Source organism: Styela clava, chromosome 1 (genome assembly GCF_964204865.1).
Source record: "Styela clava chromosome 1, kaStyClav1.hap1.2, whole genome shotgun sequence".
NCBI lineage: Eukaryota > Metazoa > Chordata > Ascidiacea > Stolidobranchia > Styelidae > Styela > Styela clava.
The window spans coordinates 16550726-16622814 of record NC_135250.1 but is presented as its reverse complement, the minus strand read 5'-3'; the positions used below and the strand labels follow the sequence as shown (position 1 = coordinate 16622814).

The 72089-nt window shown below is 34.7% G+C and overlaps 3 protein-coding genes across 3 annotated transcripts; all 3 read right to left on the bottom strand.

The window, feature by feature from the left end:
• Positions 1-13517: 13517 nt before the first annotated feature.
• Positions 13518-44439, bottom strand: LOC120337312 (uncharacterized). Its single transcript, XM_039405074.2, has 5 exons — positions 43076-44439; positions 20133-20249; positions 18474-18652; positions 17977-18135; positions 13518-15232 (listed from the first exon to the last, which is right to left on the bottom strand). Exons 1-5 carry the CDS (start codon positions 43941-43943, stop codon positions 15098-15100), a joined length of 1458 nt encoding a protein of 485 aa, XP_039261008.2. The 5' UTR covers positions 43944-44439; the 3' UTR covers positions 13518-15097.
• A 16545-nt stretch (positions 44440-60984) lies between these two features.
• LOC144426909 (uncharacterized) lies at positions 60985-61927 on the bottom strand. Its single transcript, XM_078115768.1, has 2 exons — positions 61502-61927; positions 60985-61335 (listed from the first exon to the last, which is right to left on the bottom strand). The coding sequence occupies exons 1-2, from the start codon at positions 61925-61927 to the stop codon at positions 60985-60987; spliced, it is 777 nt and encodes a 258-aa protein (XP_077971894.1).
• Positions 61928-62779: 852 nt separating this feature from the next.
• On the bottom strand, positions 62780-65487 carry LOC120337486 (uncharacterized). The gene is made up of 3 exons (XM_078115764.1): positions 65292-65487; positions 64402-64829; positions 62780-64312 (listed from the first exon to the last, which is right to left on the bottom strand). Exons 1-3 carry the CDS (start codon positions 65485-65487, stop codon positions 62780-62782), a joined length of 2157 nt encoding a protein of 718 aa, XP_077971890.1.
• Between the last annotated feature and the right edge of the window lie 6602 nt (positions 65488-72089).

Genomic DNA, 72089 nt, shown 5'->3' with positions numbered 1-72089 from the left:
CAGCACGGTTTTCATGGGTAAAAAATTCAAATTCATTATTATTACAAATTTTTTTCTAACGGTGACAGCCAATTTACCACTGTTTTGCGACACACTTTGCTAGTTCAGAGAGAGAAATCGCTCTATTGTTATGTCACAATTGGTATATGTTTTAATGCGTTTTCTGGCGTTAACTGCAATGTCGTTAAGTTGTCGAAATGCCAAAAAGAAAGTACAAGTTTTCTGATGAGTTGAAGAAAGATTTTCCTTATTTGAAGCAAACTGAAGGAGGAAAGGTACACTGTACGCATTGCAGATCTGTTTTTCTATTAGTCATGGCGGACGTTCAGATGTCAACGATCATATCCAAAGCAGGAAGCACAAAACATTGAGGCATCGACTCGACTGACCAATTTTGCGATAACAAATTCGGATGATTCTGTGTCGTTGGCAGCCGACATTTACCTATCACACTGCTATTCATGACCAAAGTTTTGACTGCACCTCTAAATTAATTTCAAATTTTTTTGAGGCTAAATTTGCATTAACTTGTAAATATACACAGTTAGAATTTCTGATGTCCGCTGTCTGATAAGCGAATTCGCTGATTTTGCACGTTTAGCCAGAAATAAATGAGAGTTGCTTACATGCTCCGCTGTTCTCCTCCTTTAATGATGATTTACACCAAGCTCGAATGGCAACAAAACGCAGAAAAGTTGCTAAGTGCAAAGATGCTAAGTGCAAAGGGGGCAATGGCGCTGAAAATATTCAAATGGAATTTTTTGAGATGCAATGAGGAAATAAATCTATATTCTATTCGTGAGATTTATCACTGCTTGATTTTTAATATAAAAAGTATCATTTGTTCAGTTTCAACTTTCTAAAAATATGTGCGGCCCGCCAATGACTCGCAACCCTTAATTTTGGCCCGCGGGCGACAAAAGGTTGCCGACCCCTGCCGTAGATGTTGCAAATATTCTGTCAGAGGTGAAGCTAAATTTGCAGGGAAAAAATTTGTATTTAAAAAGAATGTTTGCGATTTTAACGAGAAATGTCTATCGTATATAGAGCTGCACGATGAAGCCTACAATGCTGCCAGGCCACACATATGGACAAATTTGAAAAGTGAAATAAACTGGACTGAAGTGTTTGGTCTGCAAAGTTGATAAATGATATGTTTGGTTAGCTGATCAGGTTTTGAATAGCGATGCACTTTTCGACGAATACTGATAAAGAGATATTTATCTGAGCATGGTTCAAATGCAATTTGACTTACTTTGCCGGTTGAAATTAAGTGGACAGATTTGTTTAACGTTTTTTCTAACAGAAATATTAGCATTTCGAATTTGCAGCAAATTGGTTGATTTTGTTTTTCGGAACATCGGCATCTGTCAAAAGGATTTTTTCCATTGTTAAAAAATTTTTGTCCGAAAGCAGGTGCAGAATGCCAGAAGAAAATATAAAACCACTCCGTAACCTGCAAATTTAATGGTGATGTCTCTTGTTATCAGTTTTATGACAAAATCAAAACAAGAATTTTTGAGAAAGGTTCCATCTGCGGACAAATACTTTTGGTCTAAATGAATAATAAAAAATAAATTTTTGTGTTTTTTTTTTAATTCAATGATCAGTAGAGATTTACAGCCGTATATACCCGCAATGGCATGGTAGACGTTCCAATATTATCAAGACTGGCAATCGACCGAATGTTTGCCAAATCGCACCGTCCCGGTTTTTTGTTTCAGATTTATGGTAAGCCTAGTTATATTTAGACTCTAAATATAAATAGAATTTCGAAATTAGATTCTATATCAATATTAGGTTTTATTAACCATGAAATATCCCAGGAAACGTAAAATTGATAGAGAGTGTCGAGCATTTAACAAAGATTGGATACCGAAGTATTTTTTGTAATAATCCGGCCCGCCGAGGACTTCATTTTCCCACATCTGGCCCGCCGACTAGAGAAGTTGCCCACCCCTGGTCTACCGCTACATCTATACGGGCCATTACTAGTAATCGTCGCTTAGGTACGGTACCGTATTCGGCAAGCTCTATTTCGTTATTCAGTCATTGTGACGTTGTTAGGGTTGCCAACCGTCCTTTATTTCAAAGGACAATCCTTTATTTGAGATTTTTGTCCTTGTCCTTTTTAAGATGATAATTGTCCTTTATTTTTTCCAACGTCGTTTTGCCCGATAGTTATAGTACTGTGTTTGATATTGTTTCGTTCTTAAATCGCCTCCGTTTATGTATTTGCAAGCTTTTAATTATTCTTTCTAATTTCGCTTTGGTATGGCTCAAATAGCCAAAGAAATACCAATTTTATTTACAATTTCAAATATTTTACATTAATTTTCCGAATATTGCAAGTGGCAACACTCCAAGATTTGAGTGAATTCTAGTTCAATAACTGAAAATTCTACGTATAATTGGTCTCTAAGATTTCAGATTATTTCTCAACTCTGCAATAACGTATTTGAAAAAAAGATTTGATTTGACGAAAATTCAACATTTGGAAAATTATCTCTTTTGGATAATCTTTCTCCAAAATATCAGACACTTGTAAAAATTGTAGAGCATTTGAAGCTAAAAGACAATTTAATTTGAGTATGTTTGACCTATTTGATGAAGTTCATTCACTCATTCATTCACTCATTCAAAAACAAATTTGGCACGATTCAAAGCACTAAACTGTTCACAGAATGCAAGTAAATTATGCAGATTACTATTATATATTACTAATAAATATAAAACAGTGAATAATATTATCTCCATAATAACTCACAAATATAAACCGTTAAGAGAAAATAATATCAACCTCACAAATATAATAATTAAAAATGCAGCTCGATTGGGTCAATGTTGAATAAACATTAAATGAAAAACACATATTTTTTAATATATCTCTTTAGCTTGTATATAATTTTATTTCATTGTTTTATATTGTTCTTTCCTGCAAGTTACAAAATAATCGGTAATCTATGTCCTTTATTGAGACTTTTCATAGTTGGCAACCCTAGACATTGCAGTGACGTAATTTTTGGATGACGAAGTCAGGGGAGGGTCAGGAATATTATATGCAAAAATTGTTACGCTAAGAAAAGTATAAGTTACCGTACCAATTTCTATTTGCGTTCCTTATGTATCTGTATGGTATCTTGTACTGTATTTTTATTTGTTTATTGTATTTCTTATTGGAGTATTTGGTTTTATTAAGTTCTTACAGGTGAATAATTATTCTAGTTAGTTAACTTAGTTACTCTGCTGTATTTGGAACCGCAAGAAGATTATTTTGTGATCGACATCCATTGCAACTTCAGTGTCCGAAAAGCTGGCAGAAAGGGAAAGTCGGGAAGGTTGGGACACTTTTTTTCTTTTGCATATTTTGAGCCGTTAATTCAGCATATTCACTTAAGTTGGCGGGACTAATGCATAGAGGGGTAAATGTAGTTTTTATTCAGCGACTAAGAAATTTCCTTGCGACACACATTTTATTACCAAAATGCTTTGAAAATCGTCTGTCAAGTGTTCCACTGTACCCCACTTGTGGGGCACATTCGAAAAGACTCTGGGGCACAATGGGTCAGTCTGCCAAAATTCAACGAAGTATGCCCTTAAAAATAAGCACTTAATCAGCATAATCGTCTAAAGAACAGAGAGACTTCAAATTTGAAGATTTAATATTTTTTAAATCAATGTTCAACTGGAATAGTTCAGATATTTGGACAAAAAATTTTGCAAATAAAACTGATTATTTCCTTCCGTGAATCTAAATGTGGAAATATTATTTATTCTCGAATATATTCCATATTGGGCCATGGGTCGAAAGAAACCATAATACTACACAAAATATAACGCATCTCTAGGTCTCTAAGCACTTATTGTATCAAACACTGTCGAATTGTGCCCTGTAGGGCATGTCCCACTGGACCCAGGTCCATTGTTCCCCATAGGAAACAAATATTTTCAGACCATCCCACGGCGAAATTCGGAAGGCACATCCACTCGCCAACGTTATGAATATTTTACAGTGGACTAAAGCTGAAAAATATCAGACGGTGGTTTGTCATGTTGGGAAGGCTACAGTAAAAAAAAAGAAAAAACTGAAACGGTGAAATTTTAGTTTCAACCTCCCAAAACCAATTTCACCTTATAGCTTGCGCCGCTCTACCCGTCCGTTGTCCGTTCGCGGGGACGTTGTAACTCACCGAAGGGCGGATTGAAACATCGAACCGCGGACAAGATTGCGGATATAGTATCAGTGCGAGAGCTGATTTTCCACTGTGCCCCATGTCCCAACGTGCCCCACCTTCCCCTATATTACACCTTTTTGGGCTTCTGCGGGTCGTGGACCTAATCTTCGGAATTTGTTTTTTGAAACTACACTTTTAGCCCTTACTAGTTCTAAAAATAAATATAAAACAACAAAATAGAAAATATATATTCTGCGTTACACTCTCCAAAGAAAATGAAGTAAATCAACGAGCCTTTAACCTCAATTTGACCTAATGAAATTCACTAACTTTGCGACTAATTTCATAAAACACAACAGACTTGAAAAACTGTCCACTTCATTTTTTCTCATCTGAGTAAAGACCTGAATATTTCCATTAATGAAGGCCCCGCCATGTGTTATTTTCGGAGACCATTTCATAATATTTTAGTGACTAAAGTTTAGTCACTACAGATTTAGGCAATGCATCGCATAAATCCGAGCTTCACATTTAGCCTTTTCAAACTCACTATGACGAAAAGTTTGGATCATATGAAGATTGGCGCGGCGGTGTGGCTCAACGGGCTAAGCGTTAGGAATACGCTCGCCACCGCACCTCTTAATTACTCTGCGTGGGTTCCCAGGTTCGAATCCCATGCAGGGATGGTTACGTGCGAGAGGATTGCTGGACTCCTCGCCATTGTTGGGTGGTTCACGTAACCGCTGGTCGGTTACGGCTTCCTCTACCATCAAGTCCATGCTTCCGAAAACAAACAATATATATAACTAATCCCATACCCGACTTGGAATGGTAACCGGACGAGAGGCCGTGGTTCACCATATGGATAAGCCGTCTTATCGGCTTTCATCTCCCCCGGGATAAATATGTAAATCCTATCCTATCCCACCCCCAAACCTACTTGAGAGGAAGATATTCATGTGATCTAACTTAGGGCAGGATCTTTATATGATCCAAAATTTTAATCAACATCAGATCGGGTCATCTTGTCCGATTACGTGGTATTTTTGTATGCTTCCATTAATTTGGTTACATTTATTACGATTTCATTTAGATCCCGTAGCCTACGTGTTGTAATGTGCCTTAGAATCCATGATAATTTTGTCGCGCGATACTGATAAGCAGGGTGGTCCAAGGGTGCGAGAATGTCCCCAAAAATGTGAGGAGGCCTCGTGTGCCGCGATCGGGAAAACCCAAAAGTAATTAAAATACTGCGAGTTTAGTTGGTTTAAGTATATGGTATTAAAGAATGAGAGTATACCGTTCTAATCAGCCTATTGTTGTGTTGCATCGGTGGCGTTTTTATTGCAATGAAGATATATGGAGCACAAACAAGCAATTTATTGCTACCTGCTTTTGATTACTGCTTCAGATTCACTTGAACAGATTGCTTATGGGAATATATATTATTAAAATAAATTCAGTATGTTCGGAAGTGAATTCTTGATTTTGAAAAAGTTGGAATCTGAAAATTTATTTGAATAATTCATGTTTATACAAATTTAGTCCAAATTTCATCCCCTAATCAGAACATGTTTTGTACATAATGTATATAGTTTTTGAGACACTGAGAGTTTAATGAATCAGAACCTGTTCCAATTTATTTATGCATGGGTGGTAACTGACTCAGATTATCGTCAAGTGGTCGTGTCGTTACCGCCCAGTCATCTTCCGAAAACTGTAATATATGTATGTTGTTTCAATATTATTATTTGTATTATTATCCCGTTTCCTGGTTTGACGAAAAAATAAATTATCTCTCTCTCTCCTCCGTGCGGCGGGCCACATGCCAAGGTTTGGACCACCCTGCTCTATAGGACTCATCGAGAGCAAGAGCGATACATAATTTTATTTTTGAATAACACCGAAAACGCTGAATTTTGGTCACCCTCTGTGTTGTCATTTTAGACAAGTTTCTATGAATCTTTATCAACCAAGAATATTCAGTAACTTAGCTTTAATGTTTAAAATAAGGTAGCACCGAAAGATTTGTAAGAACACACAATTTTCTGATGAAAAATTTGTCAAGCACTATTGGAAAGATGCTTAAAATTTACGAAGCCTGTCCTGGGCAACCCTGTTCTAAAATCTAAGTGATCATTATTTGGTGCGGTGGTAAGCCGGTTTTATAGGACTCCAAACTCACGCGTCAGAGCCCTCCCTATGATTGAGCAACGAATGTTGATGGCCACAAAATTACGCTACTGCTCCCCGGGGGTACAATATATGAGTAATTCCTGGTCATCGTCATATTCTGTGTAGGCGGATCGAGGAAAAATATTTTTGCCGTTACCAGTCCGAATAGATTTTTGCCGAAATAACGCCTCGCACTAATGGCCAGGGAAAATCATAAATTTTATATTTGGGGCCTCAACTAATAAAATAAAGCCATAGTGGCAAGGTATTGCTTTGTTCGATTGCGACTGCACGGAATTGTTTTGACGCAGGATTGCGCTCACATTCTGACTCACTCAGAATAAATAAAATTCAGCACTGAAATGGCCATTCTGACGTACCTGCTATGAATATAAATTTTACAAAACTGACAAAGATTTGACTAAATTGAAACAATCAAACCAATCGTGCAGACAGTCATTGATAAATAAGGGCACTTTCCTCTCAGAACGAATAGCGAGCGCTGCAAATTTATTTAAGAGATGTTGACAAGTTTACCGAACATCAGTCGAGATCGACCACTGAAGCTGTAGCGTTCAAGCGCTCGATCGCAATGGCCAGCCCTGATAGATTATCAAAAACGTACCGTACCAGACACAAATTTAAGTTATGCCTTACCCTTATTTTTAAATGAGACATTTATGTAACAGAAGGGAAATTCCCAGTAACAGACAGAGAAATAGAGAGTTAAATAACAAAATATAACAATACAGAACAAAATACTTTGTATAATGATAAAGCTTTGTCATGTATATCCTAAGTTAATGTACTAAATTGACTTTTATTGCTGAAATGTCTACTGTACTGCGCAATGATATTCATCGCGGACTGCCTATACAGGGGGATTGAAATTACTAACATGTAATCCAAGCAATTTATTTTCAAGTGAAATGTCAAATATTTGAAAAGTTTGGTATCGAAAATCAAAATACATTGTTATTGTCTTTAATAAGGGTTAAATGCAAAGGCAGAATTAAAAATAAATGATAAAATTATCACTAAAGGTGGTATTTAAACTACTGCGTTTAATTAAATAAAATTTATAAGAATATATTTCTTAAAACCATACCACTTTCTGTACCATAAAACTATAGTTTAATTTACTTTATGAAGCAAAATTTAGTATACAATGCAAATATAGAAGACTAATTAGTTACGGTGCTAGTTCTCGAAAATAGGAGGAATAATATTATGAGGGAATTTTAAAGGAAATTTAAACTGCGAACGTCATTCCATGTGGAAGGATCGGAATATTTGATTCAATAGATCAACATTGGGCAAACCGCGGCTCAGAGTTTTTATGCGGCTCTTCTCGCTGACAATAATTATATATTATCCAAATTTAACTAGAAGAAACTGCAGCGCAGCAGTTTTTTTTAATTCATTAAGCGGTTGATGAATATATATTCTGCAATATTGTTATTATACGTTTGTGTAAAGTTCTTTTCAGTTCACGGTATTCTAATATTATTAATTTCAAAAATTACGCGGCTCTAACATATTTCTGACTTGCTGCATGCGGCTCTTGTACTGAAAAATTTTGCCCACCCTTGCAATAGATATTCAACATTAGGAATAGGAACCCTCAATATATGGACGAATTTTGCTATCTCATTTGGGTGAATATCAAAAGCAAATATATTTCATGCGGATATCTATCACCTAGGAGAAAGTTTTCAATGGTCATTTCGAATAAAATATAATATAGCAGCCAGTTGGTACAATGCAGTGGGCCAATCGGGTGTGATGGATGGGTTTACATAGATTCTCGAATTTTTATCAAAAAATATTTTAAATGTTCTAAAAATGAGCAAAGAAAAGTATAAGTTACCGTACCAATTTCTATTTGCGTTCCTTATGTATCTGTATGGTATCTTGTACTGTATTTTTATTTGTTTATTGTATTTCTTATTGGAGTATTTGGTTTTATTAAGTTCTTACAGGTGAATAATTATTCTAGTTAGTTAACTTAGTTACTCTGCTGTATTTGGAACCGCAAGAAGATTATTTTGTGATCGACATCCATTGCAACTTCAGTGTCCGAAAAGCTGGCAGAAAGGGAAAGTCGGGAAGGTTGGGACACTTTTTTTCTTTTGCATATTTTGAGCCGTTAATTCAGCATATTCACTTAAGTTGGCGGGACTAATGCATAGAGGGGTAAATGTAGTTTTTATTCAGCGACTAAGAAATTTCCTTGCGACACACATTTTATTACCAAAATGCTTTGAAAATCGTCTGTCAAGTGTTCCACTGTACCCCACTTGTGGGGCACATTCGAAAAGACTCTGGGGCACAATGGGTCAGTCTGCCAAAATTCAACGAAGTATGCCCTTAAAAATAAGCACTTAATCAGCATAATCGTCTAAAGAACAGAGAGACTTCAAATTTGAAGATTTAATATTTTTTAAATCAATGTTCAACTGGAATAGTTCAGATATTTGGACAAAAAATTTTGCAAATAAAACTGATTATTTCCTTCCGTGAATCTAAATGTGGAAATATTATTTATTCTCGAATATATTCCATATTGGGCCATGGGTCGAAAGAAACCATAATACTACACAAAATATAACGCATCTCTAGGTCTCTAAGCACTTATTGTATCAAACACTGTCGAATTGTGCCCTGTAGGGCATGTCCCACTGGACCCAGGTCCATTGTTCCCCATAGGAAACAAATATTTTCAGACCATCCCACGGCGAAATTCGGAAGGCACATCCACTCGCCAACGTTATGAATATTTTACAGTGGACTAAAGCTGAAAAATATCAGACGGTGGTTTGTCATGTTGGGAAGGCTACAGTAAAAAAAAAGAAAAAACTGAAACGGTGAAATTTTAGTTTCAACCTCCCAAAACCAATTTCACCTTATAGCTTGCGCCGCTCTACCCGTCCGTTGTCCGTTCGCGGGGACGTTGTAACTCACCGAAGGGCGGATTGAAACATCGAACCGCGGACAAGATTGCGGATATAGTATCAGTGCGAGAGCTGATTTTCCACTGTGCCCCATGTCCCAACGTGCCCCACCTTCCCCTATATTACACCTTTTTGGGCTTCTGCGGGTCGTGGACCTAATCTTCGGAATTTGTTTTTTGAAACTACACTTTTAGCCCTTACTAGTTCTAAAAATAAATATAAAACAACAAAATAGAAAATATATATTCTGCGTTACACTCTCCAAAGAAAATGAAGTAAATCAACGAGCCTTTAACCTCAATTTGACCTAATGAAATTCACTAACTTTGCGACTAATTTCATAAAACACAACAGACTTGAAAAACTGTCCACTTCATTTTTTCTCATCTGAGTAAAGACCTGAATATTTCCATTAATGAAGGCCCCGCCATGTGTTATTTTCGGAGACCATTTCATAATATTTTAGTGACTAAAGTTTAGTCACTACAGATTTAGGCAATGCATCGCATAAATCCGAGCTTCACATTTAGCCTTTTCAAACTCACTATGACGAAAAGTTTGGATCATATGAAGATTGGCGCGGCGGTGTGGCTCAACGGGCTAAGCGTTAGGAATACGCTCGCCACCGCACCTCTTAATTACTCTGCGTGGGTTCCCAGGTTCGAATCCCATGCAGGGATGGTTACGTGCGAGAGGATTGCTGGACTCCTCGCCATTGTTGGGTGGTTCACGTAACCGCTGGTCGGTTACGGCTTCCTCTACCATCAAGTCCATGCTTCCGAAAACAAACAATATATATAACTAATCCCATACCCGACTTGGAATGGTAACCGGACGAGAGGCCGTGGTTCACCATATGGATAAGCCGTCTTATCGGCTTTCATCTCCCCCGGGATAAATATGTAAATCCTATCCTATCCCACCCCCAAACCTACTTGAGAGGAAGATATTCATGTGATCTAACTTAGGGCAGGATCTTTATATGATCCAAAATTTTAATCAACATCAGATCGGGTCATCTTGTCCGATTACGTGGTATTTTTGTATGCTTCCATTAATTTGGTTACATTTATTACGATTTCATTTAGATCCCGTAGCCTACGTGTTGTAATGTGCCTTAGAATCCATGATAATTTTGTCGCGCGATACTGATAAGCAGGGTGGTCCAAGGGTGCGAGAATGTCCCCAAAAATGTGAGGAGGCCTCGTGTGCCGCGATCGGGAAAACCCAAAAGTAATTAAAATACTGCGAGTTTAGTTGGTTTAAGTATATGGTATTAAAGAATGAGAGTATACCGTTCTAATCAGCCTATTGTTGTGTTGCATCGGTGGCGTTTTTATTGCAATGAAGATATATGGAGCACAAACAAGCAATTTATTGCTACCTGCTTTTGATTACTGCTTCAGATTCACTTGAACAGATTGCTTATGGGAATATATATTATTAAAATAAATTCAGTATGTTCGGAAGTGAATTCTTGATTTTGAAAAAGTTGGAATCTGAAAATTTATTTGAATAATTCATGTTTATACAAATTTAGTCCAAATTTCATCCCCTAATCAGAACATGTTTTGTACATAATGTATATAGTTTTTGAGACACTGAGAGTTTAATGAATCAGAACCTGTTCCAATTTATTTATGCATGGGTGGTAACTGACTCAGATTATCGTCAAGTGGTCGTGTCGTTACCGCCCAGTCATCTTCCGAAAACTGTAATATATGTATGTTGTTTCAATATTATTATTTGTATTATTATCCCGTTTCCTGGTTTGACGAAAAAATAAATTATCTCTCTCTCTCCTCCGTGCGGCGGGCCACATGCCAAGGTTTGGACCACCCTGCTCTATAGGACTCATCGAGAGCAAGAGCGATACATAATTTTATTTTTGAATAACACCGAAAACGCTGAATTTTGGTCACCCTCTGTGTTGTCATTTTAGACAAGTTTCTATGAATCTTTATCAACCAAGAATATTCAGTAACTTAGCTTTAATGTTTAAAATAAGGTAGCACCGAAAGATTTGTAAGAACACACAATTTTCTGATGAAAAATTTGTCAAGCACTATTGGAAAGATGCTTAAAATTTACGAAGCCTGTCCTGGGCAACCCTGTTCTAAAATCTAAGTGATCATTATTTGGTGCGGTGGTAAGCCGGTTTTATAGGACTCCAAACTCACGCGTCAGAGCCCTCCCTATGATTGAGCAACGAATGTTGATGGCCACAAAATTACGCTACTGCTCCCCGGGGGTACAATATATGAGTAATTCCTGGTCATCGTCATATTCTGTGTAGGCGGATCGAGGAAAAATATTTTTGCCGTTACCAGTCCGAATAGATTTTTGCCGAAATAACGCCTCGCACTAATGGCCAGGGAAAATCATAAATTTTATATTTGGGGCCTCAACTAATAAAATAAAGCCATAGTGGCAAGGTATTGCTTTGTTCGATTGCGACTGCACGGAATTGTTTTGACGCAGGATTGCGCTCACATTCTGACTCACTCAGAATAAATAAAATTCAGCACTGAAATGGCCATTCTGACGTACCTGCTATGAATATAAATTTTACAAAACTGACAAAGATTTGACTAAATTGAAACAATCAAACCAATCGTGCAGACAGTCATTGATAAATAAGGGCACTTTCCTCTCAGAACGAATAGCGAGCGCTGCAAATTTATTTAAGAGATGTTGACAAGTTTACCGAACATCAGTCGAGATCGACCACTGAAGCTGTAGCGTTCAAGCGCTCGATCGCAATGGCCAGCCCTGATAGATTATCAAAAACGTACCGTACCAGACACAAATTTAAGTTATGCCTTACCCTTATTTTTAAATGAGACATTTATGTAACAGAAGGGAAATTCCCAGTAACAGACAGAGAAATAGAGAGTTAAATAACAAAATATAACAATACAGAACAAAATACTTTGTATAATGATAAAGCTTTGTCATGTATATCCTAAGTTAATGTACTAAATTGACTTTTATTGCTGAAATGTCTACTGTACTGCGCAATGATATTCATCGCGGACTGCCTATACAGGGGGATTGAAATTACTAACATGTAATCCAAGCAATTTATTTTCAAGTGAAATGTCAAATATTTGAAAAGTTTGGTATCGAAAATCAAAATACATTGTTATTGTCTTTAATAAGGGTTAAATGCAAAGGCAGAATTAAAAATAAATGATAAAATTATCACTAAAGGTGGTATTTAAACTACTGCGTTTAATTAAATAAAATTTATAAGAATATATTTCTTAAAACCATACCACTTTCTGTACCATAAAACTATAGTTTAATTTACTTTATGAAGCAAAATTTAGTATACAATGCAAATATAGAAGACTAATTAGTTACGGTGCTAGTTCTCGAAAATAGGAGGAATAATATTATGAGGGAATTTTAAAGGAAATTTAAACTGCGAACGTCATTCCATGTGGAAGGATCGGAATATTTGATTCAATAGATCAACATTGGGCAAACCGCGGCTCAGAGTTTTTATGCGGCTCTTCTCGCTGACAATAATTATATATTATCCAAATTTAACTAGAAGAAACTGCAGCGCAGCAGTTTTTTTTAATTCATTAAGCGGTTGATGAATATATATTCTGCAATATTGTTATTATACGTTTGTGTAAAGTTCTTTTCAGTTCACGGTATTCTAATATTATTAATTTCAAAAATTACGCGGCTCTAACATATTTCTGACTTGCTGCATGCGGCTCTTGTACTGAAAAATTTTGCCCACCCTTGCAATAGATATTCAACATTAGGAATAGGAACCCTCAATATATGGACGAATTTTGCTATCTCATTTGGGTGAATATCAAAAGCAAATATATTTCATGCGGATATCTATCACCTAGGAGAAAGTTTTCAATGGTCATTTCGAATAAAATATAATATAGCAGCCAGTTGGTACAATGCAGTGGGCCAATCGGGTGTGATGGATGGGTTTACATAGATTCTCGAATTTTTATCAAAAAATATTTTAAATGTTCTAAAAATGAGCAATTTTTGGCACAAGTTCAATGGTGGTAAAATCCCTTATCTTTATTGTTTAAAATACTATTGAATATTTAGTTTAGAAAATCTGACAGAGTGAAATTTAAGAACCTATCCGAATTAACGAATGCTTGTAGATATTTGTTACCTCATATTGAATCTCCTCAGTGACCTTGTAGAGAAAATAAGACAACAACTGTTTGGTACTATGCATTTATACAGCAGATGAAAACGAAAATAAAACACTGATTTGGAACATCATAAAAGTAAACTAAATTTTACAAAAAATTACAGGAAGAAACCAAAAGCCAGACATCTTACAAGCTAATTTTATACTTTCTATGGACTGTAGAATTTGGTCTGGTTATTTTACGGACTCCTTCTGTTATAAGGTCCTTTAAACAATGAAATTACCACAAAGTACCAAAAGTTGAATAAGTCTAAATGTTACAGATCCACCATAGCCCTCCTTATTTTCTTGAATGAGGTGTAGATCAGATTAAATCTTTGTGTAATGAGCTTCACAGATGGTTTAACCCCTTGTACTTGTATCAAACTTTTGACTGACTTCAATGATTTTCAGAAATACTATGTTATCAATTGCTAATATGTACAATAGAAAAATAACTTAACTAAAATTTGGTAAAAAAGGAGTCCTATAAAAGCTATAACAAAGAGTAAAATACTTGAAAGCAAGCATGCAAATGAAATTGCAATAAATAAAATATATATAAGTGACACAAAGGAAAGCAATTAATAACAGTATTCCTTTGTCTTGAGCATTAAATTTTAAAAATAAAATAACCAAAATTTAGCCGACCGAGTGTATGACTGAGCGATGATCCCTAATAGCAAATTTAACTATGAATTATTCGGTTTGTGAAATGAAAATATCATTTGTTAAACAATATGAGTAACAGTGAAGAGAAGACCATGTCCGAATAGTGAAGAATAACAACACCGTTCAGAAGGTATTTTAACAAAACTGGGGGTATCCAATGTTTCTGAAGGGTCTTAAAATCCAAATTTAGACATAGATTTTCAACACTTTTAATATCATAAATTGTTTGCAGAACACCATAAAAAAATTTCTGATTTTCGAAAACAATCCAAATAACTACCTAATTATTGTTTTATTCAGTATTGGAATAGAAAAGAGATACTGAAAGCATAATACCCAGCAAAAAGTCCACCATCATGCAACAGACTAGTTGACACCAAATAAGCGCTCAATGATTTTAATTTCTGTCTTTATGTCTTCCATTAAACACCAATGCTCCATACAAAAAAACGGTTGAAAATCACTGCATTTGACTCCTTGCAATAAGACAAATATTTTAGACAATTCCAGGGAGAAGACGATGGCATTTATGATGGTCTTGTTGAGAAAATTTTAAATATGATACTACAGCAGATGTTGAATTATTTTCATAGAATCATAACCAACTATTCAGATATGACATCACTATATGATTTATTAGACAATATTTCAGATGGGAATAAAAAGAGTTATCATGTAATGCTAATCTGTCAATGGCAATTCCGTAACTATGTTTATCTAAAATCAGGTTGCGAGGAATGTCAAATGCACTATCAGTAATACTTATACAATACTGCTAAAATCAATCAGTAAAATCAACATAGTTCACATACAGAAGGTAAAATGTATTCGCTAAATGGGAACAAGGCTATTAATGCTAAAATTTTTATGGCAGCATAAATAAAACATTATTCATCTATGAGGCAGTCTATTATGCACTGCAGAACAAGTGCTATTTTCTAATACTGCATTATATCTCCATTTTGAGTTTGACTTTGAGCTGCCATCTTTTTCCGTGCTTCAGCTAGTCGTTTTCTGGCTGCTATTCTGCGAGCCTTTTCTTGATCCGAAATACCATTTGATTGATTAGCCACCTACAGAATACAAAAAATTATTTTCATATTTGCATAATTTGGATATTCGGATATCTCAATAGATAGATTGCGTTTGTATTATTCTGAGCGTTATAATTTATTCTGAAAACTAGAATAGCAGACAATAAACACAGTACTTCCCATAACTTTGACCCCTTTGGTTCTAACATTAAATCTACAGTTTTCCAAGAGTTCAAAATTCATCACTATTTACAGTGGAGCCATTTAGTACTTGTCAGTAGGAATGTGTCAGAAAATCTTTGAATATGAGATCTCAATGATGCAAACCTAACTTGCTGGCCTCACACCTGCCCTTTTGACTTCAAAGTGGAATCTGTGAATTATTAATTTGCAAACAAATATTAACCAAATCATCTACTATAAAAAATCATTCCAATAAATGAAAATGTTTTTGATCTGGAAGAGACCAAAATTTTTTTGAAAAAATCTTTCCAGCAGTTCAATTGCATTAGAGATAAAGACCATGTCATATGCTGTGAGAAAATTTAGTGTACTTTTTCGAAGAATCAATTCTCTATAATTATACTGTAATAAAACATAACCTCATCTAATGATTACGTTAGTCACAACTATAGAGATCAACTGGTAGGAATATTAGATTTATATTTTAATATCAAGTAAACATATCCAAAAGAGTTGCATAATTTCCTGATTTTGTGGATGAAGATGGCTAGCTGATCAATAAACTATATTTCCATTGTTACTTCGTGGTATTACATATACAGCAGTTAGCAACATAAATAAGAGATGAATACCCTCAAAATTTCAGGTTTAACGTTTAATAATATTTATTGTAATCGATATTCAACCTGTATTAATCTAAACTAGGAGTGGCCAACCTACGACTGGCAAGTCGCATGCGCCTCTTGCATCGGTTTCACGCGACTCTTTTTGCCTTGGTTATTCTAAGGAAAAAATAACTTGAAAACTATGATTCTGATTCATCCTGTTTCGATTAAACATATTACCGGTATGCTTCATCGTGCATTCCTCTCTTGTCAAACACACACGAGCACTGTCATTCACTTTGCCATTCAACCGTCCATTATAAATGCTGCCTGACCGAGCAAAAGGTGTGTTGGCATTTGTTAATAATAATGGACTGAAGCTGTTCAAGCCGAATATTCAAGGGGGAAATTCAACGTATTTTCCCACTCAACTAATTGCAAGCGTGAAAGTCTCTATCGCTGCCCTGAATAAGAAAAGATATGCAACACTTCTTGGAGCCCTGGAAAAAAATGTTGTGCTGCGGATCCGTGACAACTTGAAAGGCCACAGATTACGTTCCTCATCATCCCATTTAATTCTGAGACGGATTGTTTGAAATTTCCTCTGATCTCACTCAGATGAGGCTGCAACTGAGTTGGAAATGATCGATCCTAACGAGGAAGACCAAATGAAATGTGCTTTAAGGGAAGGGACCCTTGACCTCGAGTTTTGGAAAATCATGCCAATGGAAAAATACCCCAATGTCAAACAAGCTGCGCTTAAACTACTGTCAATGTCTGGATCAACATACGTCTGCGAATCTGTATTTTCTAACCAAAAACATATGAAATCGAAGCACCGATCTGTTCTGACTGACACCCCGACAAGTCCTTTTCTTGCCATTTGCCAAGGACTACTTACCAGAAAAATTAATGAAAGGCTTGGCTATCAAAAAATCTCGAACAAAGTAGACAAAAAGAAATGGTCCACATACTTGAATTATAATCATGTTCCTTTAGACCAGGGGTCTCCAACTCAAAATATGTCGCGAGACACTTTTTGAACTTCATTGACGATGCAGGCCAAAACCAACAAATTAGTTACAAAATTGAGGAATCTGATTGTATTTGTTGAAATTACACTTGAATTCTACACCAAGCGAGACATGAAACATATTCAATTACTTGTGCTGGATATTTGGCACCGTTTTGTAGTGCTTGCAAACGACCATCCGTCCGTTAGTCGTGTGCGAAAGGCTGATTTCTTAACTTTCATTGATGAAAGAAAAGTCTGCTATTGCTTCACAAGCCTTCAACACTCAATCTTCAATAAAGCTTCCTCCAACGAAAGGACGCGAAGCGAGTTTCGTTTATCTCCGAGAAAAAATTTCTGTTTCATCAGTGAAAATTGTAATTGCAATAGCTTTTCGTGACGAATTGTTTCATGACGAGCATGACATTTGTCTGTTGTCTCTGTGTAATGAGTCTTGATATCGCTGGATGTTGTATTCTTTTCAAACAGCAATAACTGCGCCAGATATAAGACACAGAACCTCACTATTATAATTTCAAACAAAATACAGATCCTCCCGCTTCTCTTAAAATATTCTGGGCTTTTCCGAACATTTCTGCTTCTTGGACATTGCGTTTGGGTTTGCTACTGTATATAAAGTTTGTAATAATCTAATTTCAGTTTCATAACTGCACACTTCAATGATCTGACCGAAACTTGTTTATTTCGTCATGATAAAAACTAAATTATTGAATTCACAATTTAAATATTACAATAAAATATGAACGTTGTAATGTGTAATACCAGGGGGAATTTTTGTTTTACTTTTCACACTTTGTCGAACCGGACATTTGGTGTTAAATAACACCATAAATAAATTGACATCGTACTATTTTAGATTTTTCTGGAAAAATCTCAACCATGACGCGGGCCGCAAAAAATTGCCTGGCGGGCGGTGTGTTGCAGACCCCTGCTTTAGACAAAACAATTAAAATGAAACTGACTATTTTAGACTTTGTGTTCCCCCTTTTCCTAGCATCAGTTGTTTTCTTCACCACCTTTTTCTGAGCAAGTTTTTTATCATTTTCATGCAATATCTCATGATTCCAACCGCTTTGTTCAATTTTGTCAAGTCGTTGAAATTTAGTTGAAACATCTTGTACCTGCAAAGAATCAAAATCATGAGTACGCGTCCACGTTTTTATCATTTTTCTAATGAAAACGAATACTTCAAAAATCCTAAATTAGGATTAGGATTCCCAATTTAGTCTACTAAAAATGGAAACTATGTTGATGTTGTACAGAAGTTTTAACTTATGAAAGCCGAAAACAACTAAAATTAACCAAGGATGAAAATATTTTCAAGTTGAATTATAATTCAAAATTATAAAACTTCGATGTCAAGGCATGATTGATTATTCAATAAAAACAGTAGGCTATTTCGATTCTGCAAATTTAAAAAAAATAATTTAAAGATCACTTTTATAACATTATTTCTTACTTGATAATAAATCATATCCCAAAAACCTTGGAGATCACTGAGAGTTATTATTTTTGTGTCTTTGAGTTGTTGATGTAAGGCTTGTTTTTCAGATTGTTCCACTAGTGATTTGAATTGCGTGAATCTTTCTGATATAACCAAATGAGTTTGGCCATTTAGCGAACGAATTTCATCACAAACTAAAAGAAAATAAATAATTTATAGCTATGCTTTACAACAGAAAATAATTTTTTTAAGAGAATTGAATAAATCAAGTAGAAACTGATATGGACAAAGGTCTGAATTTGGCTCAATTCCTGTCATTTTTATGTGATGTATGGCACGTAAAAATGCAACACGAACTTCTTTGATGACTTTTGAAATACAAAATATCTACCATTTATGTGAATAGCGTCAGTGTGCACCACCAAATCATGGTCAAACTGTGCCGTATTTTATGTACATCTATTTAATTTTGAATTGTGGAATAAAGCAAGAAAAGTTACAAATATATGGTAACATGATAGACAAAAGCAAAACTCTGAAACAATTTTTTTCAAGCTTGAATGAATGCGTGCATGAAATATCTATCATCTAAGTATTCAGTAATGGTGATCCCAGAAAAAGCAAGTGATATTGTGGATCAATTTATTGCCCTCAAACCAACAGCCATGCCAGAAGCCATCATTGATTATTATAAGATTTTAATTGTCAGGTTCTGACCCACACAACACTGCTAGGTGAGATAAGTTCAACTGCAGTTCCAATAACTTAGATAAATGGTTGTTGAAACAGTAATAAAAGTCATATATGAATATAGTTCAGTTGATTTGAATAGTTATTCATAAAATTTTCTAAATCTTGATATTTGTACTTCAGTAATGCTCAGTTGGGCCGGATTGCAAAACAGCTTATCAAACACATGATACCTTTTCCGAAACTTCTTGATGTTCTACACCAGGGGTTCCCAAACTAGGGGTCGCGAAACCAAATTGGGTCGGAGCTATAAGTGGGTAGGATCGCAAACAGGTCATGGGGTAGGTGGGGTCGCTGAGGTATGGTAGAGGATGGATGTACAAATCATCTAAGATTTAACAAACCATGTTAAATTTAACAGTTTGTACCATGGCTTACTGTAAAACAGGCCCATAAGCATCGCTCTGTGCTTATGTTATAGAAAATGTTGGTGCTTATTGTGTTATCACTGTTTGGTTTTAGCTTATTTTACTTAATACCACCACATGACCAAACTCAAAAGTCTAGTGAAAGAAGCTCTAAAGTTTCATGAAAAATATATATATTGACCTGGGGGCGCACTGGACACATGAAAGTTGTCTTTGGGGTCGCCCTGAAAAAACTTGGGAACCCCTGTTCTACATCCTCACAATAATTCACTAAATATCACCCGCATGTCAGGCTATTCATTAGTTTTGATGAAAATTCACTCAACAAAATGCCATTATTAATACACTGAAGCTTGTGGAATTTCATAATTTGATATAGGTATGTAACGTAAAAATGGCCTTTTTTATTGAAAGACCAGTGTTTTGTATTGAGCACTTGAAAAGTTTAGCCTCAGTTGGACATCTAAAGAGTCAAAAGTAACTTGTTTAAGCATGGGACAGGTTTGTGTCATAACTATAATTATAGCATCTGTTTGAAATGTAATTGTTTAATTACCTTCTTCATGAATGTGTGGATGATCCAACAAAACTTCTTCCCACTTTTGTAGTAGTTGTTCAAGTTTACTAGTTTCTTGTTTCAGTAAATTCTTGAAGTATAAGATATCGTGTTCTCCTAAAAGTAATAAGAATAAATATTATTAATACATCAAATTTTAGTACAAAGTAACGTATTCAATAATGTATCCCATATTTTGAAATGCAATAATGCAATATCATATTTAAAGATGGAAATTCTAAATTGGCAATATTTCAAACACTCGTATATTTTAATATGACTTTGTTCTGTTTTAGTTTGGTGAAAGTACATCAGATTAATGTTGCTCAAACTTAATATTATCTATGACCATCTGTGGTGCATTGAGATTGTATATTAGGCCTTAAAGAGGAGAGTTTTCCGAGCAATAATACCTTGTCTTATTAATGACACATTTATATACCTTTATGCAAAGAACAATAAATATCATTTGTCACGCTAGGTACCAGTTTTCAAATATCTCACACACAACAATTGCATACCATGCAATAGGTCAATGAATTCCCAATGGAATACCAGTAAGTGTCTGCCTGGCAGGCAAGTTGCCAAATTGTCAATTTAATTGCTGCCTAAAAAATGTCAAGCAGGTGTAGAGCAGCATTCATATCTATAATTACACTTGATTAATATTTCCCAAACAATTCAGGCAGGAAATGGTTGGTGTTATGCCCAAATTGACATGTATCATCACTAGGGCTGGAAATGGTAAACCGGTTAACCGATTTTAGATGGTTAACGGTTACGATTTGTTTTAACCGTTGACTGACATCTCAGGTACAAATCATCTTTATAATGTACAATTTCATCAAAAGTGATTACGACATCGCAAATTAATCTCCTGCGGCGTTTAAATCAAAAGAATATCACTAACTGTATTGGTAGGACCCAATAAATGAAAAAAATAATTGAAGTACCGGTACCAAGATTGCTGATTATGGAATTTTGAAAATGACAAATTCCGAATCAGTTTTTGGTCAAAATATATTGTTCACGATTTTATTGCAAAATCAGTGTATTCAATGTCATACAATAAGTGCGCAGTTGATGCTGTTTTCTTTATGATATCTCAGTGTAGAATTTGCATGCCGAACACTGAAAATTTGTCACATAAATGACATTTAATAACAGATTCGGGTTTTACTAAAATACTTCCATATGTCCGAAGCACACTGCATATCTCTTGCAGCAGAACGATCATGAAACTATCTCCATTCATGAGTAATTTTGAGCGATACTGCGATAAGATCACCCGAAATTGCTTTGTAACCATTCACCATTGTGACATAACAAGCTAAAATTATAAAATATTGCGTCAAACATCACGCTGCGGACTGCGGTTAACCGATTGAGGTGTTTTCCCTGAAATTCCCAAAAAAATGTTTTCATTTCTTTATTTTGTTTGTCATTGCCAAACCTTCCGATTTTAATTTTTTTTGAATTGTGTTATGTCTATGCAAATAAAATGAGATGTAATATTTTGGCTTTCCGGTGCCAACTAATTTTTTACCCTCTACGCCAGGGGTGCACAACCTTTTTTTTTCGGACGTCCGCATTACGATTTTATAAATGGTTCATGGCCGCCAGAGAAATCGAAGTTATTTATAAGTCATATTTATTTTAAAAATTGGCTTTTATTGATATTTCTCATTTGCGTGCATCTAAAATGTTTATGGAATGGTTAAATTTAAACAAATATACTGAATAAAAATGTCCAAAGGTGATCAAATGTTTTTATTGAATCGATATTCAGATAGTTTAATCTATAGTCTGATGAAGAGAAGCCAGAGCACTGGTGGACACTTACTTTAATAATGATAAGTCGACTGAAAAAGGCCTTCAAGGCCCTGATTTAGGTCATTTTTACAATAAATTCTCAACAGTAGGCTACATATACTAGATAAACTTTCTAGCTTTGAATAGTTCATTAAAGGTTTTTTACAGACACTTGACAACTACTGCACATCAGTGTTAACTCTAAGGAAATTATGAGTGCGAAAGTGCTTCGCAGTCGAAAAAAAAAGTGCGAAAGTGCTTTTTCTGATTTTAACTAGTTAGGTGCCCTAGCTTTCGTTTAAACTGATTTCAAACAGCATAGATACTCGAAAAAGCGCTCCTTCCGTTAATATTGTGAATATTGAAGTCTTTCCGTTAACGGAGTTTCGTTTAAACCCTTGTTAAAAACAAGCGAATTCATCAAAGGACACCTGATAAGCACACTTGTCGGGAATAAAAGTTTCGTGCAATCAACCACCAGCGTCAGTAACGAAGCGCACTCCCGCCTGAACAGACAAGCCTTGCAAACTTGTTTTTTCCTTTTAACAGACACCGATTGATACATGCAGATATTAGTTACTACCGGCCATAGCTAGGGAGGGGGATCATTTGTACAAAACCCCGGGCAAAATGACATCCCCATCACCAATATCGCTTTAGTATAACACGCTTCCTCGTCCGAAAGAATATGCTTGAAAGTAGTCCGCCCTCTTTCCTTTTAAGAGATTGGTTAATGTCATGTTTCTCCGGCCAGTTTTTCTTTGGGAAATAACGCAAGATCACCATGAAAGTACCGCTGTTTTTATAGATAGAGTGACCTACTTTCTATCGAAGATTTTTTTTCCGAAATATTATGCAAGATCACTTTGAAATCCCTTTCATGAGCTAGCTTGGCCTAATTTATATTATACTGTCTCACGGTTTACGCTAAGACGTGTAATTTTCAAATATCGACTTGCATTGGTTTGCGTGCCAGTTAGTTCAAATTGGGTAGAAAACATCATATATTTGCAATTTTTTTCAGAAATGCCATGTACTTCCAGCATTTATAAATAACGCTCTCTCTAATGCTGCAGACCTAGTATGAAGTATTCGCATCTCAACGCCACTTTCAATTACACTAATAGTAATGATGACACCAAAGAGTTTTCCTTTGCGAAGGTACAGGAAATACAACAGGGTGATTCTTGAAAAAAACATGAATGTAAAAAATAAACGAATGACATGATAGTGGTTCCCAAATAATTTTGAGTGTGACGCGAAATACCAATCCATTTGATAAATCTTTTTTAGTCGACCACGTGAACGCCGAAATCCTGGAAATTAAAGTTGAAAGAGAAGTACGCATTCTCACATGAATAATCGCGATATATAATCGTTCATGTGCACAAATCTCACATGTAGCATCGGTTAGTTGTGCATGAAATGTAAAACTCTTATGTGTGTGCGTTTCAATTTCAATAAAATCAAATTCGTTTTTCCATGCACCATTACTTGTAATTTTAATATTAATTGCGTTCCGAGTTTGTAAAGTTTAGAAACCTCTTGTATATACCATTACCACTATTTTGATTGGCTAAAGAAAGATAACACGTAACCGCTTTTCGGCAACATGGTATTCGTTTTATATCTGCTTTGAACAGAGAAAAAACATGTGCCCTCTCAGTCATCTGATCACAATCGAAAATCCGTATTCATTTTTTTCGCGATTTCGGCAATCGTTATTATTAAGGGTTTTCGTCGACTGAAAAATAAACATTTCAGGCCATGTTCTTTATATCCTGCCATAATTAGCAAATCTTTATTAAGCAACCCATGATTATAAAATAGCTTTGCTTATCATTTGCTGCTGAATCTTGTGCTATCGCTTGTCAATAGCAGAGATGTAAGGAACATATTTAAAAAAAAATTTAAATTTTAAAATTAAACATATTAAAAATGCTTATAAAGAAGTTAGCCACGTTATCAGCGCCAACTAACAGAAAATAACTTATCATAAATCACAATTAAAATTCAGTCGGTAATAAATGGCGCTAAGGTGATGCCATACAGAACAAAAAGATTTGGTCGCGAGAGTTACCTTAGATGACCGTATAACGATGTTGTTTTATAAGCGGAAGGTAGAACAATCAAATTTAATAAAAAAAAAACGGGGGTTACGACACCCGTAACACATCAAGTTCATTAGACATCTAAGACTTCTAAGTTGGTTACTCGATTACTACTATCCTATCAATATTACACTTATTACACCTGTTTGAGTATTCCGGACAATTTCGAATTTGAAATAAACGAAAACTCAACATATCATAATTAATACACAAAAGTAAAATAAACATTCATCGAAAAAGTTATTATTTAAGAACAACAACATAATCGTATAATTCCGCCCAAACCCCGATGTTCGCAAGTGAGATGATAAATAAATACTTTCCGTGTATTCGATAAATCAACTTCTGCAAACAGTCTTGGTGCAAAATATTTCCATCCAGTGATATGCTTACAAATATTCTCTGGGTTAATATTATAACCTCGCCTATGGGACTGGGCAAAATATTCGTATCGTTTCAATTTCATACTTTGCGCGCCAAAAAAGGTACCAACAAAGCTTCCTAATTTTAGAAGAGTCAAAATAAATAGACTATTCGGAATAAATATCCCAGATTTCAAACTCCGTATATTGGCAGCATGAATTAGCCGTTTCATGTAGGAGCCGCACATACACTTGATTGTCGAAAATTAAAAGTTAAATTGACGTTCCGAGAGCCCACACATGGTATAACATGTACAGGCTATAACCAGAAAAAAATGACAAGTCATAATCCTTTTAATGTGCTTTCAATTAGCTCGTTAGTGATCCCTCCCATCCTTGGCCAAGTAATGTTTCGAAAATGTGAACCTTCCACTCAGCCATGCATGGCGGGTGGAGTGTTGAAATCGTGAACAAGAGTATAACGTAAAATCAATCGTGAATTTCGATGTAACAACGCACACTGTCGCCGTCATGAATTGCGCCTAGTAACATCGGAAATGATTAAATTCGTGATATTTTGAGTATTTTTGCACCAATAATTAGGCGTGATTATCAAAATGGTAAATTTGCAAATTCCGTAAATAAAATTGTAAAATTTTAGCTAGAATTATCACCGGGCAGGGGCGCAGCCAGGATTTTTTCAACGGGAGATTAGGGGGAAGTTAAAACATTACACCAAAACTGCAATTCGCGACGACGTAATGCGTTTATAACTAAATGTAAGGTCGTTCACGGCGAAATTTCGCAGTTACGTGTAGCCCGCCTTTCTTTGCCCAACGGTCCCAAGTCCTATTTTTAAACATCGACCATTTATCCGTAGTCAGCGGGCATCCGCATCTAGAAATAAAACATTAAAAATCGCGAAAATTAAATTTGGAGAGATCTATAACTCGCAGATGTCAGTAGTGTCATCATGGTTTATATGTACAAAAACACGCTCGCATGTAGCGACGATCAAAATCATGAAAATGTGAAACTATTACTTGAAAATTATTGTTAATGAAGTTGAATTTTCATTGCCATTCAATGATTATTTCATAATTTTGTCATAATCGAAGGCTGCAGTAAATTTTTTGTCGCCGCGATCGTGTTGTTAAACTATATTAAAGCATGTTTTTATTCACTAGCAAATATTAATTCTCACGTAATGGCGGACATCGTAGTTTGGTTTTTATATTTCGGATAGAATTGTGAATTCACATCGGCGAAGATTTTAAAGACAACTATTAATGAGCGCATTCACAACGAAAATTGATTTTGTTCTGATTTTTATCTTCTGTGTAGGATTTGTATCAATTCGTAAATTACCGTCCCGAGTTTAAGCGAACAATAATATTATTACTGACCCCGGGATGCGATATTTGTGAAGCAGATAGTTGACATTTCTATGCTTTTAATATTAGATCGTGTCTGTGTTACTTTCGTATTAAATAATAATTGAAAAACTCCGCAAATTAGTTATCTCTTGAGTACTCAGTGTTAAGTATTTACGTAACTCAGCTTTGGGTTAAAACACTGATAGTAACTAAACACGTGAATAAATCGGCAATAATGGCATTTCGACATGGTCAAAATAATATTTCTCACCAATATCTCATGAAAGTTCAATAAAATACATTATTTACTTGTCTTACTTATCGACGTTTCTAAATTTACAAAAACGATGTTGACACGCTTTATACAAAATCGTTTCAAATTTATTGTTTCTACATGTTAGCGATAGCCGTCTGGTTAATTCTTACCCGTAACTCGTTGTGAAGTAATGTTAATAAATTGTGTTTTGCTTTCCAATGCGCGGTTAACCGCGGTTAAATTCGTTTCATGGTGAGGAAGGAAAATACGTTTTCCGGAATTGCAATCAACAATTACACATTTTTTATTTATCATTATCAGTACCGAATAAAAAAGATAACATATCGTGAAGACGAAAAAAGTCGTTGAAACTTGAGTTGAATTAGTTGCAATTAGCGCCTGATTAGGCACCAGAGCACTCGAGCCCAATGTTTTTAGCATTAGTCGCATATGTAAAATATCCTCAAAGAAGTGCTGTTTATTAAAGTCATCTCGTCTTATGGCCACGCAGAAATGCCTTTATTGCCGAATTATTTAATCACAATTTTAAATCAACATTCAGGATTGGCACAATCTGAGATTTGCGAGGTTTATCTGTAAATTAATGCAGACACCATAAAAAAATTATAAAAGTTAATTATCGTCTTAAATATCTGCATTCCGGCATCGATAATAATAATACCATTCGCTTAAAATTGGGACAGTGAATTTACAAACGTTGATAGGTAATATCAAGTCAACGCAAATGTTTATTTTGGTTTTGAAATTTGTCGTTAATGCCCTTAACAGCTGTTGCCGATGTGAACGCGCGCGTAAGCCTGGATTGCCAAACCCAGTATATAGTCGCCAAAACGATTGCGGTGACAAAAACAATTAGCTATAATAACGAAATTAACCAGTAGAAAAGGCTTCCTTGCTAATTTTTCGACCGACGTTCTAGAGTCTAGACTCCTGCTGTGCATAAAAAATATTCCTTATTCGTTAAAAATATTCAATTCGAAAAAATATTCGATTTTGCCCACCCCTACTCGCATATTAATGAGGAAATAGTTTAGATCGATTTTTGACCCTGGTCTGAGTTTGATTTATCGTGAATGACTAGACTAGCTAATACTGAATATCGCAAAATTCCGCGAAACGCCATTTGCTTTTAACATTCGTGGTTACAATAAAATGGCTGTTAAATGTTAATATGAGGTATGTATTTTGTCAATTTGGCGATTTTGCAAATCTGTGAGATGCTGCTAAAAGTTTCTTCTAATTTAACAAACAATGGCCCAAGTTTACATTCCATTACTAAACAATGTCGTGTCGAGTATCAGAAATTTCTGAATGGCTCCAGTAAATTCACTAAGAAGAGAACACAGACGTGTCAAACCAGTACTAGAAAATCGTGTACTTTGGTCACAATTCATCGATGTCATTGACAGTCACATGACCACTCTCGTTTAGAGAAACGCACTGCCTTGCATTCGGACATCTGGTTTCAAAGACGCCGCCGAGCGTTTTCGCGGTCGAAGCGGAATCGGTGTGCTTGTATAATAATCATATTATAAACAAGAATTTTGCCATTAATGCAAAAGCTTTATCTTCCATGTCTTCACCACATAGGTTAGAATTCCGGTAAATATCGTTATGATATGCAGAATTGAGTTTTTGTCAACTTAATACGCACACAAAAATATTTGTCAACTTTGAATTTTTATTCCATTCAAAATCGAAAAAAAGTGCTATTTCTCTTTACAATCGGAAAAAAGTGCTATTTCGCAGTCCCTAAAAAAAGTTGCGAAAGTGTTTCGCAATTTTCGCAAAAAAGTGCGCTAATAGTGAACACTGCTGCACATACATAGTTTTTATTAGTCTGCTCAAATATTGAAAATAAGAACTTTTCGTCACCTATAAAATTTTTACGTATGCAACCCAGGTATTAATCGAGGCACTTTTTTTTACTGTTTTGCAAATTTCTATAGATTTACAACGATTGCAATGTAATTGGAGCGTACTGCTACCACTCGATAATGTCGTAAATTTTATATAAACATGTAGACAAAAGGGCCTTCCGGAAGGCCCTATGTTTTTTTTATACTATTTAACTATTTTGGCCGAATTGAAGAGTACAGGGCTTCAGATGAAAGCAATAAAAGTTGTAGTTGCAAGCCTGGGAATTACTGGATAACATAGTCTCTTTTTTTTCATATCTCGAATAATAAGCAAGTTACCTAGTTTACTGATCAGAAAATGTGATTATTTGTAATTGCAGGCACTTTTTTTTAGACAAAGCATGATTTCATGTTGGTTAATTGATTAATTTAGAAACAAAATGCAATACAGAATGTTCGATGATATATAAAATTTGGAAATTACTGGAAAAAAAGGTAGGGCCTTCCGGAAGGCCCTATGAAAATAATCAGTTGTAGCCTATAGGTATCGATGTGGAATCTTAATATTAGGAGGAAAGCCAGTTTTTTCGAAGGAAAGCCAAAATGAAACGCAAATTATCATTTTTGTTATAGATTAACATAATGAATATATTTGAGTTGAGTTTAAGCCAGTGTTTCCCAAACCGAGTCTGCGGTCTCAAACGAGTCATGGGGGGGTTCGGGGTCGAACCCCCCCCCCCCCCTTTTGAATTTTCTTAAAGGTGAAAAAGTTGCCGATAACACATGCAATTGCCTTCTGCTAAAATCGCCGTTCGTTTTCATCAACGCGGCGTGTTATTTATGCCGTGAACGCCCTTTACATTGGTGTTTATTCTCTTTAAATCACAAATTTGTGCCGCGGGAACAATGATAATTATTTTATTTTTATACTCGCACGGGTTACTATCACAGTGACTGTCCAAGCGTATAATTAAGCACTAGCCTATTAAATCACAAATTTGTGCCGCGGGAACAATGATAATTATTTTATTTTTATACTCGCACGGGTTACTATCACAGTGACTGTCCAAGCGTATAATTAAGCACTAGCCTAGTATTGTAACCTGAATTTGCAGAAGGCCTGAAGTATGCCAGACGGAGACGACGAGGAGGAGGCAAATGAAGAAAGTGATAGAATGGAAGAAGAAGAAGAATTTGTAGAACACATAAATACTTTTAACATCAAATTTCCCTACAACAGATGGTTGAAAAGAGAAGAAATAAAGAAATTGATATATGATCAAACGGCAATAGGAAGCATATCTAGCATATACTTTTTGGATAAGAAGAGCTGCTGGAGGATCAAATTGAAAACCAAAGAATTCTATGATAAAATAATCAAAAATGGAATTTCATACAAACACCAGGAAAATGTATACAATGCCAAACCAGAAGAGGTATATTCTAATGCCACTGAGGTAACACTCAGCTATGTACCTGTGGAAGTACCAGACAACACAATTAATAAAATTTTATCAAAATTTGGGGAGATAAAGTCGTTCAACAGATATTTGGACGATGATGGTACGGAAAACGGAATCAGAAAGTGCAAAATAATCATGCATAGTGACATTCCACCAATAGTCGGACTTCCAAGTAGCTGTACAGGTGATGAATTTGGGGTTTATTACACCACAAGACCAGCTAACTTGAGGAAATTTGACAATTGGTGTTACATATGCCATTCTCTAAGTCACGAAGTGGAGGCTTGTCCAAGACGAAGGAAATGCAAATATTGTGGAGGAAAAGGAAAACCCCATTTAGAGAAAGATTGTATTGAGAAAAAACAAATCCAAAAAAGTCAAAATGCTAATCAAGAAAATACTGAAAATACAGATACGTCAAAATCTTATGAAAGAGCTGCCAGAGATCAAACCGTTTCCGTAATCAGTGAAATAACAAAAGAATTACAGAAACAAACAAGTGTAAACAAACAAAACACACAGTCACCATCAACAAAAACTGGAAATAAAAATATATCCCAGAATAATGCCGGAGTCTCAAACTCAGGGCAAGAAATAACTAGAGGGAATCCAATAAATAACGTTGAGATGAGAAATACAATACAAAAAACAATAAATCCTGAATCCTCGAAGAAAATAACAAATACCACAATAGATACTAGGTCAGCAAATAGCAATGTTGCGAAGATAAATCCCAGGAAGGACAAGAGCGCCGAGAATAAACCAGACTCATCAATGGAAGCCACTGAAACTGAAAATATGTTAACAGCCAGCAACCAGTCGGAGAACAAGAATGAAATTCTACTCATTGGCGACTCCCAGATGGCGCACATGCAAAGAAAAATTAAAAACAAAAAGATTATAAAAAGAACTTACTCAGGAGGAACTTTTGAACGCATAACCTTCGAAATAGAAAATGAACAAAGGAAATTTGGAAAAATTGTTGTTTATGCAGGTACAAACGATACCCATAAAACAGACGACGAAATTAAACAAGATATACGGGAAATGATACACAAAGCAAGGGAATATAGTGACAATGTTTATATCTGTGGCATCATACCAATTCATGGAAGAAGTGCTGGTAAATATGGTTGTGACAGGATTAACAAACAACTTGAAAAAGAAGCACTGAAACAAGGAGTAGTATTTGTCCCAAAACCAGATTCTTTCTCAGAAGAAAAAATCATGGACAGCTATTATTTAGATGATATGATGCATCTCAGTGCAACAGGAGCGGAAGTAGTCATCGAAAATATAAACGAATATGTGACACTTAGAGAACCAAAGCTAAAAAGGGCGACAGACGACAGCCCTCCAATAGCCAAGAAGCATGTGAAAAAATACCAACATGCATTGGATAAAACTGGAAGTTGAAACTCACTACACTGATACATGCAATTTGATAGCCCACATTAGCTCGTATTAGAAGTGAAGTATTTTTTGCTTTCATAGGGAGATATTATCATAGTTTTCTTTTTCTTCATACAGGATACACATCATGCATTTTAAAGAGGGAGTAAAGGTTTTAACTTATAACGTTAAGGGAATTCGAAACATGGCTAAACGAAAATCAATTTTTGAATTTTTAAAAAGGGGAAAATCAGACATAATTTGCCTGCAAGAAACGCATTGTGGGTCAGATGAAGAAGCAGACGATTGGACAAAGGAATGGGGGAATAACGCATTTTGGTCCGTAAGTTCTAATATAACATGTGGAGTAGCAATTTTATTTTCAAGTAAAATGGATTCAGACTTATTTATTAAAGAAATTGACATAAATGGTAGATATATAATTTTGACTTGGCAATCATCTGAATCTCTCCATATGTTAATAAATATATATGCACCAAATTCTTGTAGGGATAGAAAAGAATTTTTTGAGTTTATTGATAGTAAAATTGAATTTTATATAAGTTTGTTAACAACTCCACTATATCAAATTTGGCTGGGAGGTGACTTTAATTGCGTGTTAGATAAACTAGATAAATACCCGGAACAAAATTTCAGAAGAGATAATAGTATTGTAAAATTGGAGGAAATTATAGATAAATGGAATCTTGTTGATATTTGGCGTCATTTAAATTTAAATTCTAAAGTATATACATGGAAACAAAAAAGAGGCTGTTCGCGAATGGCCCAGAGTCGTTTAGATAGATGGTATTTATCTTCAAATCAAATCTATAATGTTATTAGAACAGATGTTGAAATGGCCACCTTTTCTGACCACTATCCATTTCAAATTGTTACTTCATCCTTTAAAAATGTAAAAAGAGGACCGGGTTATTGGAAATTTAATGCACAACTGATTGAATTTGAGTATTTTATCCTGGGAATTGAATCAATACTACAGGCATGGCATTTTAATTTATGTAACTTGGATGATGCAGAAAAAGGAGCTTTTTGGGACACATGTAAATCCAAAATAAAAATATGGGCAATCCATTGTAGTAAAATAAAAAAAGAATCAGATAATCAAAGGGAAGATAAATTACTAGTAAAATATAGAGAAGCATACAGGGAAATGCAAGATAATATAGAGGATGAGGACACTCTTCAAGCAATACATGATACAGAATTAGAAATTAAGGAGTATTATGAACAAAAATCCAAGGGGGCAATAATTAGGGCTAGAGTTAATTGGGCGGAAAAAGGGGAAAAATCGAATAAATATTTTTTGAATTTAGAGAAATCTAAAGGTAAAGCAAAAATGTTCAAATCTTTGAGGAAATCTGACAACTCTTTAGTTTATACATGTAAAGAAATTCAGGAAGAACAGGTCCAATTTTATAAAAATCTGTATCAAAGTGATGAAGATTTGGACGTTAATATTCAAAATTATTTATTAAATAATTATCAGCAAAAAGTGTCAGATGAGCAAAAACAAGAAATGGATAACGAATTAACAGAAGAGGAATTGGAAAATGCGTTCAAACAAATGAAGTTAAATAAATCCCCCGGCCTAGATGGTTTAACAAAAGAGTTTTATGTCAAATTTTGGAAACAATTGCGCCCAATTCTCTTACTAATCTATAATAGTTATCATAAACAATCATGTCTGTCTCAGAACACAAGTCTTGGTGTAATAACTTTACTTTATAAAAAAGGAGATAAAAATGATATAAAAAATTGGAGACCTATTACTCTACTTAATTTCGAATATAAATTAATCGCAAAAGTTTTAGCTTTGAGAATGAAAGCAGTACTGCCTGATATAATAAATCATGACCAAACAGGATTTATTGAAGGAAGAACGATTCATGAAAATTTATTAACAATAAGAGATGACATTTTTTGGGCGAATAAACAAAACCAACCGTTAATAATTTTTAGTATAGACCAAGAAAAGGCTTACGATACTGTTGATAGAGTTTTGTTACTAAGAATATTAAAAAAAGTGAATTTTGGTAATTATTTCATTCGATGGGTCAATACCCTATTTAACAACACCAATGCAAAAATAATAACAAATGGATTTTTATCAAAGCAATTTAGTATAACACGAGGAGTTAGACAAGGTTGCCCCCTTGCCCCACTTTTATATATTATAATGTCCGAATTGTTAGCATCCAGCATCAGATACAATAGAGCAATAATAGGTTTTCAAAATTGTGCAGGAGATAGAGAGAAATATAAAGGTTTTGCGGATGACACTATTGTCACAGTAGAAAGTTTATCCTCCATAGATGAAGTATTAAAATTAATGGCAGAATTTGAAAAAGCTACAGGCTTGAGAATAAATATTCCAAAATGCAACATAATGTTGTGTGGGTCAGCAAAACGGCTAAACTTAGGACCTTCATACAAGGGTATTCAAATTCAAGAAGAGCTTAAAATTCTAGGAGCTTATATAGGAAACAATGTTGTATCAAGAGATAAAAACTGGTTGAAAATCATTAACTCAATTCAAAATATAGTAAATTTATGGCAGGGACGGAAGTTATCAATGATAGGAAAAATTATTATTGTCAAATCATTAATGTTATCCAAAGTGTGGCACATTGCCAATTTTGAAATTATGCCAGGAAACTTCGTTCGAAAATTAGAATCTATAATATGGAAATTCATTTGGAATAATAAAACTCAACTAGTGTCAAGACAAATTACATCTAATATTTTCACATCCGGAGGTTTGGATATGTTAGACCTCAGGAGCCAAATAAAAGCTCTTCAGGTCAAATGGATTTTTAAAATCCTCAAAAACTAGAGTAGGCCATGGAGTAAAAGAGCCAATTATTTTATTAATAATTATTGTAATATTTTGTCCAAAGATAATTTGGAATGTCTGTATTTGAAAGTCCAATTTGACAAAGTAACTACCATACCTAATTTTTATACCGCCATTATCAATTCATTCAAGGATATTAAGTTGGAGAGAAATCATCCCTTTAATATTACAGAGGTTAAAAATGAAATTTTATGGTACAATCCCTTAATCTCAGAGCAAAATTATAGATTTTCGTCCAAATGGATCCAAGCAAAAGTCATTTCTGTGGCTGATATTGTGGATAACACAGTGCATTATTTAACAAATAGAATATATTCTATTGATCAAATTGGGGATCACAGAAGAAAGCTCTTTTATTTAAATAGATGCTCTAGTGAAATCCAACAGGTTTGGGGCAATCTACCTATTAGCTGGAAAGAAATTCTATCGAGAAATCATAATTTACCCGAAAACAGACTTGGAATCGATAGATATATGAACTCCAATTTATCCACCAAAAAAATAAGTAGTTTATTGAAAATAAGGAAAATCACAGAAATTGCTACACGGCATGATATGTACATTACACAAAAATTAAATTTGAATATTCCTATAGACTGGGCAAATATTTGGCAATATAAACTCTCAAATAAATATAAAATTCTAAGTTGGAAAATTTTACATAATGGTTTACCTACGGGGGACAAATTAAAATATTGGTTTGATGATGAGAATGGACAATGTGTATTTTGTAATGAAAATGAAGAAACCTGTATACATTTATTTTGTTATTGTGATTGGATAATTGACTTTTGGCAGTGGTGCAATGTAAGGGAAATCAATTGTGACATAATTATTGCTAATAATATTCATAGTGAAGTGGTATCATTAATCATTCAATGTGGGAAATCAGCCATATGGGAGTTCAGGAATAGTGTCAAATATGATGATGTATTCCAAATGCAATGTAACTTGCGAGCTATTTTTAAATGCAAACTCCTGGGTGTAATCAGATTAATGTCAGATTTTGATAGGCAAAGAATATTATCTAACGAAATTGTTGATGATGTACTACAAAAATCGATAATGAGTTGAAGAAATTGAGATTGTCTTGATTTAGGAGGTTTGACTATATAAATGATTGCATAACATAGACAGATTAAATGAAAATCTAGTAGCATGATAGGTTTTTGAATTTTCTGTCTAATTTTTTGAAACCTTCTCTTTTTCCATGCTAATATAAAATAATTAATTATATATGTACATAAAAATGCTATATTTATGACGAAATATGGACAATCTTCAATACAAACGGATATATGACGAAAAATGGATTATCATCACTGGGTTTGATATGTATTATTAATTGTTTATACAACTGTTTTAATTTTCTACGATTACCGTAATTGGAACGCAATACATGCAATTGGTTTCCAAAAAAATAAAAAAATTATATAAAACAAAAACTGAAAATTTAATTGGCTTCAAAAACATAATTAAATAATTCCATATTGGCTCTGGAATTAAATTTGGCAAAAAAAAAAAAAAAAAAAAAATGTGAGAACTGAAAAAGCGTGCAAATTGCCTTCTGCTAAAATCGCCCATGTTTTCATCAGCGTGTTATTCAGGCAGTAAACGCCCCCTACGTCGGTTTTTATTCTTTCGAAATCTTAAATTTGTGCCACGATAAACATGATAATTATTTTTATTTTTGTACTTTGCACGGAATTGTGAATTCGTGAGTTATTATACGTTCATCGGTGGCGAGGTTCTAAAGACAAAAGAAGGAGTAAAACCGCGATCTAAATTTGATTGAAATGCGGCATTATAAAATACTGAAAATAAAACCGTAAACAATATAAGTTTTGTTGAGTCCCGCGACAGTCTAAAAACGCTTTTCTAGTCGCAAAATCACAAAATTTCGTGTGCTTACAGCGCACATTATGTTTAGTCGCCGTTTAGGAACATACCGTCACTAAAATCGAAACACGGTTAATTGTGGGTGGGATTTGCCTTTTATACGTTACTTTAAAATTGTCGTAGAAAATTTTCGTGTTATCATTAAACAAGGTTGAAAACGCGATTTTTTCCCGGTTTGTGATGATATATAAGATAATTAATCCGAAGTATATCCATCAATTTTTATTGTACTGAAATAAATTTTACTCCATGATAATTTACAGCAGATTTACGGATTTTTCAGGAGGTTTTATCTTTAAAAATATTCGGAGTGTCAGCATTGCGATTGAACGGAGTCAATGTTACAAGCACATCTCAAATTTGTCGAATTTGCAAAATAGAAAAAATACGGATCAAAACAATATATGATAGGCGACGGGCAGTTACCACAAATTTTTATTTTTATGTCGGCAAATGGCTGAGGTATTTTAAAATTGTGAATTGTAAAAAATTGTTTTTTTTTTGTCGACGCAAACGCTGGTTAAATTGAAGACAATTAAATTAATAAAGCAAGACATTTTAAATATGCCCTTATCGGTCACGAATTGATTACTTTGCCAACAAAAAAATCATTTTTCGTTGTAAACGTCTCTCTTTTAACAAGTGGCGTAATCGCGGCGATGAATATGTATTTTTGATTTAACGATTACTTCATATGCATTTTCATTGTACGAAATAAAATTGTACTTTTCGGGATTTTATATCAGTTATTGAGATTTTTCTAACGGTGATAACGAGTTGGCAAGATTCCAAAAATACGTATTAAAATTAAATACAATTAAATACACCGTTTATCTCATATTTTTATGTCCACGGATCGCCGTGGCATTTCAGAGAACCAATGTTTTAATTTTGACGTAAGAAGAAGCAACCGCGAGTTACGTTGGACACAATTAAACTAATATATAGAACATTTTAGAATTTTGTAGTTGTCAGAGATTGAATATTTCACGCGACAAGAATAATCATTATAGGCTGAAAAGACGTCCCTTTAACGAGCACGTAATGCCAAGACTGTTGCAGACCGCAATGGGAATTTATGATTATGAAACCCCCCCCCCCCTTTTGAAAATCCTGGCTGCGCGCCTGCGCGGGGGTTTGAATGAGTTCGCAACAAGTCAGAAATTCACTGCGGGCCGCAAACGTTTTTGCGAAACTTTATCATCAGCCAAGTTACGATTTACGTTAGAATTTACATAAAACATAAAAAGCAAGTTTATTCACATAACATCAGTCGATTCAATATTTACTGGATACTGAGTAGGGCTGGGCATATATTCAACTATTAGAATATCAATTTACTATTCGAAAATTTGGTAACAGGTGGCACGACAGGTCACTTTCGCGTCGCTTAATCAAACGATTGGATTTCCCAACTCACTTGCGGATTTCCGACGAAAAAACGAGTCGGCACACGCGTGGATAGATACCTAAATAGTGTTTCTCGCGCGCTTGAACAACTAGGAATAATAATTTTTTTTTCTGGTAGGTATCAATGGTGGTAACCTAAATTTTCTTAATTGAAAAGCGGCAATACTAAAAATAAAATGGAGAACACCATAGGTTTTGTTTTATGATGGTCCACGACAGATTAAAAACGCTTTTTTATACATTGCAAATCGCAAAATTTCGGGGGCTACTGTAGTATACTGTAGTAAGGACTTTTCCCGTAAGATTATTTGCTTCACTGTCTCCACACTGGTACGTACAGTACTGGAGCGCCGTAAGTGTTGTACAAACAGCTCAGATTTGTCGAATTTAAACGCTTTTTTATACATTGCAAATCGCAAAATTTTGGGTGCTACTGTAGTATACTGTAGTAAGTGCTGTTCCCCCTTCGGATTATTTGCTTTACTGTCTCGACACTGGTACGTACAGTACCGTACTGGAGCGCCGTAAGTGTTGTACGAACAGCTCAGTTTTGTGAATTTACAAAAATATGAATCAAAACAAAATATAATCGGGCACTTCACCACGCATTTTTGTGTCCACGGATTGTCGTGATATTTCCTGAGTATTGCTTTTATTTCGTCAACACAACCGCAGATTAAAATGATCACAATTAAATTTATATTAAAGCAAGGCGATGAATAATTTTTTTTTATTTACTAATATATATACTTTGATTATATTTTTAATAAATACTAAATCAAGTTGTACTTCCTGGAAATTTATAACAGATAGTAGAAATTTTCTAACGGCGATAACAAATTCGCAAGATCGCAAAAAAATGTGCATCAAAACTGATATAATCGGGCAATATATTCTCATAATATTATGTTCGCAGATTGCCGAGGCATTTAAAGAAGTAATGCTCTCATCTTGTCATGATTCTACGCGACCGCGAGTGACCATGAACACGATTAAATTAAAATAGAAAAATTTTTTAAATTCTCGCCGTTGTCAGGGATTGAATATTGTGAGATAGAAAAGGCCATTTATACACTGAAAAGTCGACTGTTTTAACAAACACGCAATTGCGACGAATTTCCGAGCTCGGAAATCGTTAAATTCTGTTGTGTTTGGTTTTATTACTTTTTCGCACAGAGTACATTTGCAATAAACGCACCTTGAGTCCGCAAAGGTTTTCGCCAGTGAGAAAATAGTCCGCGACCAAAAAAGGTTGGGAAACGCTGGTTTAAGCTATACAGAAGGATATTTCAAATTCAAAAGTTGAATGCTGCTGCATACAGTATATTTACAGTTTGTGGTTGGATGTGGTTTCTGGGTTGATACTTTTTAAGTTTTTAGAGAAAGCTAGAGTGAAATTTTGTGATATTAGATTGTGATAAGATATTACAGTGTGTGAAATAGACTATAAAGATTTATTAAGACAGGGAGTTTCAGATGAAAAAAACAGAACTCATGGAAGGTTTGTATTAGGAAATCTTGTTGACCATAGCGATCCAGATGAGGAAGAACCAAACCGCAGTTTAGGTAGGTAGCACACAAAAAAGACTAAAAGTTAAGATTCAGAATTTTAGAAATGAAAAAATATTAGTGGAAGCGCCAAGTGCTTACTTAGAATGCAGAACAGATTGTGAACTCACTCAGTGAACTCAATGAGATGAATGTTTTTTCATTCTCAGACGAAGAAACTGATAGTCTGATTAAGACTTGGATTCAATCCCCTCACAGCAGAGAATGATATGCAAAGCTGGGACAGAGCGTAAGGGCCAAAGTTGAATTATTAATGGTATAGCAAGTTGCCCATCTGATCTTCTAAATTTTTTTGCCGATTGATTTTATAAAAGAATAATTTTAGCCAGAAACAAATAAGAATGGCATTCTGGAAATATTCCTAGACTGCAAGTAGTAGAAACCTATTTGAAATTTGTCACTGTTATCATTATCATGTGCGTATTGGATCCTTTGGTTTCAACGATATGTAATTAACGCGCTCTTAATTAACGCACTGTCAATTTAGAGCAATATGGGTTTTCTACCCTTAAATGGCCATCTTGTAATGTCATAGTTCATTAATAAAGACAACGTATCAACCAAATCTTGCATGGCATTCTTTATATAGCAAGCAAACGTTTCAGATTCAAAGTTTTATTTTCCTAGTATGCACTGACAGTCAAAGAGTGATTGTCGTTCATTTACCAACAAAAATCAATGCCCAGCTCTTACATGGGGAACACCTTCCCTCTACTCAAAAACAGAAAATGTAACTTTCTATATAGATTACTTGACTTAAAATGATATGACTTATTGATTTGATAGCGATACATTCTCTAATCACCAAAAATATAAGTTTTTTAAGTTTTCAGATACCAGGTCCTAGGGCCTTCCGGAAAGCCCTTTTCAAGAAAAAATTTGAAATAGTCTCCCTCCCATCATGTTGTGTGTGTTAGTATTACTTTCCAAAGTTGTTTTTTGATATTAGGTATTTGTGTTCTGGGTTTTTAGAAAAAAATGTACCGATATAAATATAGTTATATAAGAATCCATTTTTTAAAACTGATCGTTTAAAATTTTTGATGAAAAATTTGTAATTTACCAAAAAAATGATATTTACAGTTTCTTATGTTAGCATATTTACCTAGTGCAACAAAAATGTGACAAGAAATTCATAAACATGAAAAATTAGATCCCAAAGGTTATTTTATCTGGGGAATAGGGGTTTCAAAAAATTGATTTTCATCGATTTTTTCAAAAAATTGAAATTTTTATTAAAAATAAATAGGTCAGTGATAAAAAACTAAAATGTTTTATAGAAATTCTAACCAGTTATAGAAATTCTAACCAATGATTGTATTCATCACATAACTGGCAATTAATTTCAAACATAAACTAAGGAAAATTTAAAATCAAACTACATGAAATCAGGTTCCAAAATGATCTGATAAATGATCTGGTCGAATTATCATTAATTACCGTACTGTTGTTATTGGCGCAGCGAGAGGGCCAGCCCCAAATCCCCGCTTCTTTTTTAACATTTTCAGGAGACCTAAAAAGTTGCTAATGTTATTCAAGACACCGATTGTTTTGGTCAGTTTGACGCGGTTATTTGGGCCGTTAACATCGATATTATGTCGGTGAATTATCTCAAAAAAATCGTTATTATGCGTTCATCAGCATAAAGACGCTAAATATGATTAAAAGGGTGAATCTGCAACTAAAAATTTCCAACTCAAAATAAGGGAGTGAATATTAAGACTCTAAAATTGTGTTATAAAATATTAACAACATGAACAGAATATTCTATTCAATTAAAGAGTCCAGCTGCACACTAACACAAATGTATTTCTGTAACGTTTCGTCCGACCAGAGTCAGACTTCCTCAGACAAGCAGTTTACAACAATGTCTCGCGCAACCCAACTCAAATTTATGAACAGAATACACCGTAACTTTTGCTTCAGGATTCCGTGCCAGATGTAAAAACGCTACTTTAGACATTGTAAACCCCCAAAATTGAGTCATTATATATCATAACTACCGAAGTTAAAAAAATTCGTGCCCACGATGTACCTGCTTACATATTCTTAAATTATCCTCGGGGTCACACTACTTTTTTATCATATTATATTATGATGATATATAAGCTAATCAGTGTGATGTATGTTCAATCGAATTTTTTTTGTACTAAATTAAAATGTAATTTTTGGGATTTTATCTTAAATCAACGGATTTTTCTAACGACGATATCGTGCAACATTAGATTTACCTGCAAGCTCGCAGGTAAAAAATTCAAAACTAAATGTGATTGGATAAATTTCATAAATAAATACCACTGTCCGCTGATTGCCCTGCCATTTTACAGTCAAAAATAACGCTTTTATTTTAAGGTAGGTCGATGAAATCGGAAGTTATGTCAAACACAACTAAAACTATATAGCGAGATATTTTGAATGCTCGCACTGGTCATGAATTATGATAAGTATTTTGCTTAACGTTTCAACAACTAGGGTCATAACCGTCATTGCTATATCATGTTCCAGAAGGCGGCAGAAGCTGCCGTATGGATTTTTTGATTCAAATTCTGGCTTGCTGCGCTTCTGGCATTTGTAATGAGAAAATGTAAGAAATTTGACAGACCTCATTTACACCTTAGTGACATGGAGTGATGATACAACTGTTACTTTTTATATTCTCGAGTCTAGTTTATTTTCCAGTAAAGACGTAACGGTCAAGCGCCAACATAGTACACAAACATACGTTATTTTACAGTAAAACACGCACACCAGCACGGCCGCACATTTCACCTTCGAGGGCCGCAGGTTGTGCACCCCTGCTCTACGCCCATGGAGTTAAACATGCGTTGCAGGGGTCATAACCCCAGTTTGAAACTTTTTTATACGTATGTTCTTCCATCTTCATATAAAAAAACTATTTTATTAATTAGTGCATTATCACCTTAACATAAATTATTAAAACAGCCAGAATTTGAAGCAAGTTTGAGATACATTATTGATGTAAGTGATGTATATTTTGAAATGTTCCTTACACATCGCACCATCTATATTTATTGCCAAGAGATGGCACTGGGTTCACACATCGCATAACAGGTGGCACAGGATTGGCTGGAGTAAGCTTTTTGCGGTACATTTGGTTATTAATTATTACAGCTTCACAATAACTCTCAAATTTTCCAACATAACTGAAAATTAATGCTTAAATTAAGTGGAAACCTTGCAAAGGAATGGTGGCAATGTTCACCATGTAGCGTGCAAGAATGTTGTAACAAGAAGCGCTGTGTGCTGGCACATAAGATAACAAACAATGTAAGGCAGATTCTATCTCATCATCATAACAACACATGACGAAGCGCAGAAAATCAATCGACGATTTTCCTTGAAAACAAAACGCATTGATGACGGCGAAAAGTGGCTGGTATTCTAAAATTAGCTGAAAAAGTATTTGAATACTTTGATATTCGATTCATTTCAGATAACCCTGCTTGTGGCCAAAAAAACTTTTGCCGGTACACGTTTCTTTACTGTTCCTTTCAGCGCACTGTTAATAATGCTGTAATTTGGTATGTAATGCTCATATATCATAAGTTCCCAAACTTTTCAAAATCACAACGCAAATTTTTAATACAGGTCATGACATTTCAAAAAAAAATTTAACTTTATTTTTAATGATAGTTTGACAAAAGGCCGGTTATAATTACGGTAACAATACATTACAAGGAGGAGTTTTACGATAAATGCACATTTATGCGAAGTTCTAATAGCGCGCATATATATAAGATTTTTAGAAAATGGATTAATATTTCTCCAGGCTGCGCTTCTGAAATACTAAGTGGAATACTTAGGCCAAAAATATTATTCTAATATCTTTTGGATTATCAATAGTTGGTTCAGGGAATTATTTTCAAGATAGACAAAATTGAGTGGTATTGCAGTAAATTAAAAAAAAACTACAGATTATGTTTATTTGAAGACTTATGCTGTTAACTTACACTTACAAATGAACAACACAACTTAATTGTTACTAGCTTATTTGAATGACATTGTGCACAAATAACAATAAAACGCAAGTGTCAAATTATAAGTCTCTTGTGATCTGCCAACACATGTTCTGCCTCTTGTAAATGTCATCAGCAAATTTATTTTAGTAGTTGACATCATGGGAAATGTAATTTGACCCTTTGAGTGTCTACTTAAACTAAATCTAACCAAAAGATGAATGTACAATGTAGGCAGTATGATTTGTATTATGATAGCATACAATTTCATTTGAGCATTGTTGATGTGACAAATATTGGTGCCAGGTAGAAGAAATGGTCTGGCATATACTTTGTTCACCATAATATATTTTGGCTATCCAACCTTATTACTACAATAATTTTGAAACATTCCACGCTTTCTGAATAGGTCATTAGTTAAAAGGTCTTACCGGTACTTCAGGTTAGTTAGGCAATTAGCCATTAGTCATTTTTAAAAATGACAAACTGATCCTGAACTTGTATACATGACAAGTCTTAACTATAATATAATTATTGCAGTATTAAGAAATAAGAACATACCTTCAGAAACATCATTTGTTATTTTAGGTGTCTCGTGATGGGAAAGTTCCAAATTATTTTGTGGGAATTTCCTCATATTAATTTCTTCAATCCTACAATCTTCATTCAGCAAAGCAGGCTTAGAGTATGTCTTTTCAACAGAGCCTAAATCACAACTTGAGTGATCGTTATAACTATTTGTTCTTGAACATACTTTGGTTTCATTTGATTCCGATATAATATTTACAGCATTCTTTGATGAAATGTCCTTTTCCAATGCATTTGTATGATCTGTATTATTTACTGCAATACGAATCTTGTATGGGGAAAGTTTGTCTGAATCAGACTGTATTGTAGACGATTCCTTATAATTATTTTTCTGTAATATTTGTGATTTATCGCCAATAATTAATGAAGTCTGGTCATTACAGTTACTCAATGACACTAATTCCATGTCGTGCTCAGTTTTTGCATCTATATTTTGGATCCTAGAAAAGCTTTTTTCATTATCAGCCCTTTCATTAATGTTTGGTAGATGACCTTCTGAAATATTGACAGTATCCTCGTTTAAAACCATTTTTCCGCCAGAATGCTGACTGTAAATATACGGAGATTCATTGGAGTAACTTTTGATCACAGGGACACAACAAGATTTTTCACCACCTAGCAATAGTTGTTTGTTGTAGCCGTTTGGAAGTGGTTCGCGAGTTTTTACAGTATTTCCTTTCGATTTGTCATCTTCTGTACGCATACATCCATTTTGCGCTGGTTCTGCTGTGCTTTTCGTAGCGTTGGTACGTCTCCCGACTCCGAAACATCTCGTAAGACACCGCGTGAAGCAGTGAATTGACGAAGTTTCTGTCATGTCGTAATGGCAGTGTACAATCATTCGAAGTTTTAATCAGTTATAAATTATATTATAAGGATTATGAATAATATTATTTCAATTTTCTGCAAGACAGAATATCTGAGCTTAGGTTAGTGCCTGTCACCGCATTCACTATGGAACTACACATTCTTCATCCAGCCCAATCAAGAATTCTTCAAGGGATTTCACAGTGATCGTTTAAATACACCCTTCTTTACATTTTCATAGATTAAGATTGTTGCATTTTGCCATAATATCATTTTGAAAACTAGTAAACGTTTTTTTTCAGTAACTTCAGTTACATGGAATTCGCTACCCCATATAGTTATTTTTCAGATTGTGTTGAAATGAACTGTTCCCATCAATCTGCATGCACTAATTGTCAATTCCCAGCTGTTTTTCTTAATAGATTCAGTAGTTCTTGGCACTTCTGTGGTCGCATGTAACTTCACTCAGAGATCAGTATCCTTCACTTTTAAATAAATGCATGTGAATAATTGTTCTTATCAATACAATATAAGAATAATAAATGACTGCAAATTTCCCCAGAAATCACATTTCTAATTCCAGCTGTATGCAAGTAATTTTAAAATGATTGACCACACCCAAATGTGATTACAGTAATAAAATTTTGTTGGATACATGACACACTAACTAACAACATAGCATAAACAACACTTAATTATATCGTAAATTTTAGAAGACCACTCATCGTCCATCAGTCACCACAATTTCAATTTGAGTATTATTCATCTTTACTAAATGATGTCCATTATTTACAAAGTCTTTTCTCTCTCGAGTGTCCTTTTGATATGAAAACAAAGGCAGACTGCCTATTAATGCTATTGAGGTGCCGCGATTTGAAGCACAAAGCCTATGCGTTAGCACTAAAAGTTAACATAACGAGTTTCTACTGGGTGGGAGATTAGAATGAAATTTATTGATTCCAATTATTGGTCTGAAAAGTGATAAACAATTATATTTGGTATTTGTCATTCATACAACACTGCTCTGCCATTGGAAATTGCAATACATGAATTATCTTATTCATTGAAAATGTTACTATTAAATAATTCTGATACGGTGCCTATGTGCTGTAAATTAAATCTGAGATGTAGCCAAGAACATAATATATTTACAAAATCATTCAATATAGAATGCCTAATGTTGAAAAATATTTTACAGCTTAATCAATTTAAAAGCTGCAATGGTTGTTTGATAATCGAGCTTTGCCTGATGTGTTAACAAAATTGGAACTATGCTTGATAAACTTGAAGTGTACTAGTCTAGTCACTTCCAAGCCTTTAGAATTGAAAAGCTATATTTCTGATAAATATTTAATAGTTACTCTGCTATTGAACAGCATTGTATCTAATAATGTCAATATTGATTGACTGTTGTCTCGAAAGAAATTGATTCAATTTCCAAAGCGAACAAAACTTTCCCCCGAGTTATTTCATGACAATAGGACATTAAGGCTGCGAATGTGATAATTATTTAAATTTTTACCAATTGGAGCAAGCAAAGCAATAGGAAAAAGCTAACCTATGCAATCTGCAACACCACGTTTTGTTAGGACTTCCTGTTAATAACAAACCAAGGTTTAAATATTTTTGTTGTACCGGAAGTGTTAATTAGATTGAAGAGTATCAACAAATAACCATGACTTACTAAAAAAAAATTCTTCAAAAACCTAAGCTAGATTTAAAAGTTAAAACACTTGTTAGTAGCTATAATGCCATTCGAATTTTAAACCTAGTAATGCAGTTTCAATGGTAAAGCTTGCATTTTAATTTATAACACATTTTATTTAAAATATTGAAAGTATGATTCGAATCAGAGTAGCATTGCACTACAAGGTTTAAATAGTTCATTACATATAAAATCAATTCATGGTACCTCTTTATGAAACTATGTCATAAATAACATATTATTACCACAGCAGACATGCAGCTTTTAAATTAAATTTACATAATCACTAGAAAATTACGATAGCCAGTCGATTTCTGAGCATATTGATAAATCCGTTAATTTGAGTATTGAACTTCTATATGTGAACTTTCAATCATTATTCATTGGATACATGGAAATAGATATTAGGTAACTATAATCCAGCAATGAATGTTGAAGCGCGTTTGGGAAGAATCGTTTAGTAATGTACTTATTAAATACTGTGTTCATTCTCAAGCACTTCGCACAAGATATATTTAACGCCAATCGACTCATCAACAATTATTTATGTACCTTCAGAAAATAACTTTTTCAACAACAAATATGCATTCAACAAAAGAAAACTTCATTTTGCAGAATTAGGTTTTGGTGGGGTGCAAATGTAATACCAGTCTTAAAGCATTATTAATTGGTTATTATTTTCATAGCAAATGTAAAATGGAAACAACACGATTTGGTCATACTATATGCAAGATGTTTATTGACTTTGGATAAATATAATGAACTAATCAAACCTTGAATTGATAAATCTTGAGCAACGGCTGAGCATGAGTGGGATAATAACATAAAACTAGTATTTTTATTTATGTGCATGAATATAAATTTTACTTATCTCTGAACAAAGTTACAGATGGTTACCGAAATGATAACAGCTACTGAAACAAGATAGAATTATATTTGTACATTAATAAGCACTGCACTAGTAAATGATACAACATAAAAATAAGATTTTCGCTACTGATAAAAAACATAAGCAGAAATTTTATATCACAATATGTTACCAGCACTTTCTCTAAAATGGGACCAGTGTGAGAAAAATGGTATCACCTCTATATTATTTTCTCAAATAAAAAGGACCAAAACACGGAAAAACACTTTTTTTTCGGATGACTCGCTGAAGACTTTTATGCTTACAGGTTAACTTTTCAAATAATGCATGACGCATTTATAACGGTAAACCAAATAATCGTCTAGACAACTAATAAACACCAAAGGGTATAAATGGGACTCTAAATTCAAACAAACGCAGTCCTTTTAATTTTAGCGTCATCCAAACTAACCAAAAAAAACAAACAATGAATCATGACATAGACTAGCGTCACCTAAGAAGTAATGAGTAAATCTAAGTAGCCACCATGTTTGTCAGGTTATCATGTTTATCTATATCTATAAAATGACATTAGTAATCCAAATAAGGAATGCAAAAGAAAAGTCTCATGGCTGATGGGTTTATTGTTAAGTATGAAAACTAGAAATCTTATGCTGCAGGGAAAAAACAAATAAGTAGATTTTCATAGCTACTGGAAAGCGTGAAAACAGAAATTTTACACAAAATTAACAACAATAAACCCTGGTATTAGGATGGCGGTGGATTCACTATAAGGTGGAAATAGTTCGTTAATTTTCGAATTGAATAGTATTTGTTACCACAGCAGACAAACAGCTTTGAATTAAATTTACATAATTAAAGAAAAATAGGAGAGTCATTGGTCTACACCTTGAGAAGTAATGAATCAATGGGTCCCAAATAAAAACATGCAATGTTTTAGGAACGGGATCAAAAGTCACAATGACTCCACTTTGAGAGCCAGGTGACGAAAGTGGAAAAATATTGTCTATGCAGGTTTAAATCATACAATAAGAACAGAAAAGGAAATTGAAGAAGGTATTATAGACTGATTTAATTTATTATCGAGAAAGGTACGGCGCGACATGAAGCATCTGCATCCATGCAAGACTTCCTAATTTGGAAGACAAATGAAGTGTTTGTTTAATTGTACCAAATGTCACACATCTTGTAATTCAGTAATCGAAAAACTGTGCCCCACTGCATAAGTTGAGTTCATCATTGCTCGGTATCGGTAGGCAAGTTGAGACTCAGGGAACGTAGGCTGCGAAGCTCACATTCGTGAATATATATGTGTTACTGTCACATATAAAGGTTTTAACTTTTAATATGTTTAAAAATACACATTCAGACATTTAAAAATCCAATATCAGAAAAATTCAAAAATTTACACACACACACACAGTCTGACAGTCCTATAACGTCAGCAGTTTCTAACTTGTGAACTTCGCTCAACGTTACAACAGACAGAACCCAGTTTCGCCTGTCTGTCTGTATAACATGAGAAAAATATGTCACTCATACACATAAAAATGCCTTCTAGAGAATATTAATGTGTTTTTCTCAACATTGTACCCCTAAAAGGATCGAAATTACACTCCTATAGTCTTAATAAAACATCGTCGTAGGAAATCTAAAAAGACGAACAACACACAAGACCTCTCTGTAGTCAGGTAGGGGTCTCATGTACTTTCTTACCTGACTTACTTCTAGTGGGCGTGGCGTAACAATTTTTAGATGTATGATTCTTGACCCCCACCTGATGACGTCGTCAAAAAATTACATCACTGCGACGTCACAATAACGAAATACAGCTTGCCAAAGTATAGCGACCAGGGCTGCCACTTTTGCCAGACTAAAAACATCTAGATTGACCTCCAAAAACATCTAGAAACATCCAGATTGAAAAATAAAACATCTAGAAAATACATCTAGATATGAAGTCATTGAATTTAATGAAATGTAACCACAATACAGTAATATTAGATGTTGAAGAAGCTAACATCATCACCTAGAATTAAATTCCCACCTGCAGAACTTACAAAAGACCTTGTTCTTATCATCTGAATGGGCAAACCATTCCTTAATAAGCCAATCTTTTCTAAATTTTTGCTGGTAGTGTATACACTTTGGCATTTTGAAAAGTTGATGTTTAAAGAGAGACACATTCAATAGCACTTATAGCAGTGTTTCTCAACCTTTTTGTCTTTGCGGACCCTTTTGGTGCTCTCAAAGCGGTCGCGGACCCCTCAAAAGTTTTATATTTGAAATTTAGTTTATAGCTTAAACAGCAACCTAATGTTCCATACAGATTTAACCAAGTCAAAAATAACACCAAACTAGTGGACATTTCCATTTATTTTGTCAAATCGAATACACTCAATGGGATTTCTGCTATTGCATATCAGAAGCAAGTCTTGAAATACGCGGTCGTGTTTTTGATAAGATAGACGCATATCGCCTTCGACGTTTAGATGGTGACGAGCCTTGGATTTGATATGAACAAGAGCAGAAAATACACTTTCACAAACGCAAGTGGAGGCGAATGGAACAATAACACGTAATCGTCTTCGACGTTTGGTTGGTGACGAGCCTTGAATTTGATATGATCGAGAGCAAAAAATCCACTTTCACAAAGGTAAGGGGAGGCGAATGGAACAATAACACGTAATGCTTCCATCGATACTTATGGGTAGGACGGCAAAATGGCGCACCAAAACGGAGAAAGTGATCACTGTAGCTGCGTTCTCGTATTTATCATTGTGCTGTCATAACTTGTATTTGTCACAATAGGTCTACGGGAGATAAATCAAAATAGTTTTTGTAGGCTATTGTCATAGGCAGCAAATGTTCGAGCGTATTACAAAAAAACGATATTAAACTGCAAATAATTTCCTTAAATCTTAATTTAATCGTGGACCACCGGGGGTCCGCGGACGGCCTCCCGTAATCCGCGGACCCCCGGTTGAGAACCACTGACTTATAGACTTAAATAACCTAATAATTTTAAAACCCCTTGGCAACAATATCATCGGACCAACGTCGTCCTTTCTACTTAACGTTAATTAAAACGTCACATGTTTTAAACGTGTTTAATTCGTTATTCAAATATTTTAAGTACATTTGGCTGTATGGTACCAGTGGACGAATACAATATGAAGGAGATTTATCATAAATATATACTGTTTTATCAATCTTACATCAATACTTCTAAATAATGAAATAATATTCATTCACCCATTGCAGTATTACACACATCTCTTTATTTATTTCCCACTGAATAATATTTAGAACCGTGGAAAAAAATATCTAGATTTTATAGCTAACATCTAGACTCCAAATTTTACATCTAGATCTTGAAAAAAACATCTAGATCTATATATAAAACATCTAGAGTGGCAGCCCTGATTAGCGACGGCCTCCCGTATCGGGATCGTTGCGCAGATCTCAAAATAAACAAGGATCACAAGTAGAGCTCACAAGTAGATATTGCGTGTTTGTCGATATATCATATCGGCCATAAACCGCCGGCACGCCGGACGCCTCAAGAAAAACGTAGAAAGAGAACAAAATTACTGTAACGCAAACATTTCTCACGTTTATCATTTATGTTTGTTAGCGACGACCGTAGATTCTTACTCGTAACTCTCACTTGTAAATTCATGTTAATAAAGTCTATATTGCTTTTCATGCGTCGAGATTTGTATTAATGGAAGGGATTGTTGTCGGGAGTTTAAGAGAGTTCCTGAGTCAGCATAAAACAATTTCCTTTGATCGTCCACAACGCGGTTAATTTCGATAAGAGTCGTTATCACCGCCCCTTAACAGATAACATATCGTAAAGGTGATTAAAAGTTGCCATAAGCTGGCCGATATATCAATATCGACATCAAAAATATCCGGAGATTGATCATGTATTGTGCCACATTTTATTAATACTGTAATAGGACGTGGAATGTTTTCACTCTATTCAAGGCTTTATACAACCGGCCTCTCATCCGGTTACCATTCCAAGTCGGGTATGGGATTAGTTTTACTGTATTCAGGTATTGTTTGTTTTCGGAAGCATGGACTTGGTGGTGGAGGAAGCCGTAACCGACCAGCGGTTACGTGAACCACCCAACGACAGCGAGGAGTCCAGCAATCCTCTCGCACATAACCATCCCTGCATGGGATTCGAACCTGCTAACCCACGCAGAGTAATTAGAGGTGCGGTGGCGAGCGTATTCTTAACGCTTAGCCCGTTGAGCCACACTTAGTATATGACGTCACAGTCATAACCTGTGAACTATTGACCTGTAATGGAATATACAAAAACCAGGCAAATATACATAAGAATAACTCGTATGACACTAAAGATACAACACAAATCCTATCTTACCGACAAACACTTAATATACATGGTAATACCCATAGAAATACGGAAATCACACAGGAAATATATCGGTGGACTAATTACGGAAACGTTAAATACAAGATAACTAGAGAATAGAGCTATACCAAACTGGGAGAACAGTTAACCTGTAGTACTACTAACAGTTTACAACAAGAATTACATAGATACACGACAATAAAACACTATAATATTAACCTAATACACAGAGAAAATTCCACACTGCCGGCCAGCCACCTCTGCGAAGCTAGCAGCAAAACACGAAATTGTGACTAACAGAATCGCAGAAAATACCCACGCGTAAAATTAAATGTTCCCAATGATTTTTAAATGAAAGTGTATATTTTGATTAGATTCACAATAGCAAATAATGCGAAACAATCAATAACTACACTACTCGTATTGTTAATATATAGTAAACAAGCTAAAGCGACTGTTACAGTGCATAAAATTTCTTTATACTATTTTGAGAGTTGTTTAAAAATGACTGAATTTTCGTCGTTTAAGACGGTCGTTTCATAAAAAAAATCTCCAATAAAGGCAGCATTGCAACACCATTGGTAAAAAGTAGAAACCTCAAAGATTCGATTTCATTATGTCAGAACAGTCTCAGCACGTTTTGACTTGGCCATATATAATACTAAACATATAATTTTCAATTTTATGCACAATGTATATACAACAAATTTAAAACTGATTTTGTATTTCAACTAAATTTATTAGATAGTTCATCAAAGAAGATATTTTTCTCTTTGTCACAGAACAATAATGCACTTCATTAAACTTAGAATAAGTTGAGGAAAGTCTGGAATACCAAAAAAAAATTTACACCCTCTTGTGGATTCTTTAACAAATTTTACAAAATTACCGTTTTTGAAAGGGCGATTTCTCAAAAACCGCCAATAAAGGCAGCACTACGACACATTCGGAGAAAAGCAGATAGCTTATAAATTTTATTTCATTAAGTCAGAACAGTAGCAGCACGTTTTGACTTGGCCAAATATAATATCAAACATAGCGTGTATTCAAAATTTTATAAACAATGCAGACGTAACATATTTAAAAATGGTTTGGTTTTTTAACAAAATTTACTAAATAATTTATCAAACATCTTTTTCTCTTAGACATACATATATACTGTACGTCCATTAAACTTGGAATGAGATGCGGAAGTATGAAGTAACAAAAAATCATTTTACGCCCTCTTGTTGATTATTTTCAAATTTTCAAAAAATTATCGTTTTTGAAATTGCGATTTCTCAAAAACCGCCAATAAAGGCAGCACTACGACACATTCGGAGAAAAGCAGATACCCTATAGATTCGATTTTAATATGTCAGAACAGTAGCAGCACGTTTTGACTCGGCCATATATAATGCCAAACATAGTGTATAATTTTCAATTTTATAAACAATGTAGATGTAACAAATTTAAAGGGTTTGTATTTCAACTAAGTTTGCTGGATTATTATCAAATATATTTTCTCCTTGTCGCACATCAATATGTCTATTAAACTTAGAATAAGTTTCAGAAAGTATAAAATAATAAAAAACATTTTACGCACCCTCGTTAATTTGTTTTAAAATTTCGAAAATTATTGTTTATGGAGTGGCGATTTCTCGAAAACCGCCAATAAAGGCAATAAACGACACATTCGGAAAAAAGCACATACCTTATAGATTCGATTTTATCATGTCAGAACAGTAGCAGCACGTTTTGACTTGGTCCTATATAACACCAAACATAGCTTATATTATCCAATTTTATAAACAACGTAAAAGTAACAATTTGAAAAGGGTTTGAGTTTCAACCAAATTTGCTGGCTAATTAATTAAATATTTTTTTTTCTTTGTCGCAAATTATTACTGTACGTCTAAACTTGGAATGGGTGGCGGAAAGCATAAAATACCAAAACTCATTTAAGCTCTCTGGTGGATTTTTTTTACTTTTAAAAAATTGATCGTGTTTGAAATAGCGATTTCTCGAAAACCGATACAGGCAGCACTACGACACATTCGGAGGAAAGCAGATACCTTGTAGATTCGATTTCACTATACCAGAACAGTAGCAGCACGTTTTGACTTGGCCACATATAATGCCAAACATAGCGTATATTCCCAATTATTTAAATAGCGTAGATGTTCAAATATTCTAAAAAGGTTCGGTATTTCAAATAAATTTACCTATTCCATTTTTTTACTTTTTTAAACATCGATACTGTGTGTTAATTATACTTGGAATAAGTTGCAAATTGTATAAAGCGATGAAAAAATGTCTTACGCACTATATTTTTTTTTAATTTCCCAAACATACGCATTTAGAGTGACGATTTCTTGAAAACCGCCAATAAAGGCAGCATTACGACACTTTCGGTTAATCGAAGATACATTAAAGATTCGATTCCACTAAACCAGAACAGTAGCAGCATGATTTGATTTGGTAATATATAACATCAAACATAGAGTATATTCTTCAATCTTTGAATAATGCTAACGTTAAAAATTCATAGAGCTGTCGTATTTTAAACGAATTTACTGAATGAATACTTGTTCAAATATAATTTTTTCTCAGTCACACATTAATACTGGACAAGGCAAAAAATATATTTGATCAATTATCCAGCAAATTAGGTTGAAATACAAACTTTTTAAATTCTTTACGTCCATTTTGATGTAAAATTTTAAAAACACGCTATGTTTGGTAATATATATGACCAAGTCAAAACGTGCTGTTACTGTTCTGGTATAGTAAAGTCGAATATGTACGTTATATGATTTTCTCCATATGTGTCGTGGTTCTGCCTTTATTGGCAGTTTTCGAGAAATCGCCACTCCAAAAACGATAATTTTCAAAATTTTGAAAATAATCCACAAGAGGGCGTAAGATGATATTTCGATATTTTATACTTTCCTCGACTTATTCCAACTTTAATGAACGTACAGTATTGATGTGTTAGCAAGACAAAAAAAGTTTGATAAATTATCTAGTAAATTTAGTTTAAATATAAAACTCTTTTTAAATATGTTATGTCTGCATTGTTTTTTGAAATTTTGAATACACGCTATGTTTGGTATTACATATGGTCAAATCAAAACGAGCTGCTACTGTTCTGGTTCAGTCAAATCGAATCTTCAATGTATCTGCTATTCGCCTAAAGTGTTGTAATGCTGCCTTTATTGGCGGTTTTCAAAAAATCGTCACTCCAAAAACGGCATGTTTGGGAAATTAAAATAATATTATATAGGGCGTAAGACATTTTTCATTGTTTTATAAAATTTGCAACTTATTACAAGTTTGTGTGTGTTTGAAAAAGTAATGAAACGGAATATTACGTTATTAGGTGAATATATTTGAAATACCAAATCTTTTTAAAATATGTGAACATCTACGCTATTTAAATAATTGAGAATATGCGCTATATTTGGTATTATATATAGCCAAGTCAAAACGTGCTGCTACGGTTCTAACATAATAAAATCGAATATAAAAGGTATCTGCGTTTTTCCGAATGTGTCGTAGTGTGCCGAATGTGTCGTAGCCTTTATTGGCGGTTTTCGAAAAATCGCCCTTTTAAAAACGATAATTTTTGGAAATTTTGAAATTAGTCCACTAGAGGCCCTAAAATATTTTTTCAGTATTTTATACTTTCCGAATAAATTTTTAGTTTAATAGACGTACAGTATTAATTTGTGACAAAAAAAAATATATTTTATTAATTATCCAGCAAATTTAGTTGAAATGCAAACTCTTTTGAAATTTGTTACGTCCATGTTGATGTAAAATTTTGAAAACACGCTATTTTTGTTATTATATATGGCCAAGTCAAAACGTGCTGATACCGTTCTGGCATAGTGAAGTCGAATATATAGTGTATCTGCTTCTATCCGAATATGTCATGATGCTGCCTTTATTGGCAGTTTCAGAGAAATCGCCACTCCAAAAACGATAATTTTCGTAATTTTAAAACATGTTCACGAGGGTGCGAAACATGTTTTTTATAATTTTATACTTTTTAAAATTTATTCTAAGTTTGATATACGTACAGTATTGATGTGTAACAAAGATAAAAATATAATTGATCAATTATCCAGCCACTTTAGCTGAAATAGAAATCCATTTTAATTTTGTTACGTCGGTATTGTTTATAAAATTGAGAATACACGCTATGTTTGGTGTTATACATGGCCAAGTCAAACATGCTTCTACTGTTTTGGTATAGTGAAATCGAATCTCTAAGGTATCTTATTTTCTCCGAATGTGTCTCAGTGCTGCCTTTATTGGCAGTATTCGAGAAATAGCCATTTTGCAAACGATATTTGGTTGGAATTTTGGAAAGAATCCACTAGAGGTCGTAAATGTTTTTTGTGTTTTATATTTCTCGCAGCGTATTCCAAGTCTAACCGACGTACAGTATTAATGTGTATTAAAGAGAAAAAGATATTTGATCAATTATGTAGCAAATTTTGTTGAAATACAAACCATTTTAAAATTTGTTTCGCTAAAATTGTTTATAGAATTTAGAATACACGCTATGTTTAGTATTAAATATGGCCAAATCAAAACGTGCTGCTACTGTTCTGGTTTGGTGAAATCAAATTTTCAATGTATCTGCAATACCCTTATTGGCAGTTTTCGAGAAATCGTCACTCCAAAAACGGCATGTTTTGGGAAATTAAAAAAATTAAATATAGGTTGTAAGACATTTTTCATTGTTTTTATACAATTTGCAACTTATTCCAAGTTTAATTAACACACAGTATCGGTGTTTGAATAAGTAAGAAAACGGAATATTACGATATTAGGTGAGTTTATTTGAAATACCAAACCTTTTTAAAAATGTGTGAACATCTACGCTATTCAGATAATTGAGATATACGCTATGTTTGGTATTATAAATGGCCAAGTCAAAACGTGCTGCTACTGTTATGGTATAGTGAAGTCGAATCTAAAAGGTATTTGCTTTTTTCCGAATGTATCATAATGCTGCCTTTATTGGCGGTTTTCGAGAAATCGCCCTTTCAAAAACGATTATTTTTTGAAATTCAGAAAAGAACCCACTAGAGAGCGTGAAATGTTTATTTATTATTATTTTAAACTTTCCCAATTAATTCTTAGTTTAATAGACGTACAGTATTTATTTGTGACAAAGAGAAAAATATATTTGATCAATTATCTAGCAGCTGTATTTGAAATACAAATCCATCTTAAATTTGTTACGTCGACATTGTTTATAAAACTGAGAATACACGCTATTTTGGTATTATATATGGCCAAGTCAAAACATGCTGCTACTGTTTTGGTATAGTGAAACCAAATCTATAGGGTATCTACTTTTCTCCGAATGTGTCGTAGTGCTGCCTTTAATGGCGGTTTCCGAGAAATTGCCCTTCTAAAATCGATAATTTTTCAAAATTTTGAAAAGAATCCACGAGAGGGCGTAAAATGTTTTTTTGGTATTTTATACTTTCCTTCCGCAACTCATTCTAAGTTTAATAGACGTACAGTGTTAATGTGTGACAAAGAGAAAAATATATATTTTATCAATAGTTCAGCAAATTTAGTTGACATACAATTTATTTTTAAATTTGTTTCGTCCACATTGTTCATAAAATTGAAAAATATACGCTATGTTTGGTAATATATATGGCAAAGTCAAAACGTGCTCTGCTAACCTTCTGACATAATAAAATTGAATCTATAAGGTATGTGCTTTTCTCTGAATGTGTCGTGATGCTGCCTTTATTGGCGGTTTTTGAGAAATCACCACTCCAAAAACGATAATTTTCGAAATTCTCAAACTAATTCACGAGGGTGCGCAAAATTTTTTTTATTGTTACTTTATACTTTCTGAAACTTATTCTAAGTTTAATAGACGTACAGTATTGATGTGCGACAAAGAGGAAAAGATATTTGATCAATTATCCTGCACCTTTAGTTGAAATACAAACCCTTTTTTTAATATGTTACGTACCGTTGTTTTGAAAATAGAGGAATATACGCTATGTTTAGTATTATATAATTATGGTCAAGTCAAAACTTGCTGCTACTGTTCTGGCATAATAAAATCGAATCTATAATGTATGTGCTTTTATCCGAATATGTCGTAGTGCTGTCTTTATTGGCGGTTTTCGAAAAATCGCGATTTTAAAAACGATAATTATTTGTAATCCAGGACAGAATCCACTAGAAGTCGCAAATGTTTTTTTGCTGTTTTATACTTCCCGCAACGTATTCCAAGTTTAATAGATGTACAGTATTAATGTGTGACAAAGAGAAAATGATATTTGATCATTTATCTAGCAAATTTAGTTGAAATACAAAATCAATTTTAAAATTGTTACGTCCATGCCGTTTGTAAAATTTGGATTACACGATATGTTTGGTAATATATATGGTCAAGCCAAAACGTGCTGCTACTGTTCTGTTATAAAAAAAATCGAATTTATAGGGTATCTGCTTTTCTCCAAATGTGTCGTGGTGCTGCCTTTATTGGCGGTTTTCGAGGAATCGAGGTTCCGAAATAGATAATTTTTCGAAATGCGTATTTGCGGAATACCTGAAAATTCCTTTTTCGCTTAGTTAGTCTTTTTTTAAATAATATTTTCTTGTTAAATTCAATGTATTCATTCCGTTTAAAGATTTTTCATGTATTTTCGTGCCAAAATTATATTTTGATCAGCATTTTCAATTTTTATATGTAACTATAAGTGAGCATATATGCGCGTGGAACTTATATTCAATGTGTAAAAATATTCTGGCTGAAAGTGCTGCTAGCTTCACAGTGGTCCGGCAGCCTGACGGAGATGCGGACAACTCGACTACATGGACAACTCACCAGAGACAACTCGACTACAAAGCTGGTGAGTTGTCCGTCTATTCGCATTTTCTACGGCAGTGTTTTAGGTATATAAAAATGCGTTTTTGATATTTTTTTGTGCTCAAATGTTGGGAAAAATACATAAATATTCTCTAGAAAGCATTTTTATTTGTGTAGGTGGTTTATTTTTCTCATGTTGTATGAATACAAATACAGTCTACAGACAAAATTGGAGTAACGTTAGCGAAGTAAGGGCCCGTTCACATATGTTCACACTATTGCGTTGACGCACCTTCAAACCTTGTTTGTTTAACTCAATCGTGCGTGGCTGCGTTAACGCATAGTTTTGACACAATGCGTCAACGCAACGAATTCTCGTGGACACATTTTTTGCATTGACGCGCTGCGTTAAAGGTGAGTTATCACGCTAACATTATTGTGACAAATTTAATTCTATATATCTTTTTAGGAATTTTGGCGTTCACCGTTTGCATAAAGTGGACTTCGTTTGCGAAACTCGAATTTTTAATAGTCAACCCTGCCGAAATCGAACGCAAATTAGTATGTCCCGTTGATGACGTAGTAGTGAGAACTCGTCGTCGAAATTTTGCAATATGTCAATAGCAATTATCCTTCATTCCATGTATCAGTATGTAGTATATTTTTGGACACGTTTAGTGGCCATAACGATCGTTTCAATATTATGTTGTTGTTGTTGTTGTTCTTTGACACGTTTTTAAAAAGTCGCTTTTCTCTTCGAATACTGGACCAATTGCTTTGAAATTTTCAGTGGTTAAAGATTACTTTTTTCGCTAGAAGGCTATTACTTTTATTTATTTCAAAATTTCGCGTGAATTCTATGAAATTTGATATTTCGTCTAAAATTTTGCTGTATTATTTTTTATCCATGGGAACACGGATTTTAGTCAGTGTCATGACTGGCTGTACGTTTTGATTCTGCAAAATTCTTGCTACTGGAAATTCAGAACTTTTTTGAGGGTACCGGTAGCGTCAAAGGTACCGGTAACGACTGATTCGCTCTGGTCTAACGTGTCCATATATTTGTGCGTAGCTCTCTTGTCTAATATATTTTGACGATGTACACAGTGTTGAAAATTTTATCATGTACAAGTAGTTGTATTGTAGTTCTGTCAGTTTGTTAAAATAAGTTCTGTGCAATTAGCGATACTTACATCAGGAACTCTTATAATAAAATGTGTATCTCTTTTGTGCTTATTGGGTGTTGATTTATCGAGTTAAGTTGGATGACTTAACTTCGTATAGAGGACTTGCACGAGTCTAGTGACTTTGTTTACTGGACGACAAAAACGTCCAGCTGGCTCTTGTCAGGTGCAAGTCGGATTATACATTTCCGGTTTGTTTGGCTGTTGAAAATGGTTATTTCGTATTGTTCCGTTGGCTGTACATATAGTATAGACCAGGGCTTCCCAAACTTTTGAGCTCGCGGCCCCTTTAAATATATTAAAATTTTTCGCGGCCCTCGTTCACGTTAATAATGTTAAACAGTTCGAAATATGCATTTTTGCTATTTTATTGACACAGCTACCGTAATTCTCAACTCTTAGTAGGCCTACTCGATAAAACAAGCACATATCGAATCCAGCCGGCATGGCTCTTACCCGGAATTGTTACTCACTCTTATTGATCAAAATGTGCGACGCCAAATTATCAGGGAAAAACTAGCGGCGCACTTACATGAAAATAATGCTGCCTCAAAATAGGTTTATAATCACGTAGGCCAAATAAATGAAGGCAAAAGGTTTACATTTTATTCTTATATTCGATAATCTCGGTTCAGCAAATGAATAAACTGCAGCCTACGAAATTGCAGCATGTAGGGTTTATCTCTTCTGTTACGTAACAATAGACCCTACGTAACAGAAAGTGAACAACATAGAACGGTAAATTGAATTTGATTTATATACAGACCATTTGCAATAATGGGAAACAAAAAAACATTCAGAATAAATAAAATATCCAATCATATATTAGTTAATATTTAACACAAATGTCCTGATTTTCGAGGCGCACTTAGCGATAATAATATATATATAATATAATAAAAAGTTCAATTTTGAAAATTCGGTTTTCTGTAGATAAAGATTATTTTTCCTTGGTTCAAAAAGCGTTGCGCACTCCCATCCCTTTTGCGATTTTGTATTTATATAAAGCAGGCTCTTCTACCAGGGCCTGTTGGCGCAGAGCTTTGATTAAATTTTAATTGTGGATCGCAGACTCTGCCCACATAGGGTGTACGGATGGCCAATACCAATACTCTTGACGACCAGGTTGCACTCCCAAAAAGACGCGTACTATCACTGTATCAGCATAAGATGTTTTATTTTCTTGTGATGTGTTGCAAACCGTGTAAAACAATACGAACAAACAACGTAGTACGAACAATACAGCAGTACGAACAACAATACAGCAGTACGGTTTTCTGAAATAACATAAGAATAATAAATACACAAATAATAACAAGATCGGGGCAGTATCGTATCAGTAGCTCTATATTATTGTAAACAAACCTTAAATATCTTTATTACGTCACACAATCACCTCATGACCAATTATGGCATCACTAACGGTTATAATAAATAAACACACAAATTACCTCTGCCGGCACTTTCAAGGCCTGACAGGAAAACAAATACAAACCATGTAAAACTTAGAATACAAAACTATATGTATAAACTTACTTGACGTTGTGTCCTCAAGGGTCGTCAAGCAGTAACTTGAACATTAAATCACAATAACTTGACTGAATTACTTAGCAATATTACAATAAAAACTATGAGGAATATCAATAATACACTATTATTAGCAGTACAAATAAATATAATATAAAACATATATAAAAATAAATACATATAACTAACATTACAAGCTTAAGTCGTTCACTAATTAATCAATGATAAACCCTAAAATAACACTCTCAGACCGACGTCAGAACAGCCATCAGCCAGAAAATTCCAGAACCCTGCAGCGTGCGCGGTCCCCTGATGTCACTTCCACAAAGTCATTGTGGTGCAATAACCAAGCATTCAATAAGCTGGTCCATGGCGCCAACTTGCGGGAGCAATAATTTTACTTCAAGATATTGGCGGTAACACCCTGGCCCCTTGGAAATTGAAAATTTATGTCCACATACACCAATTTACAGATTTCCACACACACATTCAAACAAATAACAAACACACAAAATATAACGAAATTGTGTCATGCAAAAAAATTTCATGCACAGGGTAACTTGCTAATTACAAGCATGCAATAAAATAAGCTTTGTAACAGGTCTTTGAGGAACAGAATATTGGGTCTGGACACTAACAGATCGAACAAGGCCCTCCTTGCCAGGGAAAGTCTTGATAACTCTACCCAACAGCCAGGTATTTCGTGGCAAGTTATGATCCACAATGAGAACAATGTCATCCTCGCTCATATTACGTTGAGGTTTGTTCCACTTTTTTCTTTGTTGTAGAAGAGGTAGATATTCCTTTCTCCATCTTTGCCAGAAAATATCTGCCAAATACTGGACCTGTTTCCAGCGTTTCCTCGAATACACATCCTTTTGTTCAAACAAACCTGGTGGAAGAACAGGTTCTTGCTTTAATAACAATAATGAATTTGGAGACAGTGGTGTCAAGTCATTTATTTACATCACTTGAAACTGTTGTAATTGGACGTCCATTTATAATAGATTCACATTCACACATCAAGGTGGATAGAGCCTCATCGCTTAAAGTTTGTTCCCGACAAATTGAATTAAATACCTTTCTGACAGTCCGAATTTGTCTTTCAAAAACACCACCATGATGTGAAGCGGAAGGTGTTTGAAATATCCATTTTATATTTTTCTGGAGCAGAAAATCATTAACTTGCTTCTGATTCCAACATTCTATTGCTTGACGAAGCTCATGTTCAGCGGCTACAAAATTTGAACCATTGTCACTTAGAATTTCCAACACTCGACCTCTACGAGAAACAAATCTCCTTAAAGCCATTATAAATGAGTTCATGTCCAAATTTTGAGCTATTTCCACATGTACTGCGCGTGTGGTTAAACATGTGAAGAGAACCCCATATCGCTTAACATCACTTCTTCCTTGACGAATGAAGAAAGGCCCAAAACAGTCTAAAGCCACATATGAAAATGGTGGTTTATCAGGAGTTACTCTATCAACAGGCAAATCTGACATTTCTTGATATTCGGGTTTACGCTGCTTTCTTCTGCACAAGACACAATTGTTGATAATTTTCCTCACTAATGAAGTCCCCTTTACAATCCAATAGTTCTCTTCCATTGTGTCCAGTTGTCCTATGAATATATTCAACCATCAGGGATGCAATAAGACTGTCTTTTGGTATAACGATTGGATGCTTACCATCATAGCTAATTGGTGCATCTTTGATTCTGCCTCCAACACGAAGAATATCATTTTTTAAAAAAGGACGAAGCGAAATCAAAGTGCTTGATTTTAGAATTTTTTGATTATTTGACAGCAAACGTATTTCTTCGCCGAAAAATTTCGCTTGTTCGTACTTGATTATTTCCAATTCCACATTTTGTAGCTCAGTAACAGAAAGTGGTTGAATGCGATTTTAGAATGCGGCAGGTTAGAAGGCAATTCATTTGCATTAAGTTTTGAAAACAACATATTTTTACCTCGCAATATCCAGGCAAAAGATATCTTCAGACGAAACCAGTCTGAATATTTTGAAATTATACGATCCAGGACCGATTTTTCACATGCTGTATTTGAAAAACATTGTATCGATTCTTTTTTCACCTCAAGATCATCCGTAGTGTAATCTGTCATAAAATCGGGCTGTAAAGGCCATTCCTCAGCAGTTTGCCACAAAAAATCAGGACCAGATTTCCAGTATTGGCAATTCAAAAACGCATCAACTGAGAGTCCCCTTGAGGCAACATCTGCTGGGTTCAGTTGTGAAGGCACATAACGCCATTGTTCAATTTCAGAGGTTTCTTTTATCAAGTTTACTCTATTGGCCACAAAAGTTTTAAATACTTTATCTGTATTTGCCAGGTATCAAAGAACAGTTGTACTGTCGGTCCAAAAATATGAAGCCGAAATTGGAAGTTTGAGTTCTTTTTTTAGAAATGCATCATTTTTAGCAGGAATTGTTGCTGCACAAAGTTTGAGTCGCGGTATTGTTGAACCATTTAAAGGGACAAGTCTGGTTTTTCCACTTATAATAGCACAATGAACTTGTCCATACGTATTTGTAATTCTAATGTAGGATACGGCACCATATGACTTTTCAGACGCATCTGAAAAATGATGAAGTTTTATATCGATTATTTTACCAAAATCTTTTGGTGTATAGCATCTCGGTACATTGAAATTCTTCAATTTTGGTAAATCAGAAAACCATTTTAACCATTCTTTCTTCAATTCTGGTGGAATAGGATCGTCCCAATCAAATTTCTTCCTACATAGATCTTGGATCAAAACTTTCATAGGTTGAAGAACTGGCTGACCGAAACAAAGAGGATCAAAAATAGAATTAATAGTTGACAACAATCCTCTTTTTGTAGCAGGTTTATCCTTACGCTTGACATGAAAGCACAAAGTATCTTGTTCTACATCCCAAATCATGCCAAGCGCCTTTTCCACTGGCAGATCATCCACTGAGAGATCCAATCCTTTGACATCTTTTGCACGATGCTCTTCCGGAATTGACAGCAAAACAGCTCGATCATTACTGACCCATTTTGTTATTTCAAATCCACCTTTAGATACTAAATTTTTTACATTCTTGACATGATCTATAGCTTCCTCAGCATTGGGTATTGAATCCAAAAAATCATCAACGTAGAAAGCATCATAAACAGCATTTACAGTGCTTTCACTAAAATCTTCTTTATTATCTTCAGCAGTCCTTTTCAAGGCAAAATTGGCACAACTGGGTGAGCAGATTGTACCAAAAAGAATACTAAAGCAGACCACAGGTTGTGAGACATCGCCATTGCGCCACCAAAGAAATGTCAAAAAATCTCTATGAGGTTCGGAAACTTTCACTTGGTGAAACATTGCTCGGATGTCTCCTTGAATTGCAACGGATTGTTTTCGAAAACGAGCCAGAACACCAACCAAATTATTTGCAAGGTCTGGCCCCTGTAACAGAACGTCATTCAAACACAGTCCAGAAAATTTAGCTGAACAATCAAATACAACACAAAGGCTTTTCTTTTCTGGGTGGCGCACTCCGTGGTGACTAAGATACCAAGTTTTACCATCACATTCCCCTGAATTGTTGACCTTTTCTGCATAACCATTATCAATCATATCTTTTACAAAACTTTTGTATTCATTGTAGAAATCCGGTTCTTTTAAAAATCGTCTTCTGAGATATTCTAATCTTTGTTCTGCATGACTTTTGTTTTTTGGCAAAATCACATTAGGATTTTTAAATGGAAGATCAATTTCATAATGTCCATCCGTTGTCAAATGAATAGACTTATTCACTCTTTCCATGAAAATTTCTCGATTAGGGGAAAATTCTGGTTTTTCGTTTTGTATCGAGTCGACCACTTCAGTGCACATTTTACAGAGTGCACACTAGATTTGATGAAAAAGTTGGAATTTGATCTTTCAATTTTCTTATTTTTGGGAGGACAGCTAATCATCCATCCAGCACGGCATCTCACAGCAAAATATTCATCTGGCCCGTGTACAATTTCCAATGGCTTATGTAGAGCAAAATTATCTTTTCCTATTAACAAGCCAACTTCTTGATTTAGCCTGGGAATTACCACATCCTTGAATTCATGAAACTGATCCACATCCTTCTGTGTTGGAATATTTGAAACATCAATATCGATGCATTTATTAGAAAACAGTTGACCCAGTGCAATAAAATTAGATTCATCAAAATGGGATAGCTCTATGTCATCAATAACAGAGCTTTTCCTTTGTTCAGTCACATTTGAAATAGTACGAATATTTAAATTTGTTTCATGACCAGTGGCATTCAATCTTTGCATGAGCGCTTCACTTATAAAAGAACATGTTGAGCCAGTGTCGAAAAAGGCATTTGTTAACACAACATCATTCTGTCCCTTCACACGTACCTTGACTGGAATTACGTTTAATAAAACTCCTGTTTCACTGGCAGAATTCACAAACGCACTAAATTTATTTTCCTTTTTTGTTTTCATTAGTATTTTTTGATACAGAAGCATCATCAGCAGGCTTATGATGTTCAGATTGATCATCCGCATTTACATTATCTGGGGGGTGCAAAAGCGTAGTATGTTTTCGCTTACAATTCGGAACCCTGCATGGGTTCTCGCGTCTGCACTGCCTTGACCAGTGCCCGTTTTGTAGACAAGAAAAACATAATTTCAAATCCCTCACAAATCTTTCTCTGTCCGCATGTTTCATGTTCCTAAACTCTTGACATTGATTCAGGAAATGAGTGCCACTGCATTTAAAACATTTAGGAATTGGTTTGTCAGCAGCGGAGATCTCTCTCTGGGTTTTTAGATATTATTTGTTTCAGGATTAGAAAGGTTTGACAATTCCCTCGTTTTCTTACGCACATATGACACGAGATGTGCTAAGCTCAAGTCCTTTTCTTTCACATGAAGAGTATCATCCACCAAAGTTCGCCAACCTGGCCTCCAAACTGATGGCATTCTCCACGATATTTTATCAATGATCATCAAAGACAGACCTTTATTTTTAATACCTTTTAATGTATTTTCACATGCAATCAATTCAGCAGCAAACATTGTTAAAGCTTCCAGGTCATTGGTTCTAAGGTGCGGGCCTTCTATAATAGAATTCAAACATGCCTGTTCAATTTGCAATTTATGGCCATAAGTTTCTGCGAGTAATTTCAATCATCATAGCATGCTGGACCTTAATGTTGACACCCTTTTACTAGAGCACGAGCAGTGCCTCTTGTGTATTGTAACAGATAAACAAATCTTTGTTTTGCATTCTGCACCTTTGCAGCAATAACGGTATCAAAAACATCAATAAAGTCATGGTATTCACCAGGATCACCAGAGAAAACGGGAGGTTCTGTTGGAGGCAAATTTGCTTGCTGGGGCACATAAATCACTTGTGGTGTTGATTGTATTAGTAACTGGCTCGGCTGGGGTATATTAATTTAAGTAACTTCTTTATTAATAATTGGCATTGTCAGTCTATTGATGTCACCATTGGCTGCTTGTGACAAGTTATAAATTGGAATTGTACCTGTATTTGAACTAAAATTGCTAGCAAAATCAGTGCAAGAATAAGTCATGCAATTACTGGTAGGTGCATTATTACTGGTAGTAGAAGCAGCAAAATAACTTGAGCTAGCAGTAAAAGTAGGGCATGCAGCATATGAACTCATACGTATAGGCTGTATTTGATTTGCAAGCACATTTACTGGATTCACAGCAGAATCTATTTGTTTAGATGTTATTGAATTATTATTAGCATTATGAGATGCAGTACTAGCCACAACCACGCATTCATTCACACCAAGCACACTGGTAGTATGTGGACAACAAATTTCAAAACCAGGGGAGGATGAATAAACAACAGACATACCTTGATCCACACCAATAGCAGGCACGGAAAGCGAAACATTGAACTAAAATTGCTAGCAAAATCAGTGCAAGAATAAGTCATGCAATTACTGGTAGGTGCATTATTACTGGTAGTAGAAGCAGCAAAATAACTTGAGCTAGCAGTAAAAGTATGGCATGCAGCATATGAACTCATACGTATAGGCTGTATTTGATTTGCAAGCACATTTACTGGATTCACAGCAGAATCTATTTGTTTAGATGTTATTGAATTATTATTAGCATTATGAGATGCAGTACTAGCCACAACCACGCATTCATTCACACCAAGCACACTGGTAGTATGTGGACAACAAATTTCAAAACCAGGGGAGGATGAATAAACAACAGACATACCTTGATCCACACCAATAGCAGGCACGGAAAGCGAAACATCCCCCAACGTGTAACTTGGCTGATTTGCAGTTGTTAACATGGTCTGAGATGGCACAGTAGATTGAATATTATTTCCAATTGTAGCAGGAGAATGAGATCTTATTTCAAGTGGAGATACATTCTGTATCTCGTTACTATTTGACATATTTGTACAGGTGCCAAGTAAAAGTTCACTTCCATTTGTATCGGAAATAGCAGGAAGGTCAAAAGGTAACCCCCTCTCTGCCATAGCTTCCGTAAAGTCAGCATCCAATTCTAACTGGGTGCGCTGATCTCTACGTTTTAGTTCATTTAGTTCTCTGTCTTTTGCGTTTTTGGAAACTTTCCTTTTCGATTTGACCCTTTCTTCTTAGCTCTTCTTCTTCCATTCGAATCTTTTCCTCTTGAATTTGACGTTTTCGTTTGATTTATTCGTTTTCTCGTATTAACTTTTCTTCTTCAATTTGACGTTTTCGTCTTATTTCTTCATTTTCCATTCTCACTTTCTCGCTCCAATCTGCTTCTTCTTGAGAAATGGAGTCTTGTAGCTGAATCTTTTCCAGCTCAATCTTTTTTTAGAAATTTAATTTTTTTGCTTTGTAAATATCTTGGATTTGAGAGTCACTGTAAGTGGATACCCGTGACATTACTGATGACGCAGTTCGGATACTTCGAGATCGTAACGAACTCCCAACACTGAAAACTTTTGATTTTTGTGAAACACTGTCACATGATTGACCACTATATTTTGATTTCGCTCTTGTGGTCATTTCGTGAACATTCATTTGCTTATCTTCAGCATTGAAAGATGCTACGAACTTCCCTTGTTTATTTGTTTCATTTTCTATTTGGGAAACCGAATCCACATCAGACGATCTTCGGAAAAGGTCATGAATCGAGCCACTACCAGAACCAACGGGAGATAATATTTTTTCAGCAGCGACAGGGTCAACTGCAGGCTCTTTCATTTGTGATGACAGTGTTATTGGAACTTGGGAAGGTTCTAAATCATCAGATTCTTGTTCTAGCACCATTTCTTGTGCATTTTGAAAACTTTGTACATCTTCTTCAGTATATTGAACTGGATTTGACTCGGCCATAATTTTATGTCCACTGGTAAAGGCCTTTAAATTTTACAATTGTCAATACTTTGTAGAAGCGTCAAAAAACTTTATGTTGGCGCAGAGCCTTGATTAAATCTTAATTGTGGAGCGCAGACTCTGCCCACATAGGGTGTACGGATGGCCAATACCAATACTCTTGACGGCCAGGTTGCACTCCCAAAAAGACGCGTACTATCACTGTATCAGCATAAGATGTTTTATTTTTTTGTGATGTGTAGCAAACAGTGTAAAACAATACGAACAAACAACGTAGTACGAACAACAATACAGCAGTACGAACAACAATACAGCAGTACGGTTTTCTGAAATAACATAAAAATAATAAATACACAAATAATAACAATATCGGGGCAGTATCGTATCAGTAGCTCTATATTATTGTAAACAAACCTTAAATATCTTTATTACGTCACACAATCACCTAATGACCAATTATGGCATCACTAACGGTTACCGTATAATAAATAAACACACAAATTACCGGTACCTCTGCCGGCACTTTCAAGGCCTGACAGGAAAACAAATACAAACCATGTAAAACTTAGAATACAGAACTATATGTATAAACATACTTGACGTTGTGTCCTCAAGAGTCGTCAAGCAGTAACTTGAACATTTTATCACAAAAACTTGACTGATTTATTTAGCAATATTACAATGACAACTGTGAGGAATATCAATAATACACTATTATTAGTAGCACAAATAAATACCCTAAATATAACTAACACTACAAGCCTAAGTCGTTCACTAATTAATCAATTATAAATAGGGCTGGGAAGTTCAGGGAAAACACTTTAACCATTAACCGGGTAAAATTAACCGGTTAACCGTTGCGTGACGTTTGAAGTAATAATTTATAATTTCAGCTTATTACGTCACAATGCTTATGTAGCGTACCCGCAATGTATGAAATAATTATCCAGATTCAGAATATCTTCTAATATGATCTGTCCTATAGTTTCCCTCTCAATAGTCCAAGCCTTTACACTGTTTTATGTCATTTATTTAACAACTCGAACAGTGAACGATTCAAAACAACCAAACACTCCAAAGCAACGGAAAGCATACAATAAAAATGACAATACCGGGCAGCACAATGCAAGAAAGCCCATATACACAATAAAAACACTGACGAACCCTGAAATCCAAGACAACTCTGAATAAAAATCAAATGACCCCTAGAATCTGGTACCATAAATTAGCTACTGCAATTTGCAAAACAGGCCGAAAGTAACTTATGACAGGCATTTAAAAAGACTATAAACAATTCTATAGGTGCACAACATTTGAACAATACTGATGAAAGCTAATTCCACGATAAAACTGAAAATACAACACTACGGTAAATGAACTGTAATGGCACTGTACCGGTAAAAACAGTAACATGGTCCCTACGTCAGCCCACTGTCCAGCACAAAACATCCGACAGTCACACAACACAGACAAACATCCCTGAAGACCAGAGGCATTCACACAGACATTCAAAACCCACTAATCAAACCGAAACACTCAGTCACACACAGCAAATATGGAAACATATTACATGAAGTCATTTAACAGGCAAAACAAGGGTCGTCACACTTATAAAGCAGTTTCGCGTGTTCTTATCCCGGTATCGCTCATTAATTATTCACGAATCGAGATAGTTTCATGATTGCTCTGCTTCAAGAGATAGGCAGCGTGGTTCGGGCCAACGGCCGGCAACCAACTTGCAGCCTAATGTTAAACACAGTTAAACAAGTTCATGGACGCCATCTTGTGCCATATTTGGGAAACGCGAAACAATGGAGTCTTATGGGAAATTTCCGTCGTGTTGTTGTACCGAATGGAATAAGTCCGCTGTTATAAGGGCTAGAATAAAACCGGAGGGTGGATTTTGAACTTTAAGATATATGCCATCTAAATATATATAACGCAATTAAGAATGAAAAAACTATCTAAGGCGTTAAATTCGACCACAGACACAGCGTAGAACCATTTTTGGTCAATTTTTCAAAGATTTTATAGTGATACGCCAATTTGGGGCTGTAAAATGTCTCCGCAACAATCCTACAATGTCATTTGTTTCTCTAGCGCAGCTTGGAGCTGAGCAGTAGGGCATTATGGGGCTTGACAGACGAAAAATTGTAATATAGTCCTTTGAGCCGTGTCCGTTCATGTCTGAAGATGACTTCTAAGTTCTGTACTTATCACGTGTACTGTGTTACATTAGTAACCCAAAGTATTCGAATCCAACGGGATCCGCTAACAGGATTCGGTTTCTGCCTTTCTGGCGCCATGCGTCAATTTTTGTATTTCGGGTTTCTAATTTATCAATTATAGACGAGCGTTTTTCTCACGTGGAAATCTCTCTCGTTTAATTAAACTTGCGTCCGCTCGCAAAGAACCCGTAAATCGGTAAACATCAAACACTGTAATTTCAATCGGCATATTCAGGACAAGAAGTCGGCAATATAATCTCACGGCGAAGACTCGTTATTGCACCATTTTTGCGTTTTCCTTCTTTGCTATCTAGCTGGCGTTATTTGTGCCGACTCACTGGTGATATTCCGATAATCTGAATGCAACAATCTTTAATTGTTTACAGACGTGCCTTGCTTCATTTTAAATTAAATGATTTTTCGCGACCTACGAGTTTTCCAAAAAAATGATGCACGTAAACCAAAAGTCAGGCGTTAAATGTTATAACATTACTTGCGATCAAATATTATTTACTAATAATTTTATTATACCATTTTCCGAAATACAAAGTTATATCGCAAAACGCGAACATCTGTCACATTTAAATTTCACTCTCAAAAGATTACATATTTTTCAGTCCGTTTCTATCGTTCAAGATAGACGCACGTTTGATCGAGTGTCTGTAGTATTTTAGTCGCCGATAAATTTTGAAAAAAGTTGCCGCATCTGGCGAAGATAGTGACGTATTGAAATTGAGTAGGGCTAAGTCTGGGTAGATAATGATTAATGATAACATTTCTATCGTTCAAGATAGACGCACGTTTGATCGAAAGTCTGTAGCATTTTAAACGGCGATGAACTTTGAAAAAAGTTGCCGCATCTGGCGAAGATAGTGACGTATCGAATTTTAGTAGGGCCAAGTCTGGGTAGATAATGATATGTAACGATAATCATAGAAAATGATTTCGTCTTTAGATGTTATTACCTAATAACTAAGTACGAAATCGCGTTTACGGGAACTTGGTTTAACGTGTCTTGCTCGCACAGAATAAAAAGTTGATTTTAATTGATAGTGGTTAAATTTAATATTTTACAAGGGCGCCTAGGTTGCGGTGGCCACACGCTGGTTCTGCATCTTATTAGTTCTCAGCGGGTATGTTTTAGTACACTCGACAGACTTGACATAACGCCGTTTCATGTCTATTTTGTATTTAACCGCTTACTATTAAAGTGTGTAAAGCGTGTCTTAGTTTAACATATCAGTATTTATTAGTATTTAGGGATTACATACATTTGGAAAAATTGAGGGCAAAAAATATTGTAATATTCTTAAATTTTATTGTCCTGGGAACTGCCTGTTTAGTATCAAATGAAATCCAATGTTCAGGACATTTCCAAATAAATAATACATTTATAGTAAGTAATGCATTGCAATTTTTTTACATCTAAATCCAGCAAGGTGGGAATTCCCACTATTTGTATAACTATGAAAATAGATTAGGATTCGGTATTCTGGATTCAATTTAACTATTCTAGAATAGTAAATTATTCTACATTGCCCATCCCTAGTCTCGCAAGTGATACTGTTATGTCTTATTTTGATCCTAAGCTTTGTACTGAAATTATTGTAGATGCATCCCCAGTTGGACTTGGTTGTGTTTTAGTCCAGAAAGAATCTGACATTGATAATGAATATGTCCGTGTGATTGCGTATGCATCTAGATTGTTGAGTGATGTGGAAAGTCGTTCCCAGATTGAGAGAGAAGCTCTTGCTGTGTGCTGGGCTATAGAACGTTTTCATCTCTATCTGTATGGTGTGAATTTTACTGTTGTTACTGATCATAAACCCTTAGTGAGTGTTTTCTAGTGTGATTGCTAAACCTTCTGCCAGAATTGAGCGTTGGTGTTTGCGATTACAACAGTACACCTTTAATATTGTACATCGTCCAGGGAAAACTAACCCTGCTGACTACATGTCAATGCATCCCATTGAAATGCAAAATGTACATTCTGATAAAGTCACAGAAGAATATGTGAATTATGTATGCGAGAATACATGTCCCAAAGCTATCAAACTATGTGAAATAA

Coding starts and splice junctions, on each gene's coding strand:
- LOC120337312 (XM_039405074.2), bottom strand. CDS start 43,943: ATGATTGTACACTGCCATTACGACATGACAGAAACTTCGTCAATTCAC. Junction 20,250..43,075: donor AACAAATGATGTTTCTGAAG/GTATGTTCTTAT, acceptor TATTACTTTTAG/GAGAACACGATATCTTATAC. Junction 15,233..17,976: donor GGAACACAAAGTCTAAAATA/GTCAGTTTCATT, acceptor TGTATTCTGTAG/GTGGCTAATCAATCAAATGG.
- LOC144426909 (XM_078115768.1), bottom strand. CDS start 61,927: ATGTCAGATTTGCCTGTTGATAGAGTAACTCCTGATAAACCACCATTT. Junction 61,336..61,501: donor AAATTCGGACTGTCAGAAAG/GTATTTAATTCA, acceptor TTGTTATTAAAG/CAAGAACCTGTTCTTCCACC.
- LOC120337486 (XM_078115764.1), bottom strand. CDS start 65,487: ATGTTTGCTGCTGAATTGATTGCATGTGAAAATACATTAAAAGGTATT. Junction 64,830..65,291: donor ACATCTCGTGTCATATGTGC/GTAAGAAAACGA, acceptor ACGTAATTCCAG/TCAAGGTACGTGTGAAGGGA. Junction 64,313..64,401: donor GGCCAGATGAATATTTTGCT/GTGAGATGCCGT, acceptor CATCAAATCTAG/TGTGCACTCTGTAAAATGTG.